Source organism: Arachis stenosperma, chromosome 10 (genome assembly GCF_014773155.1).
Source record: "Arachis stenosperma cultivar V10309 chromosome 10, arast.V10309.gnm1.PFL2, whole genome shotgun sequence".
NCBI classification, from domain to species: Eukaryota; Viridiplantae; Streptophyta; class Magnoliopsida; order Fabales; family Fabaceae; genus Arachis; species Arachis stenosperma.
In genome coordinates, this window is record NC_080386.1 from 90,332,499 (window position 1) to 90,404,587 (window position 72,089).

General features: G+C 38.7%; 3 protein-coding genes across 3 annotated transcripts; 2 read left to right on the plus strand and 1 right to left on the minus strand.

The window, feature by feature from the left end:
• The first annotated feature begins 18,194 nt into the window (after positions 1 to 18,194).
• LOC130957327 (uncharacterized) lies at positions 18,195 to 26,281 on the plus strand. Its single transcript, XM_057884195.1, has 3 exons — positions 18,195 to 18,392; positions 20,991 to 21,586; positions 21,671 to 26,281. The coding sequence occupies exons 1-3, from the start codon at positions 18,195 to 18,197 to the stop codon at positions 21,744 to 21,746; spliced, it is 870 nt and encodes a 289-aa protein (XP_057740178.1). The 3' UTR covers positions 21,747 to 26,281.
• On the plus strand, positions 25,821 to 31,861 carry LOC130957328 (uncharacterized). Its single transcript, XM_057884196.1, has 3 exons — positions 25,821 to 25,859; positions 26,993 to 27,588; positions 27,673 to 31,861. The coding sequence occupies exons 1-3, from the start codon at positions 25,821 to 25,823 to the stop codon at positions 27,746 to 27,748; spliced, it is 711 nt and encodes a 236-aa protein (XP_057740179.1). The 3' UTR covers positions 27,749 to 31,861.
• A 36,800-nt stretch (positions 31,862 to 68,661) lies between these two features.
• On the minus strand, positions 68,662 to 69,060 carry LOC130957329 (uncharacterized). The gene has a single exon (XM_057884197.1). The coding sequence runs from the start codon at positions 69,058 to 69,060 to the stop codon at positions 68,662 to 68,664; it is 399 nt and encodes a 132-aa protein (XP_057740180.1).
• Positions 69,061 to 72,089: the final 3,029 nt, after the last annotated feature.

Below are 72,089 nucleotides of genomic sequence, written 5' to 3' on the forward strand. Positions count from 1 at the left end.
TCTTATCTAACTTCTTATCTTCTTATCTTTTTAAAATTTGATTTCAAATCTTTTTCAATCAACTAACTAACTTTTTGTTTGTTTCTTATCTTTTTCAAAACCACCTAACTACTTTTCCCTCTCTAATTTTCAAAAATATCTCACCCCTTTTTCAAAAATTCTTTTTAATTAACTAATTGTTTCATGTTTTAATTTTAATTACATTTTATCTCTAATTTTCGAAAATCACTAACCCCTTTTTAAAATTATTTTCGAATTCTCTTCCTCTTCTCTTCTTCTATTTAATTATTTAATTACTAACACTTCTCTTCACCTCTCTCCATCCAAATATCCGAATCCCCTCTTCTACATTCTTCTCCCCTTTCTTTTTCTACTAACATAAAGGAATCTCTATACTGTGACATAGAGGATTCCTCTTCTTTTCTTGTTTTCTTCTCTTTCATATGAGCAGGAACATGGAAAAAGGCACTCTTGTTGAAATTGATCCTGAACCTGAAAGGACTCTGAAGAGAAAATTAAGAGAAACTAAATTACAACAATCCAGAAACAACCTTTCAGAAATTTTCGAACAAGAGAAGGAGATGGCAGCCGAAAACAATAATAATGCAAGGAGAATGCTTGGTGACTTCACAAAGCCAACGTCCAAGTTTGATGGAAGAAGCATCTCCATTCCTGCCATTGGAGCCAACAATTTTGAGCTTAAGCCTCAACTAGTTGCTTTAATGCAACAAAACTGCAAGTTTTATGGACTTCTATCTGAAGATCCTTATCAATTTTTAACTGAGTTCTTGCAGATCTGTGAGACTGTAAAGACGAATGGAGTTGATCCTGAAGTCTACAGACTCATGCTTTTCCCTTTTGTTGTAAGAGACAGAGCTAGAATATGGTTGGATTCACAACCTAATGATAGCCTGGACTCCTGGGATAAGCTGGTCACAACCTTCTTGGATAAATTATTTCCTCCTCAAAAACTGAGCAAGCTGAGAGTGGATGTTTAAACCTTCAAACATAAAGATGGAGAATCCCTCTATGAAGCTTAGGAAAGATACAAGCAGCTGACCAAAAGATGTCCATCTGACATGTTTTTAGAATAGACCATATTAGATATATTCTATTATGGTCTATCTGAATTTTCGAAAATGTCATTGGACCATTCTGCAGGTGGATCTATTCACCTAAAGAAAACGCCTGAAGAGGCTCAAGAGCTCATTGACATGGTTGCAAACAACCAATTCATGTACACTTCTGAGAGGAATTCCGTGAATAATGGGATACCTCAGAAGAAAGGAGTTCTTGAAATTGATGCTCTGAATGCCATATTGGCTCAGAACAAAGTGTTGACCCAACAGGTCAACATGATCTCTCAAAATCTGAATGGATGGCAACATGCATCCAACAGTACTAGAGAGGCAGCTTCTGAAGAAGCTTATGATCCTGAGAACCCTGCCATGGCAGAGGTTAATTACATGGGTGAATCTTATGGAAACACCTATAACTCATCATGGAGGAATCATCCAAATTTCTTATGGAAGGATCAACAAAAGCCTCAACAAGGCTTTAACAATGGTGGACGCAATAGGCTGAGCAATAGCAAGCCATATCCATCATCTTCTCAGCAACAGACAGAGAATTCTGAACAAAACACCTCTAATTTAGCCAATCTAGTCTCTGATCTGTCAAAGGCCACTTTCAGTTTCATGAGTGAAACAAGATCCTCCATTAGAAATCTGGAGGCACAAGTGGGCCAGTTGAGTAAGAAAGTCATTGAAACTCCTCCCAGTATTCTCCCAAGCAATACATAAGAGAATCCAAAAGGAGAGTGCAAGGCCATTGATATAATCAATATGGCCGAATGCACAAGGGAGGAGGAGGACGAAAATCCTAGTGAGGAAGACCTCCTGGGACGTCCCTCAAGCAAGAAGGAGTTTCCTATTAAGGATCCAAAGGAATCTGAGGCTCATATAGAGACCATAGAGATTCCATTAAATCTCTTTCTGCCATTCATGAGCTCTGAAGACTATTCTTCCTCTGAAGAGGATGAAGATGTAATTGGAGAGCAAGTTGCTCAATACTTAGGAGCTATCATGAAGCTGAATGCCAAGTTGTTTGGTGATGAGACTTGGGAAAGTGAACCTCCCTTGCTCATTAGTAAACTAGATACTTGGATTCAACAAACTCTACCTCAAAAGAAACAAGATCCTGGCAAGTTCTTAATACCTTGTACCATAGGCACCATGACCTTTGATAAAGCTCTATGTGATCTAGGGTCAGGGATAAATCTTATGCCACTCTCTGTAATGGAGAAGCTGGGAATCATTGAGGTACAACCTGCCTTGTTCTCATTACAATTGGCAGATAAGTCATTGAGATAAGCTTATGGAATAGTAGAGGACGTGTTGGTAAAGGTTGAAGGCCTTTACATCCCTGCTGATTTCATAATCTTAGACACTAGGAAGGAAGAGGATGATTGCATCATCCTTGGAAGACCTTTCCTAGCCACAGCAAGAGCTGTGATAGATGTCAACAGAGGTGAATTAGTCCTTCAATTGAATGGGGCCTACCTTGTGTTTAAGGCACATGGCCATCCCTCTATGACAAAAGAGAGTAAGCATGAAGAGCTTCTCTCAGTTCAGAGTTAGGAAGAGCCCCCACAGTCAAACTCTAAGTTTGGTGTTAGGAGGCCACAACCAAACTCTAAGTTTGGTGTTAAGACCCCATATCCAAACTCTAAGTTTGGTGTTGGGACTATACAACATTGACCTGATCACCTTGTGGCTCCATGAGAGCCACTGTCAAGCTATTGACATTAAAGAAGCGCTTGTTGGGAGGCAACCCAATTTTATTTATCTAATTTTTATTTTATTGTTATTTTGTGTTTTATTAGGTACATGATCATGAGGAGTCACGAAAAAATCATAAAAATTAAAAACAGAATCAAAAACAGTAGAAGAAAAAAATCACACCCTGGAGGAAGCACAGGCTGGCGTTCAACGCCAGTAAGATGCATCTGGCCCGCGTTCAACGCCAGAACAGAGCATCATTCTGGCACTGAACGCCAGAAACAAGCAACATTCTGGCGCTGAATGCCAGGAATGTGCCTAAAGAGGAAAAGCTGGCGCTAAATGCCAGTAATAAGCATGAAACTGGCGTTCAACGCAGAAACATGTTACATGTGGGCGTTGAACGCCCAGAACGTGCACCAATGGGCGTTTAAATGCCAGAATGGTGTGCAAAGGCATTTTACATGCCTATTGGTGCAGGGATGGAATTCCTTGACACCTCAGGATCTGTGGACCTCACAGGATCCCAACTACCTCGCCCCCTCTCTCTCCATTCATGGTCATCCCTTCTGTTTTTCATTCACCACCTACATCTACCCACTCTTCCCCATACACCCCACCTACATTTGACTGCAAATCAAGAGATCTCTGAGATACCCCAGGGGATAAATTGTCCTCCACACAATTATTGGGAGCAACTAAGGATAGGAGCACCAAAATTACTAGGAATCATTCAACAGAAGCAAGGAAGAGACACAGAGGAGCTCAAAGAGCACCATTGGTTCTTCAAGAAGATGCCACCCTCACTAAGGTAGATTCATTCCTTGTTCTTATTTCTTTCTGTTTTTCGGTTCCCATGTTATGTGTTTATTTATGTTTTGTGTCTCTACTTCATGATCATTAGTGTGTAGTAACCATGTCTTAAAGCTATGAATAAAATCCATTAATCCTTCACCTCTCTTAAATGAAATATGTTTTAATTTAAAAGAACAAGAAGTACATGAATTTCGAATTTATCCTTGAATTTAGTTTAATTATATTGATGTGGTGACAATACTTTTTGTTTTCTGAATGAATGCTTGAACAGTGCATAATTTTGATATTGTTGTTTATGAATGTTAAAACTGTTGGCTCTTGAAAGAATGATGAACAAAGAGAAATGTTATTGACAATCTGAAAAATCATGAAATTGAATCCAGGCCTAAGCGGCTAAATCAAGCTGTCCCTAACCATGTGCTTGTGTCATGAAGGTCCAAGTGAAAAGCTTGAGACTGAATGGTTAAAGTCGTGATCCAAAGCAAAAAAAGTGTGCTTAAGAGCTCTGGACACCTCTAACTGGGGACTCTAGCAAAGCTGAGTCACAATCTAAAAAGGTTCACCCAGTTATGTGTCTGTGGCATTTATGTATCCGGTGGTAATACTGGAAAACAAAGTGCTTAGGGCCACAGCCAAGACTCATAAGTAGCTGTGTTCAAGAATCAACATGCTTAACTAGGAAAGTCAATAACACTATCTGAACTCTGAGTTCCTAGAGAAGCCAATCATTCTAAACTTCAAAGGAAAAAGTGAGATGCCAAAACTGTTCAGAAGCAAAAAGCTACAAGTCCCGCTCATCTAATTAGAATTAATATTCATTGATATTTTAGAATTTATAGTATATTCTCTTCTTTTTATCCTAATTGATTTTCAGTTGCTTGGGGACAAGCAACAATTTAAGTTTGGTGTTGTGATGAGCGGATAATTTATACGCTTTTTGGCATTGTTTTTAGGTAGTTTTTAGTAAGTTCAAGCTACTTTTAGGGATGTTTTCATTAGTTTTTATGTTAAATTCATATTTCTGGACTTTACTATGAGTTTGTGTATTTTTCTGTAATTTCAGGTAATTTCTGGCTGAAATTGAGGGACTTGAGCAAAACTCTGAAAAAGGCTGACAAAAGGACTGCTGATGCTGTTGGAATCTGACCTCCCTGCACTCAAAATAGATTTTCTGGAGCTACAGAACTCCAAATGGCGCGCTCTCAATGGCGTTGGAAAGTATACATCTAGATCTTTCCAGAAATATATAATAGTCCATACTTTATGCGGAAATTGACGACGTAACTTGGCGTTGAACGCCAAGTACATGCTGCTGTCTGGAGTTAAACGCCAGAAAAACGTCATGATCCGGAGTTGAACGCCCAAAACGCGTTATAACTTGGAGTTCAACTCCAAGAGAAGCCTCAGCTCGTGGATAGATCAAGCTCAGCCCAAGTATACACCAAGTGGGCTCCGGAAGTGGATTTATGCATCAATTACTTACTCATGTAAACCCTACGAGCTAGTTTATTATAAATAGAACTTTTTACTATCATATTATAAGGCAGGATCCTGGATTGTATTTTGAATCCTGTGATCACGTTTTGGGGGCTGGCCATTCGGCCATGCCTGAACCTTTCACTTATGTATTTTCAACGGTGGAGTTTCTGCACACCATAGATTAAGGGTGTGGAGCTCTGCTGTACCTCAAGTTTCAATACAATTATTATTACTTTCTATTCAATTCTCTTTTATTCTTATTCCAAGACATTTGCTGCACAACACCTTGATGAATGTGATGATCCGTGACACTCATCATCATTCTCACCTATGAACGCGCGTGATTGACAACCACTTCCGTTCTACTTTAGGCCGGGCGCATATCTCTTAGATTCTCCAACAAAATCTTCGTGGTATAAGTTAGATAGATGGCGGCATTCATGAGGATCCGGAAAGTCTAAACCTTGTCTATGGTATTCCGAGTAGGATTCTGGGATTGAATGACTGTGACGAGCTTCAAACTCCTGAAGGCTGGGCGTGATGACAAACGCAAAAGAATCAAGGGATTCTACTCCAACCTGATTGAGAACCGACAGATGATTAGTCGTGCCGTGACAGAGCATAGGACCATTTTCACTGAGAGGATGGGATGTAGCCATTGACAACGGTGATGCCCTACATACAGCTTGCCATGGAAAGGAGTAAGAAGGATTGGATGAAAGCAATAAGAAAGTAGAGATTCAAGAGGAGCACAGCATCTCCATACGCCTATCTGAAATTCCCACTATTGATTTACATAAGTATTTCTATCCTATTTTATTTTCTGTTTATTATTAATTATTCGAAAACCCATAAAACAATTTAATCCGCCTAACTGAGATTTACAAGGTGACCATAGCTTGCTTCATACCAACAATCTCCGTGGGATCGACCCTTACTCACGTAAGGTATTACTTGGACGACCCAGTGCACTTGCTGGTTAGTTGAATGGAGTTGTGATCATAAATTCCAATAGAGCCAATATTTAAATTTCATACAAGTACAAGGAGACCAACTTTTTGGTGATCACAATTTCGTCCACCAACAACCCAATTTCAAAACATCCCACTAATCAGGGAAAAATCAAACGGAGGAGTAGCTCATATTTCACCGATATCCAAAATAAATCCTCAAAATTTGATGCCACAGGCCTTGAATTTGGAAGAAGGAACGACTTGCACTTGTGCTGGTTCATGGTTAATTGGCTATTAACTTGCCGAGGATGATTAGATGCCACTATTTTTTATATATTTAATGGCGGGCTTAACATCCCAGAGAAAACAAGAACCCAAACTTACAAGGTGGACACTAAGCGGGATATAGCAAGTTAGCAAACCATCTGCAATCATCAGACAAAGAGTTTTTATCTCTGCAGGTGATGTGTCAATGAAATGATACCCTGGATCTTTTTTTAAACTCTCTTTTACAAGCCAATCGGCCACTATATTTTCCTCTCTTCGATTGTGCCTGAACTGTACTTTGATGAAGGGAAATTTCTTGTGTCGGTAAAGAATTTCACAAATGAAATCTCTTTGCAAGTATAGTTCTAAACCAACAGACAATTCCTCAATCAAAAATTTGTTTGTCACAAGTACAAACCCCAATAAAAATAAACCAAAGTATTTAAACCTCGGGTCATCTCTCAAGAAATTACAGGGAAGTGTGCTTAATTATTTGTTATAGATTGTATCTTTTGGGATTTTGGAATAAGAGACAAGAAAAGTAAATGTAACTCAAATGATAAAAAGGTCTTGGCAAGGGTTGATGGTTAAGGGTCTTTATCCTTGTTACTAACCACAACATGATAATTGCAAGGATCAATCTCATTAAGTCATACTCCAACAAGTGAAGAAAAATCAAATGAGCTACATTAATCCTAATCCATAAGTCCTAACCATTTCACTAATTGACTTAGTGAGAGCTAGTGTCAATGGATCCCAATTATCAATCACTTGGACAATAGTAATTCAAGGGTTCTTAAGTTACCATCCCAAGCCAAAAACACAAAAATCTACTCTAACATCCTTCCAAGCATTTTGTCAAACACTTGGAAGGCATAAAAGGGGAAAGCATAGTCAATTGCAAGAATTAATAAAATCTACTACTACCCAATACAAGTAATCAACACTAACAATTAAAGAAAGTAAAATTAACATGAAATACCTAAAATTCTATCAAATGAAATTGAAATTGACAAGAGTGTTCATAACATAAACATACCCAAAATGAGAAATTAACAAGAGAAATTAAACCTAGATCTAAGGAAGATTAACCTAATTCTAACCTAATTCTAGAGAGAAGAGGGAGCTTCTCTCTCTAGAAAACTAACTAAAGGCTCATCATAACTACACTAAGTGCTTCCCATCTTGTCCAATCCTCAATTCTGCATGAAGTAGTCTATGGAATCAGTTGGATTTGGGCCTGGGATGCTTTGAAATCGCCCCTAGTGTTTTCACTTTAATGAGGTCACATGCGAGCATCGACGCGTACGCATGGGTCACGCGTACGCGTTGCTTGAAAATTTTCCATCCACGCGTACGCATCTGTTACGCGTACGCGTCGCCATGTGACTCCATATCCACGCGTGCACGTCTGTTGCGCGTGCGCGTCGGTGAGTGCACTCTAAATCCTTGATTTTCCATGAGTTCTCCACTTTGCATGTCTTTCTCTTCACTGCTTTGATCCATTCCTAGCCCTTTTCAACTTGAATTCACTCACAAACACATCAAGGCAACTAGTGGAATCAAAGGTGAATTAAAATTAGCAAGTTAAAGGCCTAAAAAGCATATTGTTACTCTTAAGCACAAATAAAGGAGAATTTACAAAACCATGCTACTGTAGTGAATAAATATGGGAAAAGGTGATAAAATCCCTCTAAATTCAACACAAGATAAACCCTAAAAATGGTGTTTATCAACCTCCCCACACTTAAACTATAGCGTGTCCTCATGCTAGAATCAAGAAAGAAACAAAGGGTATCAACATTTATTCAATACAAATAAACTATATGCAACCTAACCAAATGCAACTATCTATATGAATACAAAAACTTGGTCAAGACAAATCAACTTCCAAGGAAACATATATAGGCATAAGGGCTAAAATAATAGAAATCAAATCAAACCCACAATCGTACTGAATTATCAAAAATATTTTACAAACTTGCAAGAAAACGGATGATCATGGTGGATGGTGCACGAAATTGTGATCATCAATGGCGCCATCAACATGGTACGCTCAATTGCAATCTCAACTCTTTATCACAACTTCCCACAACTAATCAGCAAGTGCACTGGGTCGTCCAAGTAATAAACCTTACGCGAGTAAGGGTCGATCCCACGGAGATTGTTGGTATGAAGCAAGCTATGGTCATCTTGTAAATCTCAGTCAGGCATATTCAAATAGTTATGGATGATTTATGAATAAAGCATAAAATAAAGATAGAGATACTTATGTAATTCATTGGTGAGAATTTCAGATAAGCGTATGGAGATGCTTTGTCCCTTCCGTCTCTCTGCTTTCCTACTGTCTTCATCCAATCCTTCTGACTCCTTTCTATGGCAAGCTGTATGTTGGGCATCACCGTTGTCAATGGCTACAGTCCCGTCCTCTCAGTGAAAATGTTCAACGCGCTCTGTCACAGCACGGCTAATCATCTGTCGGTTCTTAATCAGGTTGGAATAGAATCCAGTGATTCTTTTGCGTCTGTCACTAACGCCCAGCCTTCAGGAGTTTAAAGCTCGTCACAGTCATTCAATCCTTGAATCCTACTCAAAATACCACAAACAAGGTTTAGACCTTCTGGATTCTCTTGAATGCCGCCATCAATTCTAGCTTATACCATGAAGATTCTGATTAAGGAATCCAAGAGATAAACATTCAAGCCTTGTTTGCTTGTAGAACGGAAGTGGTTGTCAGGCACGCGTTCATAAGTGAGAATGATGATGAGCGTCACATAATCATCACATTCATCATGTTCTTGGGTACGAATGAATATCTTAGAACAAGAATAAGCTGAATTGAATAGAAGAACAATAGCAATTGCATTAATACTCGAGGTACAGCAGAGCTCCACACCTTAATCTATGGTGTGTAGAAACTCCACCGTTGAAAATACATAAGAACAAGGTCTAGGCTTGGCCGTGAGGCCAGCCCCCAAAACGTGATCTAAGATAGCATAAAACTCTCCAAGATGATAATACAATAGTAAAAGGTCCTATATGTAGAGAACTAGTAGCTTATGGTTTACAAAAATGAGTGAATGACATAAAAATCCACTTCCGGGCCCACTTGGTGTGTGCTTGGGCTGAGCATTGAAGCTTTCATGTGTAGAGACTTTTCTTGGAGTTAAACGCCAGCTTTTGTGCCAGTTTGGGCGTTTAACTCCCATTCTTGTGCCAGTTCCGGCGTTAAACGCCAGAATTCTTGAGCTGACTTGGAACGCCTATTTGGGCCATCAAATCTCGAGCAAAGTATGGACTATTATCCATTTCTGGAAAGCCCAGGATGTCTGCTTTCCAACGCAATTGAGAACGCGCCAATTGGGCTTCTGTAGCTCCAGAAAATTCACTTCGAGTGTAGGGAGGTCAGAATCCAACAGCATCTGCAGTCCTTTTCAATCTCTGAATCAGATTTTTGCTCAGGTCCCTCAATTTCAGCCAGAAAATACCTAAAATCACAGAAAAACACACAAACTCATAGTAAAGTCCAGAAAAGTTAATTTTAACTAAAAACTAATAAAAATATAATAAAAACTAACTAAAACATACTAAAAACATACTAAAAACAATGCCAAAAAGCGTATAAATTATCCGCTCATCAGTGGACACATGTAATTTTGCAGTCGAACCCTCACCGGATGTGTATCTGCTCTAGTCACTCAAGTGTTTGGGGTTGATTCACTCAATTCTCCCCTAATCACGCTTTCTAAGATTTGTTTTTTATCTAACAATCAACGATTATTTCATGCATGCATACAATTATCATGAGGGCTTTTCCAAAGTCAAGTTGAGAGCCTACTCCATTGACATAGATGCCATCTTCGCATACATGTAAAAGGAGTAGGAAGAAAACATCGCAATTGAACTCAATTGAAAATAATCAACAAATAATGAAATTAAATAGAAAAAGTGTATTTGCATTAATTAATTCCAAAATCGGAGGTATCCATATAACTCTAAACAAAGCAAATGGGAAATAAAAGAGTAAAGGAATAGAAAACAAACTAGAATGATAGAAACTTCACTAAGGTAGTAACTCTTTTCAATATCCAACTCAAAAACATAAAACTAGAAAATTTATCAATCTACGACGAACCCTAGAGGAAGTGGTAAAAGTCTCTCCAAGATTCCCAAAAACTAAAACTAATACTAAAAACCTGAGAATGTGTCAACATGTGTTGAGTCCCTGCTATCCCCTGGCTCTAGTCTGTGTTTCTAGGCCGAAAACTAGGTCTAAACTCAGCCCAAAATCACCCCCAGCATTTTTTGCAAATTCTGCACGTGGCGCATGTCATGCGTACGTGTCAGGTACCTGTACGCGTCAATAGACTTCTGCGCATGGTACGCATCTGCATCAAGTACGCATTCGCGTCGATATGGAATGCACCAAATTGCGCGTACGCGTCAGGTACACGTGCGCATCGATTGTCGCTGGTTAGCTGGTGCGGTATTTTACAACCCACACTACTAACCAACAAGTGCACCGGGTCGTACCAAGTAATACCTTACGTGAGTAAGGGTCAATCCCACGAGGATTGATGGATCAAGCAACAATGATTGATTGATTGGCTTAGTTAGGCAAGCAGAAAAGGGTTTTGAGATATTCAAAAGGTTTAAATTCGAACTCAAAATATAAAAAGGATAGATAAATAAATAAGTTGGGAATAAAATATGGAGAAAACTGTTAAGGCCTCAGAGTTATCTATTTTTCCGGATTAACTTTTCTTACTAACTATTTTAATTATGTAGGATTTAATTTATGGTAAACTATATGTGACTAGACCCTAATTACTTAGACCTTTCTAATCTCCTCTAAAATTTATTAACTGCCAATTCCTTGGTCAATTAATTCCAATTAGAAGCTACATGATCAAATTCCAGTTTACATGCCACAAAAACTCTAATTATCCAAAAATAAAAGGATTATATGTCACGTATCCCGTTAAATCCAGATAATTAAAATTTAGGAGAATATGTTTTCAAGCTGTTGTTCTAGTAAAGAGCTTTTCCAAGTTTAACAAGAACTCAAATAGAAAGAGAGTCATACTTCCGTTCCACCCAAATTCATAAAATAAAGAGCGAAAACAATTCTTAAATTATAAATCCATACATAAATTAAAATAGAAAAGTAATAAAATCAATCCATACAAATAGACAGAGCTCCTAACCTTAACAATGGAGGATTAGTTGCTCATGGTTCAGAGTAGAAAACTAGGATTTAGGTAAATTGTTTCTGATCTGAATGACCCCCTATAGAAGAGAAGTCTCCCCTTTTTATAACTAATCCTAATTAATTTAAAATCTAATATCTAAAACTAAAAATAATATTTTTTCCTAAAAGATAATATTTGAATTTAAATTTGAATTAATTAACAGATCTTTAGTTGATGGGTGGGAACCACTTGATTTGTCCATTCTGCAGCTTTTAATCTGTGTTTTCTGGGCTGGAAACTGGGTTAAAACAGCCCAGAATTTGCCTCCAGCGTCATTTGTATTTTTGCAGATCGCGCACGTGATACGTCCGCGTCATCCACGCATTCGCGTCATTTGTGCATATTCCAGTCCACGTGTTCGCGTCAGGCACGCGATCGCGTCATTGCGATTTCTCCATTCCGCGCGGTCGCATGAGCCATGCGTCCGCGTCGGTCTTCGCTGGTCATCTCTTTGGTTTCTTCATCTTCTCTGCAGAAACTTCATCAAATCCATCCGAATGCTACCTAAAATGAATAAAATTGCACAAAACTCAAAATAGCATCCATAGTGGCTAAAATATAATTAATTCTAAATTAAACTCAACAATTTAGATGCAAATTCACTAGGAAAAGATAGACAAGTTGCTCACGCATCACAACACCAAACATAAACTGTTGCTTGTCCTCAAGCAACCAAAACTAATATAAGCTTATGATGTGAATTTGCATGAGAATGAGAGTTCGATTAAGCTCATGTCTCTTTTTATAGTGGGGTTTATAATTCTGAATAGGTTTGGCATCTCACTCTCCTTTAAATCAGAAGGATGTCACTGTCATCTGGAATTAGAATCCGAATAATATTATGAATTCTCTGATCTTTTATATTTCAGTTTAATCCTTGAACACAGCAAAATTTACTTTAATTTATTTTTCTTTGGTGCTTTGCACCTTGAGCCTAGCCGTGACTTTAAATGTTTTGTCTCAAGCTTTACTTGACACAGAAATACCACAAGCACTTAACTGGGGAACTCTCTTTGAGTTCTGATTTTTCTTTTAATTACTCCCAGACAGTGGTGCTCAAAGCCTTTGGCATACTCTATTAAATGCAATTGATCTCGATTCTAAGTGTTCTGTCTCAAGGATTACTTGACACAATCACACCACAAGCATATGACAAGGATTACAACTTTTTGAACTTTTAATCATGTCTGACCTCCCTAGTCATTGATGCTCAGAGCCTTGGACCTTACTTTTATTATTATTATTATTATTATTATTATTATTATTATTATTATTATTATTATTATTATTATACCACTCACAGAAAATACCACCACATTTAAGTAAATAAGACTATTCTTAGAATTAAACTCAATTTCTCATGCAATACATCACTTCTTTTTCTTTTCTTTTTAGATTCAAGTTCAGTGAGTGGTACATGAAACATCTTTTCAGCATTAAAGCAATTTAAAAGAAAACTAATCCTAGGATTCTAACTAATAAAAGATCATGCAATAGAGAAAGTAAAATAGCAGAAAACCAGAACATAACATAGAAAAAGAAAGGAGGAATGAAAATGAAAGGAACTCAACCACATTAGTTATCCTAGCGGTCGCTTTATTCTTCAGGTTGTGCTCCTCAATGAAGATGATTCACCTCCCTTTTGTGCCAGAAAACCAATAAGCGCAGTGTCAACACCAAACTTAAAGGTTTGCTTGTCCTCAAGCAAAGAAGAACTGAAAATAGAAGAGAAAAATATTATGAGGACAAAATAAAAGGATAAAAGAATAAGAGAGAATTAGGATTGGGAGAGAGAGAGAAAGAAAACTAGGCGTCGCAAGCGATGCGTACGCGTACGGCACGCGTACGCGTGGGTCGCGAATTCTTCATAATGACACGTTAGCGTCAGGCACGCGTCCACGTGCCCTTGATTTTGTGCGATTCGCGTGAAGCCAGCCGCGCGCCCGCGCGACTTTCTATTCGCATGGCTTGGGAATCAATTTTTCATACGACGCGTTCGCGTCATACACACGCTCACGTGGATGGCCATATGTGCGACTAACGCGAACGCGTCAGTCATGCATCTGCGTGACCAAATTTGTGCTTTTAGCACACTTCTTGCCCCAAGCCAGCACAACTCTCTGCCCAAACATCCTTTTACGTTGTATTGGCAGGTCACGCGTTCGCGTCGGTGACGCGCTCGCGTGACTGGCAAAAATCACAAACGACGCGAACGCGTGGGGTATGCAAACGCGTGGGATCGTTTGTGCGAAAGGCTCCATTCCTGCGCCACTCCCGCGCAACTCTCTGTAAAATATCATTTTTCATGCATAAATAAGTGATGCGTCCGCGTCAGTGATGCTATCGTGTCGTGTGCCTTCTCTCGCTCTTTTTTTTTTTGAAATATTGAAGTATTCGGTTCTTGGAATAATATAGCTACATGATTAGAAAATTAGTAAGAACTCAAATAAAATAAATAAGAAAACTACTACTATGAAAAATAGCTAAGGATACGAAGTTATCGGGTTACCTCCTGACAAGCGCTTCTTTAACGTCATTAGCTTGACTGATAGCTATGCTAGTTCAGCAGATGAGTGGACCTCTGGCGATCAATCTCACCTCCAAGATAGTGCTTCAGCCTATGGCCATTCACTGTAAATTTTCTGTCAAAATTCTCTTCTTGTATTTCCACATGACCATATGGTGAAGCTCTGGTAATCACAAACGGTCCTGACCATCAGGATTTCAGCTTCTTGGAAAAGAATTTGAGCCTTGAATTATATAAAAGCACTCTTTGTCCTGGCTCAAAGACTCTGATGGCAATCTTTTTGTCATGCAGTAGCTTGGTTCTTTCCTTGTAGAGCTTGGCATTCTCATAGGCTGAATATCTGAATTCATCAAGCTCATTCAACTGAAGCATTCGCTTGATTCCTGCAGCTTCTGAATCAAGATTCAGATACCTGATTGCCCAGTAAGCTTTATGCTCCAGCTCAACTGGCAAGTGATAGGCTTTGCCATAGACCAACTAATAAGGGGACATGCCAATGGGAGTCTTGTACGCTGTCCGGTATGCCCGGAGAGCATCATCAAGCTTCCTAGACCAGTCCTTTCTGGAAATACTGACGGTCTTCTCTAGAATCCTCTTAAGTTCCCTGTTGGAAACTTCAACCTGTCAACTTGTCTGAGGGTGATAGGGGGTTGCCACTTTATGACAGACTCCATATCTCTGCAGAAGAGAGTCCAACTGTCTGTTGCAGAAATGGCTTCCTCCATCACTAATAAGTGTCCTTGGAACACCAAACCGGCTAAAATATATCTCTGAAGAAAGCTCATTACCACTTTGGCATCATTGGTGGGCAAAGCCACAGCTTCCACCCATTTGGACACATAGTCAACTGCCACTAGAATATAGTTGTTTGAATGTGAGGGTGGAAAAGGTCCCATGAAATCAATACCCCACACATCAAATAACTCAACCTCAAGAATTCCCTGCTGTGGCATTTCATAGTTGGCAGGGAGATTTGCAGCTTTTTCACATTTGCCACAGTGCTTCACAAATGCCCTTGAGTCCCTGAAAAGAGTCGGCCAGTAAAACCCGCTCTAAAGGACTTTTGTAGCTGTCCTTTCACCACCAAAGTGGCCTCCATAATCAGACCCATGACAGTGCCAAAGAATCTGCTTCTTTTCCTCATCCGGGACACATCTCCGGATTATTCCATCTGAGAACCTTTTAAAAAGGTATGGTTCTTCCCAAATGTAGTACTTTCCATCAGTTAGTAGCTTCTTCACCTGTTGCTTATTGTACTCCCTTGGGATAAAATTCATGGCCTTATAATTTGCAATGTCTGCAAACCATGGTGCCTGCTGAATGAGGAACAATTGCTCATCTGGGAACGTCTCAGTCACAGCTGTGGGTGGTTGTACTCCTGCTTCTGGCTCAATTCTGGAGAGATGGTCAGCTACTTGATTCTCTAACCCTTTTTTGTCTTTTATCTCAATATCAAACTCCTGAAGGAGCAACACCCATCTGATTAATCTTGGTTTAGAATCCTATTTGGTTAGAAGGTACTTCAAAGCAGCATGATCAGTATAAATAATAACCTTAAAACCAAGTAAATAGGACCTAAACTTATCAACAGCGTATACAACAGCTAATAATTCCTTTTCTGTAGTTGTGTAATTCTTTTGGGCATCATTTAACACACGACTGGCATAGTAAATGACATGTACAAGCTTACCATGCCTCTGTCCTAAAATAGCTCCTATAGCAAAATCACTAGCATCACACATTAATTCAAATGGTAGATCCCAGTCATGGGAAGCTATAATGGGGCAGAGGTAAGGTTAGCTTTCAGAGTTTCAAAAGCATGCAGACAATCAGAATCAAAGACAAAAGGGACATCAGCAACCAAAAGGTTGCTTAGAGGTTTTGCAATTTTAGAAAAATCCTTTATAAATCTTCTATAAAATCCTGCATGCCCCAAGAAACTCCTGATTGCCTTAACATTAGTTGGTGGTGGTAATTTTTCAATTACCTTTACTTTTGCTCTATCAACCTCAATTCCTTTACTTGAAATCCGGTGTCCAAGAACAATACCTTCTGTAACCATAAAATGGCATTTTTCCCAATTTAAAACAAGGTTTGATTCTTGACACCGTTTCAAGACAAGAGATAAATGTTTAAGGCATGATTCAAAAGAATGACCAAAAATAGAAAATTCATCCATAAATACCTCAATAAATTTTTCAACCATATCAGAAAAAATTGAAAGCATACACCTCTGAAAAGTTGCTGGAGCATTGCAAAGTCCAAAAGGCATTCTTCTGTAGGCAAATACTCCAAAGGGGCATGTGAATGCTGTCTTCTCCTGATCTTGAGGGTCCACTGCAATTTGATTATATCCAGAATATCCATCTAGAAAATAATAAAATGCATGACCAGCTAACCTCTCAAGCATATGATCAATGAAAGGCAGGGGAAAATGATATTTTCTTGTAGCAGTGTTGAGCCTCCTATAGTCTATACACATTCTCCATCCTGTGACTGTTCTTGTGGGGATAAGCTCATTCTTTTCATTCTTGATCACTGTCATCCCTCCGTTCTTGGGAACTACCTGCACAGGACTTACCCAAGAACTGTCAGAAATAGGATAAATAATTCCTACTTCCCATAGTTTCATTACCTCTTTTTGGACCACCTATTTCATGGTTGGATTGATTCTCCTTTGTGGTTGCACAACTGGTTTAGCATCATCTTCAAGGAGGATCTTGTGCATACATTTGGTTGGACTAATCCCTTTTAAGTCACTAATGGTCCACCCAAGAGCTATTTTATGGCTCTTGAGCACTAAAATAAGCGCCTCTTCCTCTGCAGACTTCAGGGAAGAGCTAATAATCACTGGATATGAGTAATTCTCACCCAAGAATACATATTTTAGGGAAGGGGGTATGGATTTGAGCTCGAGCTTGGGGACTTCCTCCTCTACTTTAGGCGTGTGGACCATAGCCTTCTGGGGTGGTGAATTATCAATTTCAACTAATTCATACTCAGAGATAGGATCCAGAATGTCATCAATTACCTCAGCTTTCAGTACTTCTTGAACAAGTGGTTCAATAACATCTATTTTCATACACCCTTCAAAATCATTAGGGTGCTTGAGAGCTTCAAAAACATGAAGGACCACCTGTTCTTCATTGACCCTCAGGGTTAATTCACCGTTTTGTACATCAATCAGAGCTCTACCTGTAGCTAAAAAGGGTCTACCAAGTATGATTGAGGATTTTACTTCCTCTTTCATGTCTAATACAACAAAATTAATAGGAAAGATGAATGGTCCTACTTTAACAAGTAAATCCTCAACAACACCCACAGGTAATTTAATAGAAAGGTCAGCAAGTTAAAGAGAAATACGAGTGGGTTTTACCTCCTCAATTTGAAGCTTTTTCATCACTGAAAGTGGCATGAGATTGATGCTGGCTCTAAGGTCACATAAAGATCTCTGAATGGTGACATCTCCAATGGTGCAAGGAATGACAAAGCTCCCTGGGTCTGGCATCTTCTCAGGAAGGTTGTGTTGAATAATGGCACTGCATTCCTTGGTTAACACCACTGTTTCTTGCTCCTTCCAGTTCCTCTTCTGGGTCAACAATTCTTTCATAAATTTAGCATAGAGAGGCATTTGCTCCAGAGCCTCTGCAAAGGGAATGTTGATCTGTAGCTTCTTGAAGACATCTAAAAATTTAGAGAACTACTTTTCTTTGGAAGCCTTCTGAAGCCTCTGAGGGTATGGCATTTTCGGCTTGTATTCAGGAGCCTTTGGCAAGGTAGGATAAGTGTCAAGAGAATCAGGGAAAGGATTGTCTGCATGCTTAGGAGGTGTGTGCTCGAATTCTTCCTTCTTCTCCTTTGGGGCTTCTTTTTCAACTAATTCTTCGTTGACCTTGGTCTCAGAACCAGTTACTTTACCACTTCTCAACTGAATAACCTTGCAGTCTTCTCTTGGGTTCACCACTGTATCACCTGGAAATGTGCTTGCAGACCTCTCAGGTAATTGGTTGCTTATTTGGCCCATTTGCATTTCTAAGTTTCTAATGGAGGCTCTAGTTTCCTGCACGAAACTCATCATCATCTCCCAATTAGAATCTTCCTTGGATTTAGAGTTTGCCTGATGAGGTGGTTGTTGCTGTTGAGCCTGAAATTGGCGGTTATTGTAATTATTCTGTTGGAAGCCGCCCTGAGAATTATTGTTAAAATTCTGAGGTCTCTGAGATTGGTCTCTCTACCCAAAATTTGGGTGATTCCTCCATCCTTGATTGAAGGTCTTAGAATAGGGATCATTGTTGGGATTTCTAGTATCACTCCCCATGTAATTGACCTGTTCAGAAGAAGCGTGAGCATAATCATAGTTATCATTCTACACAAAATTACATGTCATGTCATAAGAGGCTTCTTGAGGGGGATTTTGGGTGTTGATAGCTGAGACTTGCATGCCACCCATCTGTTGAGTAAGAAGATTTATTTGCTGAGACATAAGCTTGTTCTGAGCAAGAATAGCATTAAGAGTTTCCACTTCCATGACACCTTTCTTCTGAGGAGCCTTAGAGTTCACAGGATTCCTGTTAGAGGAGTATAAATATTGGTTGCTAGCAACCAATTCAATAAGCTCAATAGTCTCCTCCGGTGTCTTCTTCTTGTGCAATGAACCTCCTGCAGAATTATCTGAGCACATTTTGGACATTCACCCAAGCCTTCATAAAATATGTCTATTTGTGTCTATTTGGAGAACATGTCTGGAGGGCATTGCCTAGTCAGTAGCTTGTATCTCTCCCAAGCTTCATACAGAGTCTCACCATCCTTCTGTCTAAAGGTCTGAACCTCCATCCTAAGCTTAGTCAGCTTCTTTGGTGGGAAAAATTTTGTGAGAAACTCAGTAACCACCTTGTTCCAAGTATCCAAACTGTCCTTGGGTTGAGAATCTAGCCATAGTTTTCCACAAGGAAAATATTTTTTTTTTGAAAAATAGTAAAACAATTTTTAATTAAAATTAAAATTAAAACGCCTAATCTAAACAATCAAACAACTAATAGTTGTTAATCACAGTCAAATCCCCGGCAACGGCGTCAAAAAGTTGGTGCGGTATTTTACAACCCACACTACTAACCGGCAAGTGCACCGGGTCGTACCAAGTAATACCTTACGTGAGTAAGGGTCGATCCCACGAGGATTGATGGATCAAGCAACAATGATTGATTGATTAGCTTAGTTAGGCAAGCAGAAAAGGGTTTTGAGATATTCAAAAGGTTTAAATTCGAACTCAAAATATAAAAACGATAGACAAATAAATAAGTTGGGAATAAAATATGGAGAAAACTGTTAAGGCCTCAGAGTTATCTATTTTTCCGGATTAACTTTTCTTACTAACTATTTTAATTATATAGGATTTAATTTATGGCAAACTATATGTGACTAGACCCTAATTCCTTAGACCTTTCTAGTCTCCTCTAAAATTTATTAACTGCCAATTCCTTGGTCAATTAATTCCAATTAGAAGCTACATGATCAAATTTCAGTTTACATGCCACAAAAATTCTAATTATCCAAAAATAAAAGGATTATATGTCACGTTTCCCGTTAAATCCAGATAATTAAAATTTAGGAGAATATGTTTTCAAGCTGTTGTTCTAGTAAAGAGCTTTTCCAAGTTTTACAAGAACTCAAATAGAAAGAGGGTCATGCTTCCGTTCCACCCAAATTCATAAAATAAAGAGCGAAAACAATTCTTAAATTATAAATCCATATATAAATTAAAATAGAAAAAGTAATAAAATCAATCCATACAAATAGACAGAGCTCCTAACCTTAACAATGGAGGATTAGTTGCTCATGGTTCAGAGTAGAAAACTAGGATTTAGGTAAACTGTTTCTGATCTGAATGACCCCCTTTAGAAGAGAAGTCTCCCCTTTTATAACTAATCCTAATTAATTTAAAATCTAATATCTAAAACTAAAAATAATATCTTTTCCTAAAAGATAAGATTTGAATTTAAATTTGAATTAATTAACAGATCTTTAGTTGATGGGTGGGGACCACTTGATTTGTCCATTCTGCAGCTTTTAATCTGTGTTTTCTGGGCTGAAAACTGTGTAACAACCCTAGTTTTTGAAAATCAAATAATTAGTTGTTTGTGATTTATTTTATTTGTTGATAATTTTATTTTAAGAAAATTATTTTGCTAAAGGTAATTAAATAGAGTTTCATGATAATTGAAGTTTAAATTAATTAGAATTTTTATATAAACTTTATTAGATATTTGGTATAATTGAAGTTATAATTTTAGTAATTGAAAAATAAGAAAGAATTGTATAACTTAATTTAAATAAAGTCTATTTTAAATGAATTATGTTATTAATTTGAACTTCTAGAAATTATTTTATTAGAAATGATTAGATTGATATTTATAAATACTTTAAGTTTAAGTCAATTAATATTTATGTATAATTTTTATTATGATTAATTACTTTATAAATTGAAATTAAAGTTTCAGAGATAGGAAAATAATAGAGATTTGTATGATTTAATCTAGAAAATTGATATTTGAATTTAAATTGTACTTTACAAAATATAATTAACTTGTTCATTTTATAATGTAAATTAGAAATAATTGATTTAACTTAGCAATATGCTGATAAATAATGTTCCTAAATATTTTTAATAGAGTACATTTAATTTTAAAATTATCCTATCCTCCAATTTTATCAAAATATCTATTCATATCTATCCATATTACTTTATAAAATCCCTAATTCCCAAATTGAATCACAAACCCTAATTTCCCAAATTGAAAACCCTAACCCTTACTCCTTCACCACACTCAGCCGCCGTTATCCCCCATCACACACTCTCACCTCAGCTCCATGTGTACTCAGCCTCACCCCATTCCATCAACACAACACACACACATAGTTCCCCACTCATCGATGGAAGAGAAGGAAGACGCCGCTGCCATTGCGCCGTACCGCCGTACTCCACGCCGATGCTGTCGTCGTTCGTGGAGGAAGAGGAATCAAGCGCGCCAGAGGAGAGTGGGAGAGGGACACCGCGACGGGCTGTTCTGCCGCCGCCCTGGGGCTCGCCGTCGAGCTGCTTTGCAGCGCCAACCAGTCCATAGAGCCCGAGCCCGCGTCGCCGTCGTTCATTCGCGTTCAGCCGCCGTCGCGTCCTGTTCACCGTCGCCGTCGATCTTCCTGCCGTAACCTTGGAGTTTGCCCCGTCATCGAGGAAGGCAGAGATGAGGGAGAAGGAGCCGTGAACGCCACCGAGGTGGTTGCCGTCGCCGCTGCCAAGGTTTCTGTGGTCCAAGTCGCCATTGATGGAGAAGACGCCACTGAGGAGCCACTGTTGTTGGGTTGCTGCTCTGCCACCAAGGAGCCCGAAGAAAAACGCGGTAAGGAAGCTCCGTTGAGGCTAGTCACCAGCACTGAAGCCTTCATGGTCGCTGCCGCCATCAGAGCTGCCATTGAAGCTATTGATTTGGTTCCAATTCCTCCATTTTTTAGACCGTGAGCTTTAACCCTTGCTCTGCTTCTATCCTATTCCTATGTCTTTCACCTGTTCTAACTAAGGAAACCTATGTTTTTGTTCAGTGTTGCCACTCTATTTTCCCTGTTTATTGCTAGAACTATCACAGGGATACCGTTGATGCCCTCAGGAAACTGTTAGAGCTGCTGCTATTGTTGATGTGAGTTAGAATGAAGTTGGAGTCACGTTTAATTTTGTGGATTTCGACTAATTGAGGTAGGGGATTTAACGTTTTTAATTTAGAATGCCCACCAAGTTATTTGAATAAGTGCAAATAGTTAATAATGATTAGGAATTGATTAATTGATGAGTATTGTTTGAAACATGTTTGAGAATATTTAGCTGTGGTGATTATTTTGAATTATAACTAGAATTGGATGCGGTTGAGATTGTTCTGAATTATAAGTGAAATTAGATGCGATTGTGAGTTGTATTCTGAATTGTTGATTTTTGCGATGAATTGGCTGAGATTCTGACCTTGAATGAGTTACCTTGAATTGTTCGATATTGATTTGGAGATTTAATATATGAATGGTTGTGAAATGGGTTTGCGACATGTTGGAATTGGTTGAAATGTGGCTATGAATGGTGATTTATTTGATATTACTTATTAAACTGGAACATGATGAGTTAATTATTGGGAACCTGACGATTTGTTAATTGAGGAATTGAGTTTGAATTGTGATTAGTTTTGTTGCGGTAAATGATTAAGTGGTGATATTGATTTTGATTTGAGGCTGTAACTGTTACCGATTTTTCTGATTGTTTGGAATTACTGAGAATCATGTTAATCGATTATGTTGAGCTGGTTGCCATAGGCTGGTTTGCTTGATGGTTGCAAATTGACTGGAATTTTGATCTTTGACGGATTTATATTGAATTGAATGAGGTGCTGGTTATTTGATATATTGTAACGGTAGTGGATTCGATTGGTGACTGATTGAAGATTGGTTTTGGGAAAATAGTTATGAGATTTACTTTGATTTGAGGTCGAGTAAACTCTAATAAAAGTTGTTGTTGAGACTTAATTTTGAGAAGTTTGAATTGATTATAGAACTAGTTATGATTTTTCAAAGTTAAAGTGTAAAACTTGATTTTCTGCATTATGTTTAAAAGAAGCCGGACACTTTGAAAAGCTATAACTATTTCTGTGATTATCGGAATTGTGTGAGACCAAGTCCGGATTGAGCTTGGGAATATAGGGAACTGGACTGCTGAATTTGAGGCTTTTTCACTAAGTTTATGGTTTATGGTGAATTTTTGAATCATGGATGTCAAATCTGGTTTTTCTGCTAAGCCTTTAACACAGCAGCAACTTGATTTCTTTAGTGGAAATTCTGCATTTTGAATTTTGAAATGGAACCAATTTTAAATGAAACTTTGGTCCTAATACTTTAATTTCATAAAAATTTAGAATTGTTAGAGTTGTGGTTTTAAAGTTTTGGATTTTCAAAGAAAGATGTTTTATGCAGTAAAAGTCAGGCTTTGTTTTTGAAGTCAGTAACTTTGAGGCTTTATAATTTTTGAATCTGGAATGATATTGAGATGCAACCAATTGGAAATGAAAATTAAATATGTTTAGCATATGTGACTTAAATTTCAGGGCTATCCATGTTTTAATGAGTAAGTTATGGGACTTGGAAGAAGATAAGTTCATTAACTTTTAAAACAGAATTCTGCAGAAAATTAGTCAGCTTCCAGGTTATATAACTTCTTCATTAAAAATGATATTGACCTGAAACCAATTGGAAAAGAAACTTGGATGAGTGAAGTTGAACTGTATTAATTTTCAAAGTCATTGGATTTAACTTGGATTTTATATTGAATTTTGAATGTCACATGCTGCTGCTGTTTTTCTGGTTTTACGCACTGCAGAGCAGTCTCGGTTTTTCCTTTATTCCTAAGGCTAGAGAAACCAGAAAATTATGATCTTCGGTTTGTTAGAAAGCTTATTTCAAGATGAACGCCTGGACATAAAGTTTGCGCAATTCCGAGTTCATTTGCTATATTAAAAACAGAAAAGAAGGTAGGGTGTTAGGAATGCTTGAGTAAGAGTTATGAGTTCATAAAATTAAAGATGAACCTTAGCGTTATATGGCTGATTCAATGTTAGAATTTGCTTGTTTCTGAATTGAATTGATATTGGAAATGTTGAAAAGAGTTTGGTAAATTGTTTTGTTGGGACCCGTAAGGGTGGCTAAGCCCGAGTTTTAGGGGAGGTGCTGCCGGAATTTTGTAAAATCTGAGGTATTACTTGAGAAAGAGTTTTACTTGATTATTTCTAATGAAAGGTTATGTTTTGAAAAGTGTATAATGAATTTAAAATAAATGATTTTCTTGAGTTATAGAAAACTAAACTGAAAGACAGTTTTAAAGTTGGCTTGACTGAAGATTGCCAAAGCAGAGATTATGAACTGAATTGATGATTAAGATTTTTACGAACGAATGCTTGAGAAAGTTAAGAATGGTTGTGGAAAAATGTGTTAAGGATTTAAATGGCAAAAGAGAATGGGGAACTGATATATGGATTGCTGAGATTTAGAAAGGAAAATGAATAGTGATAAAAGGCGGAAAAATCCCACAAACTGTTAGTTATTTAACTACGGGGAAAACCCATGAATTGATAATTGGTTAGATTCGGGAAGTACCCACGAACTGAATGATCATTGATCTCGGGGAAACCCATAAATTGTTATTTGTTTTATAAGCGGGAAAAACCCACGGACTGATAATCATTGATTACGGGAATAACCCATGAATTGTTGTATGTTGATCTCGGGTATAACCCACGGACTGAAGATCACTACGTTATTGTGTATTGATCTCGGGGAATAACCCACGAACTGAAGATCACTATGTTATTGTGTATTGATCTCGGGTATAACCCACGAACTGAAGATCTCTGTTTTGTTTGTGAATTGATCTCGGGGACGCCCACGAACTGAAGATCACTGTTTCCCCTTATGCGTATATTATGGGGTCGGGCTTTGCGCCGACTGTCGGTAGTCACGAAGGAGTGGTATTCTTACCACCGACACATATGCACTAAGGACACAAAGGGAAGCCATATCTGGGACTTGTTCCTAGGTAATGTCGGGATGCAGGGTGTAAACCGACACGTGAGCTCATGGCCTGCTTAGGACAGACATGCATCATATTAGTTGTGTATTTGCATTTGGTTGTATTGCTTGTATTACTTGTTTGTGATTGTGTTGTTTGTCTTATTGTAATTTGTTTGTGTGTTGAATTGAGTTTCTTACCTGTGCTAGTAGTTTGTGAATGGATAGAGATGATTAATATCTGTTGTTATGACTTTGAATCAATTATGTGGCTGAAAGGTATTTAATATGACAAGTTTTGCAATTGAGATCAGTGTTGGGTTTGGAAATTCAAAGAAAGTAATTATTTAACTAAAGTAAGATTGACAAGTATTTCAAAGGGTTTGACAAAGATGGATTATTAAGCAAAGTTAATTATTTGCATGTTAATCATTACTTTTACGGCATTCCCATTCCCTACTGAGAACGTGTGGTTTGTTCTCACCCCAAATTTTCCACCCTTTCAGTGACACAGGTTTGAAGACGCAATTTGAAGCTGCGAGCGATTAGTAGGCTTTCTTTATGGTTTTAATTGCTTGCATAGAGTCCCCTCGCCGATTGTCCCTTGAGATTTTATTTCATATAGAGGGGTAGGTTTGGTATATTGTATATGAGTTTTATTTGAAATCTTTTGTATGACAGATATTATTATTAATAATTATGTGATTATTATTACTTGGTGATGCTTGATATATGATTTTAGTTATCAAAAACAAAATTTTCTGGTATTTTTACTAAAATTGAATCGCGATATCGAACTAGAGGCTCAATAGTAAATAGTTAATAAAGGGAAGCAGGTTGGTAACGCCTTACTTTCGGTACGATCATGACGTTCTAGAAGTTGGGTCGTTACAATATGGTATCAGAGCAGTTCGTTCCTGTTAGAGCCTTGGGAATGGACTGACTATGCTTCACTGCATACTCTGAGTGTCTGTCATGCTTTGTGACTTGTTCTGATAACAAGAGTTTGTGTTTTATTTGCATGACTGTCTGATGATTAACACTGTTGGTTTACCATTGCATTCCTCATGGTATTAGGTCTGGCCAACTTAATACTAATGATTTATGTGTATGGGAACACTAATGGGTTATCATAGACGAAATAGAAGAATAGGTAATGCGATTTACGGGGTTTGGGAGCGTTAGAGGTTATGAAGTTAGCTTCGATTCGACGTATAATCTTTATTCGTGCCACATGAACTCGTGCTATCCTTTTCTTCGTTGCTTTCATTGGAATTCTCATGTTTGATTTTCCTTCTTAGAATGTGTGCTTGTTTCCCAACCATACTTTCTCATTCTTGTATACCTTTGCTTGCCTATGAATCTGATTGCTTATGTAACTCCTTGAATATCCATCCTTGACAATGCCTATACTTCGGTTCGTATATTCTGTTTTCTTTGATTTCAGTTTGAGCTTATATTATTCTAACAATTTTCGAGGGCGAAAATTTTTCTAAGGTGGATAGAATGTAACAACCCTAGTTTTTGAAAATCAAATAATTAGTTGTTTGTGATTTATTTTATTTGTTGATAATTTTATTTTAAGAAAATTATTTTGCTAAAGGTAATTAAATAGAGTTTCATGATAATTGAAGTTTAAATTAATTAGAATTTTTATATAAACTTTATTAGATATTTGGTATAATTGAAGTTATAATTTTGGTAATTGAAAAATAAGAAAGAATTGTATAACTTAATTTAAATAAAGTCTATTTTAAATGAATTATGTTATTAATTTGAACTTCTAGAAATTATTTTATTAGAAATGATTAGATTGATATTTATAAATATTTTAAGTTTAAGTCAATTAATATTTATGTATAATTTTTATTATGATTAATTACTTTATAAATTGAAATTAAAGTTTCAGAGATAGGAAAATAATAGAGATTTGTATGATTTAATCTAGAAAATTGATATTTGAATTTAAATTGTACTTTACAAAATATAATTAACTTGTTCATTTTATAATGTAAATTAGAAATAATTGATTTAACTTAGCAATATGCTGATAAATAATGTTCCTAAATATTTTTAATAGAGTACATTTAATTTTAAAATTATCCTATCCTCCAATTTTATCAAAATATCTATTCATATCTATCCATATTACTTTATAAAATCCCTAATTCCCAAATTGAATCACAAACCCTAATTTCCCAAATTGGAAACCCTAACCCTTACTCCTTCACCACACTCAGCCGCCGTTATCCCCCATCACACACTCTCACCTCAGCTCCATGTGTACTCAGCCTCACCCCATTCCATCAACACAACACACACACATAGTTCCCCACTCATCGATGGAAGAGAAGGAAGACGCCGCTGCCATTGCGCCGTACCGCCGTACTCCACGCCGATGCTGTCGTCGTTCGTGGAGGAAGAGGAATCAAGCGCGCCAGAGGAGAGTGGGAGAGGGACACCGCGACGGGCTGTTCTGCCGCCGCCCTGGGGCTCGCCGTCGAGCTGCTTTGCAGCGCCAACCAGTCCATAGAGCCCGAGCCCGCGTCGCCGTCGTTCATTCGCGTTCAGCCGCCGTCGCGTCCTGTTCACCGTCGCCGTCGATCTTCCTGCCGTAACCTTGGAGTTTGCCCCGTCATCGAGGAAGGCAGAGATGAGGGAGAAGGAGCCGTGAACGCCACCGAGGTGGTTGCCGTCGCCGCTGCCAAGGTTTCTGTGGTCCAAGTCGCCATTGATGGAGAAGACGCCACTGAGGAGCCACTGTTGTTGGGTTGCTGCTCTGCCACCAAGGAGCCCGAAGAAAAACGCGGTAAGGAAGCTCCGTTGAGGCTAGTCACCAGCACTGAAGCCTTCATGGTCGCTGCCGCCATCAGAGCTGCCATTGAAGCTATTGATTTGGTTCCAATTCCTCCATTTTTTAGACCGTGAGCTTTAACCCTTGCTCTGCTTCTATCCTATTCCTATGTCTTTCACCTGTTCTAACTAAGGAAACCTATGTTTTTGTTCAGTGTTGCCACTCTATTTTCCCTGTTTATTGCTAGAACTATCACAGGGATACCGTTGATGCCCTCAGGAAACTGTTAGAGCTGCTGCTATTGTTGATGTGAGTTAGAATGAAGTTGGAGTCACGTTTAATTTTGTGGATTTCGACTAATTGAGGTAGGGGATTTAACGTTTTTAATTTAGAATGCCCACCAAGTTATTTGAATAAGTGCAAATAGTTAATAATGATTAGGAATTGATTAATTGATGAGTATTGTTTGAGAATATTTAGCTGTGGTGATTATTTTGAATTATAACTAGAATTGGATGCGGTTGAGATTGTTCTGAATTATAAGTGAAATTAGATGCGATTGTGAGTTGTATTCTGAATTGTTGATTTTTGCGATGAATTGGCTGAGATTCTGACCTTGAATGAGTTACCTTGAATTGTTCGATATTGATTTGGAGATTTAATATATATGAATGGTTGTGAAATGGGTTTGCGACATGTTGGAATTGGTTGAAATGTGGCTATGAATGGTGATTTATTTGATATTACTTATTAAACTGGAACATGATGAGTTAATTATTGGGAACCTGACGATTTGTTAATTGAGGAATTGAGTTTGAATTGTGATTAGTTTTGTTGCGGTAAATGATTAAGTGGTGATATTGATTTTGATTTGAGGCTGTAACTGTTACCGATTTTTCTGATTGTTTGGAATTACTGAGAATCATGTTAATCGATTATGATGAGCTGGTTGCCATAGGCTGGTTTGCTTGATGGTTGCAAATTGACTGGAATTTTGATCTTTGACGGATTTATATTGAATTGAATGAGGTGCTGGTTATTTGATATATTGTAACGGTAGTGGATTCGATTGGTGACTGATTGAAGATTGGTTTTGGGAAAATAGTTATGAGATTTACTTTGATTTGAGGTCGAGTAAACTCTAATAAAAGTTGTTGTTGAGACTTAATTTTGAGAAGTTTGAATTGATTATAGAACTAGTTATGATTTTTCAAAGTTAAAGTGTAAAACTTGATTTTCTGCATTATGTTTAAAAGAAGCCGGACACTTTGAAAAGCTATAACTATTTCTGTGATTATCGGAATTGTGTGAGACCAAGTCCGGATTGAGCTTGGGAATATAGGGAACTGGACTGCTGAATTTGAGGCTTTTTCACTAAGTTTATGGTTTATGGTGAATTTTTGAATCATGGATGTCAAATCTGGTTTTTCTGCTAAGCCTTTAACACAGCAGCAACTTGATTTCTTTAGTGGAAATTCTGCATTTTGAATTTTGAAATGGAACCAATTTTAAATGAAACTTTGGTCCTAATACTTTAATTTCATAAAAATTTAGAATTGTTAGAGTTGTGGTTTTAAAGTTTTGGATTTTCAAAGAAAGATGTTTTATGCAGTAAAAGTCAGGCTTTGTTTTTGAAGTCAGTAACTTTGAGGCTTTATAATTTTTGAATCTGGAATGATATTGAGATGCAACCAATTGGAAATGAAAATTAAATATGTTTAGCATATGTGACTTAAATTTCAGGGCTATCCATGTTTTAATGAGTAAGTTATGGGACTTGGAAGAAGATAAGTTCATTAACTTTTAAAACAGAATTCTGCAGAAAATTAGTCAGCTTCCAGGTTATATAACTTCTTCATTAAAAATGATATTGACCTGAAACCAATTGGAAAAGAAACTTGGATGAGTGAAGTTGAACTGTATTAATTTTCAAAGTCATTGGATTTAACTTGGATTTTATATTGAATTTTGAATGTCACATGCTGCTGCTGTTTTTCTGGTTTTACGCACTGCAGAGCAGTTTCGGTTTTTCCTTTATTCCTAAGGCTAGAGAAACCAGAAAATTATGATCTTCGATTTGTTAGAAAGCTTATTTCAAGATGAACGCCTGGACATAAAGTTTGCGCAATTCCGAGTTCATTTGCTATATTAAAAACAGAAAAGAAGGTAGGGTGTTAGGAATGCTTGAGTAAGAGTTATGAGTTCATAAAATTAAAGATGAACCTTAGCGTTATATGGCTGATTCAATGTTAGAATTTGCTTGTTTCTGAATTGAATTGATATTGGAAATGTTGAAAAGAGTTTGGTAAATTGTTTTGTTGGGACCCGTAAGGGTGGCTAAGCCCGAGTTTTAGGGGAGGTGCTGCCGGAATTTTGTAAAATCTGAGGTATTACTTGAGAAAGAGTTTTACTTGATTATTTCTAATGAAAGGTTATGTTTTGAAAAGTGTATAATGAATTTAAAATAAATGATTTTCTTGAGTTATAGAAAACTAAACTGAAAGACAGTTTTAAAGTTGGCTTGACTGAAGATTGCCAAAGCAGAGATTATGAACTGAATTGATGATTAAGATTTTTACGAACGAATGCTTGAGAAAGTTAAGAATGGTTGTGGAAAAATGTGTTAAGGATTTAAATGGCAAAAGAGAATGGGGAACTGATATATGGATTGCTGAGATTTAGAAAGGAAAATGAAAAGTGATAAAAGGCAGAAAAACCCCACAAACTGTTAGTTATTTAACTACGGAGAAAACCCATGAATTGATAATTGGTTAGATTCGGGAAGTACCCACGAACTGAATGATTATTGATCTCGGAGAAACCCATAAATTGTTATTTGTTTTATAAGCGGGAAAAACCCACGGACTGATAATCATTGATTACGGGAATAACCTATGAATTGTTGTATGTTGATCTCGGGTATAACCCACGGACTGAAGATCACTACGTTATTGTGTATTGATCTCGGGGAATAACCCACGAACTGAAGATCACTATGTTATTGTGTATTGATCTCGGGTATAACCCACGAACTGAAGATCTCTGTTTTGTTTGTGAATTGATCTCGGGGACGCCCACGAACTGAAGATCACTGTTTCCCCTTGTGCGTATATTATGGGGTCGGGCTTTGCGCCGACTGCCGGTAGTCACGAAGGAGTGGTATTCTTACCACCGACACATATGCACTAAGGACAGAAAGGGAAGCCATATCTGGGACTTGTTCCTAGGTAATGTCGGGATGCAGGGTGTAAACCGACACGTGAGCTCATGGCCTGCTTAGGACAGACATGCATCATATTAGTTGTGTATTTGCATTTGGTTGTATTGCTTGTATTACTTGTTTGTGATTGTGTTGTTTGTCTTATTGTAATTTGTTTGTGTGTTGAATTGAGTTTCTTACCTGTGCTAGTAGTTTGTGAATGGATATAGATGATTAATATCTGTTGTTATGACTTTGAATCAATTATGTGGCTGAAAGGTATTTAATATGACAAGTTTTGCAATTGAGATCAGTGTTGGGTTTGGAAATTCAAAGAAAGTAATTATTTAACTAAAGTAAGATTGACAAGTATTTCAAAGGGTTTGACAAAGATGGATTATTAAGCAAAGTTAATTATTTGCATGTTAATCATTACTTTTACGGCATTCCCATTCCCTACTGAGAACGTGTGGTTTGTTCTCACCCCAAATTTTCCACCCTTTCAGTGACACAGGTTTGAAGACGCAATTTGAAGCTGCGAGCGATTAGTAGGCTTTCTTTATGGTTTTAATTGCTTGCATAGAGTCCCCTCGCCGATTGTCCCTTGAGATTTTATTTCATATAGAGGGGTAGGTTTGGTATATTGTATATGAGTTTTATTTGAAATCTTTTGTATGACAGATATTATTATTAATAATTATGTGATTATTATTACTTGGTGATGCTTGATATATGATTTTAGTTATCAAAAACAAAATTTTCTGGTATTTTTACTAAAATTGAATCGCGATATCGAACTAGAGGCTCAATAGTAAATAGTTAATAAAGGGAAGCAGGTTGGTAACGCCTTACTTTCGGTACGATCATGACGTTCTAGAAGTTGGGTCGTTACAAACTGGGTTAAAATAGCCCAGAATTTGCCTCCAGCGTCATTTGTATTTTTGCAGATCGCGCATGTGACGCGTCCGCGTTGTCCACGCATTCGCGTCATTTGTGCATATTCCAGTCCACGCGTTCGTGTCAGGCACGCGATCACGTCATTGCGATTTCTCCATTCCGCGCGGTCGCGTAAGCCATGCGTCTGCATCGGTCTTCGCTGGTCATCTCTTTGGTTTCTTTTTCTTCTCTGCAGAAACTTCATCAAATCCATCTGAATGTTACCTAAAATGAATAAAATTGCACAAAACTCAAAATAGCATCCATAGTGGCTAAAATATAATTAATTCTAAATTAAACTCAACAATTTAGATGCAAATTCACTAGGAAAAGATAGACAAGATTCTCACGCATCATTAGCTCCTTAGTTTCTTGTGTTTCTTCCATTTTTGCAAGCTTCCTTTCCATCCTCTAAGCCATTCCTGCCATATGAAGCCTGAAAACACTTAACACATAGATCACGGCATCGAATGGTATAAAGAAAAATTAAAGATTGACAATTTAAAGGCTTAGGAAGCAAGTTTTCAAGCATAGAACAAAATTGGGAAGGATTTGTAAAACCATGCAGTTTGTATGAATAAGTGTGCAAAGAACTTGATAAAAACCACTCAATTTAGCACAAGATAAACCATAAAATAGTGGTTTATCAATCACCCCATGATGGTGTTTTTGTGGAAAAACGAATTTCCAACACACATATCCAACCGGCAAGTATACCGGGTCGCATCAAGTAGTAATAACTCACTTAGAGTGAGGTCGATCCCACAGGGATTGATGGATCAAGCAATTTTAGTGGGTGATTAGTTTAGTCAAGCTAACATTGAGTGAATTTGGATGAAGTGTAGCCAACAGAATTATAAATGACAGGGAATTTAAAGTTGCAGAAAGTAAAATTGCAAGTAACTTAAAGAACAAGAAAGTAAAATAGCTTACTCTTAAATTGCAAGAAATGTAAATTGCATGAAAAGTAAAGGGGGTTGGGTGCTGGAAATTAAAATTCAACAGGAAAGTGTAAATAGCAATCAAACAGAGAAGTAAAAGGTGAAAAATCATGCAACAGATCTAAACAGAAAATGGAAATTGCTTGAAGAATTCTAAACAAAAAAGCAGTGCTTAAGTTGCAGCAAATTAAAAGTGATTGAAGATCTCAGGATTGGAGGAGACTAGATAACAAGTCTAGATCTCAAATCCTTCCTTGATCCAACAAGAACAATTGCAGAAGAAGTAAAGGAAAGCAAATTGCAGAAAACACAGAAGAAGAAATGAACCGAAAGTAAAATTCAATTATGCAGAAAATTAAAGAAGAGATCTCAAGGTGAGATTGAAACAGAAGTTCTTCAATTCTTCACCCAAGATCCAAAGCAAGAAAAGTAAAGAGTGTTCAAGAAGGAACCAGGAAGAAGAGAGATCAATTCTCCTTCCTAATTCTCTAAGGAATTCCAAAGTTCAAAATTACAATGCAAGTAGAAAGGAAAATTCAAAAATAAAGTCTCCAGCCCCCTTTTTACATAAAACTAGCTCCTATTTATACACTTTCTATTCTTGGATTTTGGAATTTTGATGGGCCTTTGATTTGGTGAAGAAATGAATTAAATTGGATTTTTAATCCAATTTTCAGCCCATGAGAAATTAGCTTCCAGGAGGCTGCCCTGCCCGCGCCAAGGGCAGGGCAGAAAAGTATGATGCGCCAGATTTGTGTTGGTGCGCGCGGTTGGTGCTGCCAGGGACAAAGCTTGGTGCGCGCGATGCTTCTTGGTGCGCCACATTTGTGTGCCATCCAAATGCTGCCCTGCCCGCGCCAAGGGCAGGGCAATGTTTCCAAAATGCTTGTCCCGTGTTCGAATCATGGAGGAGGCAAACACGCTACTATAATTTCCTTGGTTTATTTTTGCTTATTTTTGGCCCTTAAAGATGCCTTTCGTTCCTGCCTCAATTGGACGCCAAATATGGATTTCTATATATCGTTGGAAAGCTCTGAATGTCAGCTTTCCAACGCAACTGGAAGCACATCAATCGGACGTCTGTAGCTCAAGTTATAGCCCTTTGAAGTAGGCATGGTCATGCTGTGAGCGCCCAGATTTTAACTTAGCCAAAATTTGCTTCATCCTCACTTTGCTTCATCATGATTCTGCCCTTGTGAGCCCGACATTGCCCTTGAGGAGGGCAGGGCAGAATTGCTTCTCAAGCTTGTTTCCTTATGTTGCCCTCCTAGAGGGCAGTGTGCCCTTGTGGAGGGCAATGTTTGCTTCCTCCCTTCCATGCGGCACACTTCTCATCCCTTTAACCACGCTTCCTTCTCCTTGGGTCACGCTTTCTTTAGGCCACGTTTTTTTTTCTTTTCTTCACCTACAATAAACCAAAACAACCACTCAAAGTATCACTAAATTCAAGAGGCTTATAAATCAATTAAAATTCAATTAAAATTAGCTTAAACCTCATGGATTAACATTAATTTCATGGTGGTTGCTTGATTTAAAGAACTTATGCATTTTCATTCCAAATCACTTACTTAGGATGCAAGAAAGTGTATAAAAACTAACAAAACAAGTGAAATTAGCTTGAAAAATGGGTATATGATGACATGTCTTCACAACACCAAACTTAAATCTTGCTTGTCCCCAAGCAAGAAAAGAATCATGCAATAAAGATTGACAATCCAAGGTAAGAAGAATAGCAACTCAATGTTCATGGCAAGCTAGTTTTCTATGCATGCTACAATTACAAAAGAGATGTAAATGATTGATGCTTCTATCTAGCTTATTTTATGAAATCTTTTTCTTATAATTCTTCCTTGAAACAAGCCTTTTGATTTTTTTTTTCTCCTTTTGGGTGCTTTGCCCCATGAGTTAATAACAAAGCTACGACTTCTAAATGCTTTGTTTTCAAGTATTACCACTTGATACATAAGCACCACAAGCATTTAATTAGAGGACTTCATTAAGCACATTTTTTTCTTTTCTTTGACTCTCTAATCATTGATGCTCAGAACCTTGAGCTTTGAGGGAGTGCTTTTGCACTTGAGCCTAGCCTTGACTTCTAAGTGTTTTGTTTTCAAGCATTTGGCTTGATACATAAACACCACAAGCACTTAGCAAATAAATTGCCATTGGTACTCAGAGCCTTTAGCTTTCTCATTCTTTCCCTTTTTCTTTTCTTGCTTTAATTGTATTTGCTTCTTCAAGGTTTTCATGATTTCAAAAGATTTCACAAAATGTACTAGATGAAAAACTTCAATTAAATAAAATCCAATGCAATTGAGCAACAATCAATCACACTAGCTTTCCAATACTTGTATGCACATGCTAAATTCTTCTTTAATTCCTTGTTTGTTTATGATCATGATGCTTTTTTGCTTTTGAATTCACAAAACTCAAGTTGGTAGTCATAATGTCACAACAACATATTTCAAATCAAATTCAAGCTATGCTTAGTCATACCACACATGTATACAGAGAATATAAAGACAATCATGCAATTTAAAGTGCTAGAAATAAATGAGAGGAAAAGGAACTTTACAACCTTGTAGTCCATCTTCTCTATTGTTGTCATTTTCCTCCCATTCTTCTCCTTCCCATACCAACTCAGAATGCTTGCTCATCCTCAAGCAACAATTAGAACAATGGCTATGGGGCTAAGATGGATCATGAATGTCTTACACAATGAAATATTAGCAGTACATGTGTTTTGAGCAAGCAAAATTTAAGATAAAAATCAAGGCACAAGAGACAGAGACATAGTGATTGCAAATATAAGTTGGTGTGCATGATACATTGCATAAAAATATAAATGGCACACAAAACTTAGTGTGACACTTTCTCTTGGAATTGATGCAAGTATCTTGTAAATATTTGAACCAAATTTTGTTGCGTAGCAACACCAAACTTAGAATGCAATCATATGTCAATTTATTTGAATTAAAACTAAGCAAGTGAAACTGTTATTTGTTAAATACAATCACCAAGTGAAGAATCTGTCATGAGTAAGGATGTTTGGGTGATGTATTCACAAAAACAGTTAATGAAAGAAAACATTAAAAACAAGTAAATAAATGAAACAAAGAGAAAACAAAAATTATCCAACTAAGAAGAAAAATAACACTGTAAAAGGCAATATGATTATGCAGACAAGTGATGTTGCTGGATTTATTGCATAGAAAATTAAGTGGCACACCAAACTTAGAATCTTAGTGTGACACTTCCATGTAAAATTGATGCAATCATCCATGAAGATGGAAAACAGTTTGTTGCTAGGCAACACCAAACTTAGAATGTAACCATATGCCAAATTATTAAATTTGAACAAACCACAGAAAGAAAACAAAGCAGAGAAGAAATGTTACCTAAGGTTGGGTTGCCTCCCAACAAGCGCTCTTTTAGTGTCATTAGCTCGACATATTGTTCTTCACTTTCTTCCTCTTCTTCCAATTGGTTAAGAGGAATGACTTCAAGGGGGGAGAAGATTCAGCTACTGTCCCTTGTCTTGGCCTTTCCTCAGCAAGCTTCCTTTTGCAAATGGCTTGATTGATCTTGCTTGCTGGATCAGGGACAGAATTGGTGTTCTTGTCAATTGCCTTCACTTCCTTGAGTCCAAGTCTTGGTGGTTGTGTAATTGTTGGAGTTTTGTCTTCATCAAGAGTTCCTTGCAGTGATGGTTCAATGAGCTTTTCCTCTTTACACTTCTCTGCTTCACTTGAGTTTGGAATGACTTCCTCACTTTCTTGCTCCTCCACTTCCTCCCTTGCACCCAACATTTGACTTAATAATTCTTTTATGGAGGAGGTTTGTTGTTCTTCCCAAGATTTCTTCATCTCCTCTTCATATTTTTCGATCACAGATTCAAGGGAGGTTTGTGAGGGTTGTGAATGTTCATGTTCCCTTTTCATCTCAAGTGTAGTTTCATTTTCAACCACCTCATTCTTCATTGAAAGTTCACTTGATACAGTGGCCTCCTTATCTTGCTCTTCCACTTTCTCCTTCACATCCATCAATTGGCCTTCACTTTCCTTGCTCAGTGGTTCTACGCTCCTCCTTGTTTGCTCTAAGGGGCCATTCATCTTCTTGAAGATGATTTCTTTCCAGGATTGGGGTTGTGTGTATTTTTCCACGAGTTTTTTATGTATTTCAATGGCTTGAAGGTAATCCTCATCAGGTGGTTCAAGAGATGAAGGTTGAGAGTAATAATAATCAAGTGATGAAGAACTTTCAAATGAGAAACTGGGATGTGAGGGTGGATGCTCTTCCATTCTTTGGTGATACTTCCATCCACCATGAGGATAATGATATGAATCATTTTGTGGTGGTGGTTGGTATCCCATATGATTTTCTTGCTCATCTTGTGTATCTGAAGCAAATCTCCATGGATTGGAGTGCTTAGAATTTGAATTTTCTTGGTGATATTCCCAGCCATCATTAGATGTTGGTGATGGTGGATGATATCCCATAAAATTTTGTTTGACCATAAGATGAGTTGAACTCCATTTGTATTTTGTAAACATCAATGAAATTTGAAATTCATGTCACAGAGAAAGAATTTCTTAGTGAGGCAATAACTCAAACACCTTGGTTTCACTTTAAAGCAGAGAACAAAAATAAAAAAAATGCCTAATCTAGACTTCTCACCCACTTAATCATTGTTGATCTAATCAATCCCCGGCAACGGCGCCAAAAACTTGATGGTGTTTTTGTGGAAAAACGAATTTCCAACACACATATCCAACCGGCAAGTATACCGGGTCGCATCAAGTAGTAATAACTCACTTAGAGTGAGGTCGATCCCACAGGGATTGATGGATCAAGCAATTTTAGTGGGTGATTAGTTTAGTCAAGCTAACATTGAGTGAATTTGGATGATGTGTAGCCAACAGAATTATAAATGACAGGGAATTTAAAGTTGCAGAAAGTAAAATTGCAAGTAACTTAAAGAACAAGAAAGTAAAATAGCTTACTCTTAAATTGCAAGAAATGTAAATTGCATGAAAAGTAAAGGGGGTTGGGTGCTGGAAATTAAAATTCAACAGGAAAGTGTAAATAGCAATCAAACAGAGAAGTAAAAGGTGCAAAATCATGCAACAGATCTAAACAGAAAATGGAAATTGCTTGAAGAATTCTAAACAGAAAAGCAGTGCTTAAGTTGCAGCAAATTAAAAGTGATTGAAGATCTCAGGATTGGAGGAGACTAGATAACAAGTCTAGATCTCAAATCCTTCCTTGATCCAACAAGAACAATTGCAGAAGAAGTAAAGGAAAGCAAATTGCAGAAAACACAGAAGAAGAAATGAACCGAAAGTAAAATTCAATTATGCAGAAAATTAAAGAAGAGATCTCAAGGTGAGATTGAAACAGAAGTTCTTCAATTCTTCACCCAAGATCCAAAGCAAGAAAAGTAAAGAGTGTTCAAGAAGGAACCAGGAAGAAGAGAGATCAATTCTCCTTCCTAATTCTCTAAGGAATTCCAAAGTTCAAAATTACAATGCAAGTAGAAAGGAAAATTCAAAAATAAAGTCTCCAGCCCCCTTTTTACATAAAACTAGCTCCTATTTATACACTTTCTATTCTTGGATTTTGGAATTTTGATGGGCCTTTGATTTGGTGAAGAAATGAATTAAATTGGATTTTTAATCCAATTTTCAGCCCATGAGAAATTAGCTTCCAGGAGGCTGCCCTGCCCGCGCCAAGGGCAGGGCAGAAAAGTATGATGCGCCAGATTTGTGTTGGTGCGCGCGGTTGGTGCTGCCAGGGACAAAGCTTGGTGCGCGCGATGCTTCTTGGTGCGCCACATTTGTGTGCCATCCAAATGCTGCCCTGCCCGCGCCAAGGGCAGGGCAATGTTTCCAAAATGCTTGTCCCGTGTTCGAATCATGGAGGAGGCAAACACGCTACTATAATTTCCTTGGTTTATTTTTGCTTATTTTTGGCCCTTAAAGATGCCTTTCGTTCCTGCCTCAATTGGACGCCAAATATGGATTTCTATATATCGTTGGAAAGCTCTGAATGTCAGCTTTCCAACGCAACTGGAAGCACATCAATCGGACGTCTGTAGCTCAAGTTATAGCCCTTTGAAGTAGGCATGGTCATGCTGTGAGCGCCCAGATTTTAACTTAGCCAAAATTTGCTTCATCCTCACTTTGCTTCATCATGATTCTGCCCTTGTGAGCCCGACATTGCCCTTGAGGAGGGCAGGGCAGAATTGCTTCTCAAGCTTGTTTCCTTATGTTGCCCTCCTAGAGGGCAGTGTGCCCTTGTGGAGGACAATGTTTGCTTCCTCCCTTCCATGCGGCACACTTCTCATCCCTTTAACCACGCTTCCTTCTCCTTGGGTCACGCTTTCTTTAGGCCACGTTTTTTTTTTCTTTTCTTCACCTACAATAAACCAAAACAACCACTCAAAGTATCACTAAATTCAAGAGGCTTATAAATCAATTAAAATTCAATTAAAATTAGCTTAAACCTCATGGATTAACATTAATTTCATGGTGGTTGCTTGATTTAAAGAACTTATGCATTTTCATTCCAAATCACTTACTTAGGATGCAAGAAAGTGTATAAAAACTAACAAAACAAGTGAAATTAGCTTGAAAAATGGGTATATGATGACATGTCATCACCCCACACTTAAACATTAGCATGTCCTCATGCTAAGCTCAAGGAGACCAAAAGAATAAAATGGGGGAAAGCAAGACTCATGCAATGCAACCTATGTAAATGAATGCAACTACATGCCAAGATGTTTCCACCTACTTGGTTAAAAATAAACAATTCCTCCAAGACAAACATAAATCAGATTCCACTAATTCAAATCATATAATAAGAAACAAGTAAACTTGTAAGAAGATAGCTCATGAAAGCCGGGAACATAGAATCAAGCATTGAACCCTCACTGGAAAAGTATATGCACTCTAATCACTCAGGTGTTTAGGGTTAATCCACTCTAGTCTCCTCTAATCATGCTTTCTAAAACTTTACTCTTCATCTAACCAATCAACAAATATCATGTTTAGGGTTAATCCACTCAGTGTACAAATGAAAACATCTTGAGGTCTTTTCAAGGTTGTAATGGGGCTAAGGTAAAGGTGAGGATATATGTATGGCCAAGTGAGCTATAAATTGAATCTTTGACTAACATAAGTTCACACCTAACACACACGTACACTCTATATAATTCTTAATTCATGCCTTTGTACCTAAAATCTCACTTTTGTACATTTCACATACTCATGTATCGGTTTTCTTTAATTTCATCACACATGCATTGATCTTTTTATTGCACTTAACATTGGGGTAATTTTTTGTCCCCTATTTGTTTATTTATTTATTTATTTTTCAATAAAATCATAATGGATCAATGCCTATGGTTTTATAATTTCACATGAGTAGCACCCAAAATTCTTAAAATTTGTCAATAACTCCAAAACACTTTCTTACTAACCTAAGTTTTCACATTTCCCCACACTTAATTGACACACAATCTCTATCTTAAGCTAACCAAATATTTAAATGGGATAATTAATTATTTTTCTGCTTAAGGCTAGTGATGTGATAACATAAAGAACAATTGGGGGTAAAAAGGGCTCAAAGTGGCAAACAAAGGTAGATGAAATGGTAGGCTATTTGGGATAAGTGAGCTAATAACAATTGATGGCCTCAATCATATGTATGCATGAATATACACTAAACAATGGACATATAGAATTGAACAAAACATAGATTGCAGTCATAGAGAAGAAAACACACAAGAATAAAAATCATGGTTAAATGATGTAATCATATAATTAAGCTCAAAATCTCATAGGTTGTGTGATCTTAGCTATCAACCATGTTCCAAATTACAATATTCAAACAAGTTTAACACAAATTTCTAGTTTGAATTAGTGAAATGCTCTAAAATAGGGTTTTGGAAAGAAACTCATTCATTCAACCAAGCAGAACATACATGCAAGCAATTATTATCATGCAATCTATCCTATCTAATAAAAGAGAAATAACATATTGGTGTTAAGAGAGAGAGATTACCTCCGGAAGTCAGGTACTGACCTCCCCACACTTAAAGCTTGGCACGGTCCTCCGTGCCATCAGTAAGGAGTAAGGTGGGGCTCGTAGCATCACCTCCATAATCTGGCTCAGCCTGGCTCCCAGTGCTGGTAGGTGAAGTGGAGTCTGGGGTATCCTTCTCTTCTGGAGATGGGTGAGTACAAGCAATGAGCTCCTTTAGATTGGTGTATCAGCGCTTGTTGCGGCGCTCTAGTCGCTCCATCTGCCGGTCTTGCCGGTCAAACCTCTGAAGGATCTGAAGGAACATCTGAGTAGTGGATGGCATAGGAGGTGTGGGTGATGGCGGGGCAGAAGTAGGAGGAGTGTCTAAAGATGGGCCGGGATGTCGGCTAGCAGAGGGTACTGGGGGTCTGATCTACTTCCCATTTGGGATATATTGATCAGCCATTGGGATCATGGCTTTGATGTCCCCAGCCCTATAGGAAACTCCAGCTGCAGAGACAAGATCCAAAACTAGTGCGGTAAAGGGTAGGTTATCTGCAATCTGTACGTGCCCCATGGCCTGCCGGATGTGCCTTGGTAGATTTAGAGGCTGCTCGGTGAGAATGCACCAAATGAGGACAGCCATGTCCACAGTGAAGGTGGACTCGTGAGTGCTCGGAAAGACATAGTGGGACATAATATGTGCCCACACGCGAGCCTCCCAGGTAAATGCAGGAGCTGAGATGCTCTTGGGTCAAGTCCGATGATGTCCACAGATCCAACTGCTGCCAGGTTGTGCGATAACTCAAAGGACGCTATCCCAGTCAAACTGGTATGTCTACCATTTGAGAGAGGCCTCTTGATAGGTGTCCAATCCCTCTGGGTCGGGTGGAAGATCCAAGACTCTCTGAATGGCCCCTTCGGAGACAGGTACTTGCTTTTGATGAAAATAGACAGACTGCAAGGTTGGCAAGTGAAAGTTGGAGTAGAATTCAACTACCCATGATAGATTGGCCACCCACGGCTGCCTCCTCAAGAATCTCCACTGCCTCCTCTCGATACGGGGCTCCACAAGATAAGGTGTGTGGAAAGAATGAGTAGGCACTAATTATTGTAGTTCCGCTCAGCCAGGATGGGGAACATCTGCTCACAGTAACGGTTAGTGAACCGTGCAGAGTCCCTAGCAGGAAAAGTTTTCTCTGCTTCATCAACTTTGATAACCCTCTTTATTCACTTTGTGGGTGGCTTGATGCTTGTAGAGGGTTGTGCCTTAGCCAAGGTCCTTTTAGTGCCTTGCCTTGCCAGTGTCTTGTTAGTAGCTTTCTCCTTTTCTTTCTTGGTACCCATCCTAAGGAAGAAAGAAAGAGGAAGAGTGTTAAAGATAGATAGCGAAAACCGGAAGGAAGAAATTCCAAGTGAAAATAAATGCCCAAGGAAATAAATAATGTCTTGAGTGCATGGTAGCTACAGCATGCAGGGAGGACATCAATGAAGAGCATAAAGGCATAACATACAACTAGATGCAAGAGGGATTATGGCATGCAAGTAAGATACATGAGAAGCATAGCTCAAGCATCAAGTTCAATACTAAGTATCACATGGAAGAAAATAATAAGCATTGGTATGATGACAATTCTGAATGATATACTCATAACAAGTGGATGGCAAGAGTTGTGAAAAAGAGGCATTAAAGTAGGAAGAACATGATAGAAAAGAGATTAAAATTCCATGTTGGCTTTTTCACAAACACTTGGTATCCAAGATAAAATAGGAACAAAAATAATTGATCTAATTATATATGAGATCCATAATAAAATGTTAATTGTCAAATTACTCCTCATAATATCCACAAACTCAAAGATAATAAAATAATACCTAAATAAAGCTCCAACACCAACATAAAAAAATGCGTGAGAAAGTAATGAATAAGAAACCACAAATAACTAAGCTAAAAGAAAATTAAGGAGAAAAGAAAACAAGAAATAAATACAATAAATGAAAGAAGAATGAAAGAGTAGAGGAAGGAAGAAAAGAAACCTTGATGAAGATGGATAGAGAAAGAGGAAGGAAGTAGAAAGAATTAGGAAAGAAGAGAATTAGGATTGGAGGGGGGAAGAATTGAAATCTGGTGGCGCACTAGGTTTAAGCGAGGTGGCACAGGCAACGCGCATGCGTACAACATGCGGATGCGTGGGTGCGCAGTAATGGAGGGACGCGTAAGCGTTCGGTGCACGGACGCGTGCCTCAGGTTGTGCTATTGGCGCCAGACCAGCCTCGTGCACGCACAACTCTCTGTTTGTTTTGCGCTTAGGCCAAGGTTGCCCGCGACGCGCGCGCATCATGCACACGCATGCGTGGATGGTCACGAGTGGAAAAGGACGCTGATAAACCACTATTTTTTGATTCATATTGTGTTTAAATGTGTGGTTTTATCAAGTCTTCACCCACTTATTCATATGATTTGCATGTATTTACAATTCCTTCCCAAAAATATTCTATGATTAAAAACTTGCTTCCTTAGATCTTTTAGTTGTATATTTTTATCTTCCTTCGTACCATTTGATGCCGTGATATGTGTGTTAAGTGTTTCAGGCTTCATATGGCAAGAATGGCGTAAGGAATGAAGAGAAAGCATGCAAAAATGGAAGGAACTCAAGGAATTGAGGAGATGACCAGTGAGAAGTCACGCAGTCGCATGGCTCACGCGACCGCGTGAAATGGAAGAAATCACGATGACGCGCTCGCGTGCCTGACGTGACCGCGCGGATTGGAAGCTGCACGCACGACGCGAATGCGTGGACGACGCACACGCGTGGTACAAAAAACGCTGAGTGACGCGAACACGTAAACGGCGTGGCCGCGTAACGTACGCGATCTGCAGAATTACAAAAGTCGCTGATAGAGATTTTAGGCCGGATTTCAACCCAGTTTTCGGCCCAGAAACACAGATTAGAGCCAGGAAACATGAAGAGACAAAACAACAATTCATTCCGCATAGTTTCAAGTTTTTATATCTGAATTTACTCCTCCCCTAGGTTTCTCACTTGAACATTCATAATTAGGATTTTGAAGATTTTGGCTTTAGCTTTTGAGAAGAGTCTACCTCCTGTACTAGTCACTATAGTTTGTTATTTACTTTTCATTTATTCTTCCATATTCTTAATTCCTCCAGAGTTGACATTGGATTATTTTCATAAGTTATTAATGTAGAACTATTTTTATTTTTAATTAATCCCTTTTATTATTATTTATTATGTCTTCTTTTATTTTCCCCATTGATTCTGTGAAGTCTATAATTATGATGAGTGAGTAGTTCCCCAACTTGATTGGGAGATGATTAAAAAGAGAACCTTGAGTTAGAATACTCAAGAGTTCAATTGTAATTGGTTTATTGTTGGTTGACTTGTTAATCACTAACTCTAACCCTTCCTAAGTGAGAGGATTAGGACTTGTGACTAGAAGTTGACTTTTAATTTGACTTTCCTTCATTTGTTGAGGGTTAACTAATTTAAAAAAATGACTAATTATTAATTGCTCTTGATAAAATTCTAAGAAGGATAGAACTTCCAATTAATCTTCTCCCGGTCAAGATTTTATTTAAATCATATAAATTCTCTAATTTAATTTTCTGTTCAACAAATTCAAAACCCTTTTTGAAAACCTCTGATTGATAAAATAGCACATCTTCCTGCAACTCGTTGGGAGACGACCTGGGACTCATACTCCCAGTATTTTATTTCTAAAATTTGTGACAACCCTTTTCTAAATTTACGAGTGGATTTTTGCTGGTTAAGAACTGTACTCACAACGCCATTTTTCTAATTAATTCTTAATTTGCCAATTTCCGCTCACGTTAATTTTTGGCGCTGCTGCCGGGGAGTTGCAATAGTGTGCTAATTTATTGATTAGAATTTATTTAATTGCAATTTTTCTTTTTTATTTTGTTACCATGAGCTGCACGTTTCTTTCGTTAAATGACGCGTTCACTTCCTGATCCAAGCTTGCTAGTATTTGACCCTGAGATTGAAAGAACTATTTCACGTATAAGGCAAGCTCGGCGTCGGTGAGTCCTCTCTGAGGACAAACCTGAAATGTCATCTAAGGAAGAAACAAGCTCCCTCTCTACTGATCCAGTTGATTTACGTGCAGGTGACATGGCAGCACTTAGGAGAGTCACTATCCAGGAGGCTGCAGCCCCTGATTTTACACTACAACCATTCCAGGCACGCCACCCAGCAGTGGCTGTGGATTTTGAAATAAAGTCTGCACTACTCAACTTGATGCCCAAGTTTCATGGCTTACCTGCTCAAGAGCCTATCAAGTACCTTAGGGATTTTCAGACAGCTTGTTCTACTGTTAAGCGCGATGTTACTGACGAAACTTCTATTCTGCTAAAGGCTTTCCCATTCTCTCTTGAGGGGAAGGCAACAGAGTGGTACTACACTCAATCCAGAGCAACTGTTTCTAACTGGGATATGCTTAGAAGAGAATTTTTGGAGAAATTCTTTCCAGCTGAGGTTGCCGATAAACTGAGGAAAGACATGTCCATGATCGTTCAGGATGAATCTGAGACTCTCTATTAATATTTGGAACGCCTCAATAATCTTCTGGAAGCATGTCCCCACCATATGATTGACAAGATAGTATTGCTCGGCTACTTTACACAGGGCATGAAATCTCAAGATAGGACCACATTGGAAGGTGCTAGCAATGGGTCTATGAAAAAGTACAAGACTACGGAAGAGGCATGGCAATTGATCAGCGACTTAGCTGAATCTACTAGGAATCACAGGCAGAAACTAAGTCGGTCAAGAGCTATTGCAGAGGTATCCACTAGCAAAGAGACTACTGCTATAACTCAGAGCTTATGTAAAATGACCAACTTACTGAAGCAGATGCAACTAAGTCAACAACAAGCTCAGCAAGTTCAACCTTTTCCACCACAGCACAGCCAACAGTTGGTTCCACAAAGAGTATGCAGAATCTGTGCAGATTACAATCATTATACTGATGAGTGTCTGCAACTCCAACCGGATGACCACGCTGTGGCAGCCACTCACAACTTCTATGACCGCCCTAACCAAGGGTACAATCAAGGTGGCAGCTACAACCATGGATGGCAGGATAACCCCAACTAAGACTGGAGAGATAATTCTAACCAAGGTTGGAGGGACAATCATAACAGAGGAGGCAGAGATAACAATGGAAACCAGAGGTGAAATAACAATAACAACTTCAGGCAGCAGAATCAAAATCAGGCCTACAGAACACCTCATCTAAGGCAGCCTCAAGCATCTCAGCAGACCCCTCAGATCACTTATCCCTCTTCATCTCATAATGATGAGCTACTACAATCTATTGATCGGAGACAGCAGGCCATGGAAAATAACCTTACTTCTACTCGAAATGGTCTGAATTCTATCTTGCAAGCTCTTGTCTCATAGATTGGATCACTGAATAACTCTAACAACCAATCCTCAAGCTCTGGTGGACTCCCCTTTCAACCATTACCCAATCCTGAGGGTGGCATCAATGCTATTACCCTGAGATCTGGAACCACACTGCAAGAGAGGAATCCAGAGGAACCAGGCTCACCAGAACACACCCTAGCTGCGGACACGGTTGAGGTAGAGGATGTTGAAGAAGAAGATGAAGCACAAGGCATGGCTGAAGCAGAAGCAGCCCAACCTAGGAATGCGGAACCCCAGCAGGCTGAAGCTATAAAGGACGCCACTCCTATTCCATTTCCACACCTTGCTAAGAAGCCCAGAAAGCAAATGGAACTAGATCCCAAAATGGTAGAGATCTTCAAAAAGGTTGAGGTAACTGTTCCCCTTTTTGATGTTATTCAACAAGTTCCTAAATATGCAAAGTTTCTAAAAGAATTATGCATACATAAAGATAAAATTAATGAATTAGAAACTATTCCTTTAGGTTGTTCTATATCTGCTTTAATGGGAAATATACCTGAAAAATATAGTGACCCAGGCCCATGCATGGTTAACTATATATAATGCTATAAGGATCCATCCCTTAAAAAGGTCGGCAGCTCGTTTTGTGTTAGCGGATAAAAGCATTATCACAGTGGTTGGAATTGCTGAAGATGTATTAGTGAGCATTAAAGGACTCACGTTTTCCATTGACTTTTATATCCTGGAGATGCCCCAAAATGACTCAAGGAGACCTTCGTCAATTCTGCTTGGTAGACCATTTTTGAAGACTTCAAAATTCAAGCTGGATGCCTTCTTGGGTACCTACTCCTTTGAGGTGGATGGCAGAACAGTGAGCTTCAATCTAGATGAAGCAATGAAGCATCCCCCAGAAGATCACTGCATATTCCAATGTGACATCATTGATGAGATTATAGCTGCAACTCACCAGGAAGAAATGGAAGAGAGTCACATGGAGCAAGATCCAAGTGTGGGGACACCCTCTGAACATACTGAAAATTCATTACCATTTTCACCAGCCCTAAAAAATCTGGAACCAAACCAGGAAGGTAACGACCCTTTTGTAAATGCTTATGCATCTAGGACTTTAGATGCTGCTCAATCTAATTACACTACTACTGAAAAAGAGCTTCTAGCTATTTGGTGCACAAAATTGTGTGTCCAATATTAGTGGACAATTTAACACAGCTTTGCACAACTAACCAGCAAGTGCACTGGGTCGTCCAAGTAATACCTTACGTAAGTAAGGGTCGATCCCACGGAGATTATTGGTTTGAAGCAAGCTATGTTTCTTTTATTATTCTTAGTCAGGATATTAATTAAAATTATCAGTTGGAATTATTAGATTGAAAAGAATAAAAAAAAAGAATAAAATCGTTACTTGTTGTGCAGTAATGAGAAATATGTTGGAGTTTTGGAGATGCTTTGTCCTCTGAATTTCTGCAATGTAATATTCAACTCAATTGTTTGTAAAGCACGTCTACGGCAAGCTGTATGTAGGGTGTCACCATTGTCAGTGGCTACCTCCCATCCTCTCAGTGAAAACGGTCCAGGTGCTCTGTCACAGCACGGCTAATCAGCTGTTGTTCTCGATCATGTTGGAATAGGATCCATTGATCCTTTTGCGTTTGTCATCACGCCCAGCAATCGCGAGTTTGAAGCGCGTCACAGCCATTCAATCCTTGAATCCTACTCGGAATACCACAGACAAGATTTAGACCTTCCGGATTCTCAAGAGTGGCCGCCATCAATTCTAGCTTATACCGCGGAGATTCTGATTAAGGAATCTAAGAGAAGCTCATTCAGTCTGATGTAGAACGGAGGTGTTTGTCAGGCACACGTTCATGGATTGAGAGAGGTGATGAGTGTCACGGATCATCACCACCTTCATAATTAAGCGCGAATAAACATCTTAGATCGGACCATACACACGTTTGAGTGAAATAGAAACAATTGCATTAATTCATCGAGACGCTGCAGAGCTCCTCACCCCCAACAATGGAGTTTAGAGACTCATGCCGTCAAAGTGTATAAAATTTAGATCTAAAAATGTCATGAGGTACAAAATAAGTCTCTAAAAGTTGTTTAAATAGAAAACTAGTAACCTAGGTTTACAGAAAATGAGTAAACTAAGATAATTGGTGCATAAATCCACTTCTGGGGCCCACTTGGTGTGTGCTGGGGCTGAGACTAAAGCTATCCACGAGCTGAGGCTTTTCTTGGAGTTGAGCTCCAAGTTATAACGTGTTTTGGGCGTTCAACTCCGGATCATGACGTGTTTCTGGCGTTTAACTCCAGACAGCAGCATGTACTTGGCGTTCAACGCCAAGTTACATCGTCTATCTTCGCGCAAAGTATGGACTATTATATATTGCTGGAAAGCTCTGGATGTCTACTTTCCATAGCCGTTGAGAGCGCGCCAATTGGACTCCTGTAGCTCCAGAAAATCCATTTCGAGTGCAGGGAGGTCAGAATCCAACAGCATCAGCAGTCCTTTTTCAGCCTAACTCAGATTTTTGCTCAGTTCCCTCAATTTCAGTCAGAAAATACCTGAAATCACAGAAAAACACACAAACTCATAGTAAAGTCCAGAAATATGATTTTTGCCTAAAAACTAATACTATTCTACTAAAAACTAATTAAAACATGCTAAAATCTACATGAAATTACCCCCAAAAAGCGTATAAAATATCCGCTCATCACAACACCAAACTTAAACTGTTGCTTGTCCCCAAGCAACTAGATGAATAAAAGAGGATAAAGAGAAATCAAGAAGCAATAATATCTCAGAGTTTTAAGTGAAGCTCAGTTTCTAATTTAGATGAGCGGGGCTGGTAGCTTTTTGTTTCTGAACAGTTTTGGCATCTCCTTTTATCCTTTGAAATTCAGAATGATTGGCATCCATAGGAACTCAGAATTCAGATAGTATTATTGATTCTCCTAGTGTAGTATGTTGATTCTTGAACACAGCTACTCTATGAGTCTTGGCCGTGGCCGTGGCCCTAAGCACTTTGTTTTCCACAGACACATGACTGGGTGAACCTTTTCAGATTGTGACTCAGCTTTGCTAAAGTCCCCAGTTAGAGGTGTCCAGAGCTCTTAAGCACACTCTTTTGCTTTGGATCACGACTTTAACCACTCAGTCTCAAGCTTTTCACTTGGACCTTCATGCCACAAGCACATGGTTAGGGACAGCTTGATTTAGCCGCTTAGGCCTGGATTTTATTTCCTTGGGCCCTCCTATCCACTGATGCTCAAAGCCTTGGATCCTTTTCTTAATCCAATGATTTCTTGTAAAGCTAAAAAGTTTTTTCTTTTTTTTTCACTGCTTTTTCTTGCTTCAAGAATCAAATTCATGATTTTTCAGATCATCAATAGTATTTTTCGTGTTCCTCATTCTTTCAGGAGCCAATATTCATAAAATTCAAGATAAAAATTATGCACTGTTCAAGCATTCATTCAGAGAACAAAAAATATTGTCACCACATATAGTTAATTATAATTTTTATTATTAAGAACCCGAAAAAGAAAAATTATTTCTTTATTCTAATTATCTACTATTTTATTCATGCCTGATGATGATGAGAAAAATAAATTATAACTTAATTGGGAATAAAACCAGAATAGATATACTAATTACTACTACTGCTACTACTACTACTACTATATATATCTCCTAAGGTAAATTTCTATAAAAACACTATCACAGAGTTAAAGCTAAAAATTGGAACTCAACAACCTGTTGTTTTGAGAAGTAGATGTTCCTCTAATCTGTGGGGTGCTTTTCAAGGATTAATTTTTGGCGCTTCAGCTCCCTTAGATCACGCCCTTGCTCTTCCTGTTCCTTAAGCAGTTTGCAAAGCATGCTACTTTGATTGTTCTGTTCTTCCTTTATTTGGTCCATAGCTTCTTGCAATTTGGAAATAGAAGCCTCAAGATGTCCCCAATATTCGAATTGAGGGAGTTCTGGGAAGACTTCCTGTGCTCTCCTCTTGATTGAATCATCCTGCAGCTGTTGTCTGTCCATTGATATTCTAGTGATTGGCCTTTCAACTGAGATATACTCTGTTATTCCCATCTTCACTCCGGCATCTTTACAGAGCATAAAAATTAAGCTTGGATAGGCCAATCTGGCGTCCTTGGAATTCCTGTTTGCTATTTTGTATAGTTCACATGAGATCAGTTGATGGACTTCTACTTCTTTTCCCAACATAATGCAGTGAATCATTACTGCTCTTTTAATGGTAACTTCAGAACGGTTGCTGGTGGGCAATATGGAACGCCCAATGAAATCCAGCCAGCCTCTGGCTACTGGTTTTAGATCTTCTCTTTTGAGTTGATTTGGGATGCCAGTCATGCTGGTGGTCCACCTGGCTTCAGGGATGCATATATCCTCTAGAATCTTGTCCAGACCTTTATTTACCCTCATCATTCTCCTATTAAAGGAGTCTGGGTCATCTTTCAGTTGAGGAAGCTTAAATATCTCCCTGATCTTGTCAGGATGGGTATGAACAATCTTTCCTCTGACTAAGGTCCGATGGTCATAGAGAGCAGCTCCAATTATTCTTTGCCTGTCTGTCTGCCATAGATTAGCATAGAACTCCTGAACCATGTTCCTTCCCACTTTCGTTTTAGGATTGGCTAGAATTTCTCAGTTCCTGTTTCGAATTTGCTCTTGGATCTCCGGATATTCATCTTCCTTCAGATCAAATTTGACTTCCGGGATCACTGATCTGTGACTCATTATTTTGTAGTAATGGTCTGAATGTTCTTTAGTTAAGAACTTCCCTTGATTCCAAAGTGGCTTTGGAGTATTCTCTTTCTTGCCTCTTGGGGTGGGTTGTTTTCCTTTAGGAGCCATGATCTTAATGAGTATGTTTTTGTGATCACGGATAAACACACCAAACTTAGAGCTTTGCTTGTCCTCAAGCAAAAGAGAAGAAAGGAGAGGGATAGGAGGAGAGCAAGTGTGGCATGGTGATGATGAGAGGGGCGCCGAATTTAATATATAGGGAGGGGGTGGGAAATTTCGAAAATAAGAAAAAGATAAGATAGAAGATATGATTTATAAAAGATAGATATGATAAGAAAAAGATATAGTTTAAAAAGAGAAAGATATGAATAATATTTAAAAAGATAAATCTGAATTTTTAATTTTGAAAAAAAAGATTTTAAAAAGATAATTGAGTTTTGAAAACAAACTTAAAAGAGTTGGATTGGATTGGAAAACAATTTGTCTTTATGGATTAAGATAAAAGGGATTTTAGAAATTAGGGTTCTTAGAAAACTAATTTGATTTTGAAGGATGACATTTTGAAACATGTTTATGCAAGAAATCATGAAGTGAAACATAAAAATTTAGAAAAATTGTAAAGAAAAACGAATTTTACCTCCTCCCCACCAGCGTTTGGGCGTTTAACGCCCAAACGCTGCATGTTTTGGGCGTTTAATGCCCAAATGCTGCTTCTCCTGGGCGTTCAACGCCCAGCTGATGCTTCTTTCTGGCGTTGAACGCCAGGAAGTCCTTTGTCACTGGGCGTTTTTCTGAACGCCCAGGATGCTAATAATCTGGCGTTAAACGCCCAGAAGGTGCTTCTTTCTGGCGTTCAAGGCCCAGAAGATGCTCCTTTCTGGCGTTTAACGCCCAGATGGCTACCCTTACTGGCGTTGAACGCCCAGTGGGTGCTTCTTTTGGGCGTTCAACGCCCAAAATGTTTCTTACTGGCTTTTTTTCGCCAGTGAACTTCCAAATTTTCCTGTAACTCTGTGAATTCAAGCAATTGCTATTTTACCTTGAAGATACTTGGACACATACCTGTAAAAAAAGGAAATTTATTTAATTAGTAAATAAACTTTGTAAATGGCTGGGTTGCCTCCCAGCAAGCGCTTCTTTATTGTCTTTAGCTGGACTACCACTGAGCTCTAGTCAAGTCTCAGTTTCGAGCATTCTTGCTCGAAGTTGCTTTCAAGATAATGTTTAATTCTCTGTCCATTAACAATGAACTTTTTGTTAGAGTCATTATCCTGAAGCTCTACGTATCCATATGGTGATACACTTGTAATTACATATGGACCTCTCCACCGGGATTTTAATTTCCCAGGGAATAATTTGAGCCTAAAATTAAATAGCAGAACCTTCTGCCCCGGCTCAAAGACTCTGGATGACAATTTCTTATCATGCCATCTTTTTGCTTTTTCTTTGTAAATTTTTGCATTCTCGAAAGCATTGAGTCTAAATTCCTCTAGCTCATTTAACTGAAGCAATCGTTTTTCTCCAGCTAACTTGGCATCAAGGTTTAGGAATCTGGTTGCCCAGTAGGCCTTATGTTCCAGTTCCACTGGCAAGTGACATGCATTTCCATACACAAGCTGGTATGGAGAGGTCCCTATAGGGGTCTTGAATGCTGTTCTGTATGCCCACAGAGCATCATCCAAGCTTCTTGCCCAATCCCTTCTACGGTTAATTACAGTCCGTTCCAGGATTCTTTTGAGTTCTCTATTTGAGACTTCAGCTTGCCCATTAGTCTGTGGATGATATGGAGTGGCCACCCTGTGGCTAACTCCATAACGAACCAAAGCAGAGTAAAGCTGTTTATTGCAGAAATGAGTGCCCCCATCACTAATTAATACTCTAGGGGTACCAAATCCGCTGAAGATATGTTTCTGGAGGAATTTTAACACTGTTTTAGTGTCATTAGTGGGGGTTGCAATAGCTTCCACCCATTTGGATACATAATCCACTGCTACCAGAATATAAGTGTTTGAGTATGATGGTGGGAAAGGTCCCATGAAGTCGATTCCCCATACATCAAACAACTCAATCTCCAAGATCCTTTGTTGAGGCATGGCATAACTGTGAGGCAGATTACCAGATCTTTGGCAACTGTCATAATTAAGTACAAACACTCGGGAATCTTTATAGAGAGTAGGCCAGTAGAAGCCACTTTGGAGGACTCTTGTGGCTGTTCGCTCACTTCCAAAATGTCCTCCATACTGTGATCCATGGCAGTGCCATAGGATCTTCTGCGCTTCTTCTTTAGGCACACATCTACGGATTACTCCGTCTGCACATCTCTTGAAGAGATATGGTTCATCCCAAAGATAGTACTTTGCATCTGTGATCAATTTCTTTGATTGTTGCCTACTGTACTCTTTGGGTATGAATCTCACTGCCTTGTAGTTTGCAATGTCTGCAAACCATGGCACTTCCTGGATGGCAAAGAGTTGCTCATCAGGAAAGGTTTCAGAGATCTCAGTGAGAGGGAGGGACGCCCCTTCTACTGGTTCTATGTGGGACAGGTGATCTGCTACTTGGTTTTCTGTCCCTTTTTTGTCTCTTATTTCTATATCAAACTCTTGCAGAAGTAACACCCATCTGATAAGTCTGGGTTTTGAATCCTGCTTTGTGAGTAGATATTTAAGAGCAGCATGATCAGTGTACACAATCACTTTTGATCCTACTAAGTAGGATCTAAACTTGTCAATGGCATAAACCACTGCAAGTAGCTCTTTTTCCGTGGTTGTGTAGTTCTTCTGGGCGTCATTTAGAACACGACTGGCATAGTAAATGACGTGCAGAAGCTTGTCATGCCTTTGTCCCAACACTGCACCAATGGCATGGTCACTGGCATCACACATTAGTTCAAATGGTAATGCCCAGTTTGGTGCAGAGATGATTGGTGCTGAGACCAATTTAGCTTTCAGGGTCTCAAATGCCTACAGAAATTCTTTATCAAAGATAAATGGCGTGTCAGCAGCTAGCAGGATGCTTAGAGGTTTGGCGATTTTTGAAAAATCCTTTATAAACCTCCTATAGAATCCTGCATGCCCCAGAAAGCTTCTGATTGTCTTAACATTGGCGGGTGGTGGTAATTTTTCAATTACTTCAACTTTAGCTTGATCTACCTCTATTCCCTTGTTCGAGATTTTGTGGCCAAGGACAATTCATTCAGTCACCATAAAGTGACACTTCTCCTAGTTTAAAACCAGGTTAGTCTCTTGGCATCTCTTTAGAACAAGTGCTAAATGGTTAAGGCAGGAGCTGAATGAGTCTCCAAACACTGAAATGTCATCCATGAAGACTTCCAGAAATTTTTCCACCATATCAGAGAAAATTGAAAGCATGCACCTCTGAAAGGTTGCAGGTGCATTGCACAGGCCAAATGGCATCCTTCTGTATGCAAATACTCCAGATGGGCATGTGAATGCCGTTTTCTCCTGATCCTGGGGATCTACTGCAATTTGATTATAACCTGAATATCCATCCAGGAAGCAGTAGTATTCATGACCGGCTAGTCTTTCTAGCATCTGGTCTATGAATGGTAAAGGAAAATGATCCTTTCTGGTGGCTGTATTGAGCCTTCTGTAATCAATACACATACGCCACCCTGTAACTATTCTTGTAGGAACCAGTTCATTTTTTTCATTATGAACCACTGTCATGCCACCTTTCTTAGGGACGACTTGGACAGGGCTTACCCAGGGGCTATCAGAAATAGGATAAATAATCACAGCCTCTAGTAACTTAGTGACCTCTTTCTGCACCACCTCCTTCATGGCTGGATTCAGCAGTCTTTGTGGTTGAACCACTGGCTTGGCGTCACCCTCCAGTAAGATCTTGTGCATGCATTTGGCTGGGCTAATGCCCTTGAGATCACTGATGGACCACCCAAGAGCTGTCTTGTGTGTCTTTAGTACTTGAATTAGTGCTTCCTCTTCCTGTGGCTCTAAGGTAGAGCTTATGATTATAGGAAAGGTATCACCTTCTCCCAGAAATGCATATTTCAGGGATGGTGGTAATGGTTTGAGCTCGGGTTTAGGAGGTTTCTCCTCTTCCTGAGGGATTTTCAGAGGTTCTACTATTCTCTCTGATTCCTCCAGATCAGGCTGAACATCTTTAAAGATGTCCTCTAGCTCTGATTCGAGACTCTCAGCCATATTGACCTCTCTTACTAGGGAGTCAATAATATCAACACTCATGCAGTCATTTGGGGTGTCTGGATGTTGCATGGCTTTAACAACATTCAACTTGAACTCCTCCTCATTGACTCTCAGGGTTACTTCCCCTTTTTGGACGTCAATGAGGGTTCGGCCAGTTGCTAGGAAAGGTCTTCCTAGAATGAGAGCTGCACTCTTGTGCTCCTCCATTTCCAGCACCACAAAGTCAGTAGGAAAGGCGAATGGCCCAACCTTGACAATCATGTCTTCAATCACGCCTTATGGGTATTTAATGGAGCCATCAGCAAGTTGAAGACATATCCGAGTTGGTTTGACTTCTTCAGTCAAACCAAGCTTTGTGATAATAGATGCAGGTATTAAGTTGATACTTGCCCCAAGATCACATAAAGCTTGCTTGGTACAAGTACCCTCTAATGTGCATGGTATCATAAAGCTCCCAAGATCTTTAAGCTTCTCAGGTAAGCTTTTCAGAATGACTGCACTGCATTCTTCAGTGAGGTAAACTTTTCCAGTTTCCCTCCAATCCTTCTTATGACTTAAGATCTCTTTCATGAACTTAGCATAAGAGGGTATTTGCTCAAGTGCTTCTGCAAACGGAATCTTTATTTCAAGAGTCCTGAGATAGTCTGCAAAGCGGGCAAATTGCTTATCCTGTTCCGCTTGGCGGAGTTTTTGAGGATAAGGCATTTTGGCTTTGTATTCCTCAACCTTAGTTGCTGCAAGTTTATTACCTACAGAAGTGGGTTGGGAAGCCTTTTTAGAAGGGTTGTTATCAGCACTTGTATGTGACTGATCCCCCACTGGCATTTGAATGCCAGGGGTGGAAGCTGGAGTGGTGTTAGACGCCACCTCCTTATTTGTTACTGGCGTTTGAACGCTAGAACCATGATCCCTTTGGGCGTTCAACGCCGGATTCATGCTTGTTTCTGGCGTTGAACGCCAGGAATGAGCATGGTCTGGGCGTTCAGCGCCAGCATTATTCCTCTCTGGGCTCTGACTGTCCTCAGAGGGATTTTGAGTAGCCATTTGTTCATTTCTTGGCTTCCTGCTGCTTTGAAGTGAGGTATTTAATATTTTCCCACTTCTTAATTGAACTGCTTGGCATTCTTCTGTTATTTGTTTTGATAGTTGTTTTTCTGTCTGCTTTAACTGTACTTCCATATTCCTGTTAGCCATTCTTATTTCTTGTAATATTTCCTTGAATTCGGCTAGCTGCTGAGTTAGAAAGTCTAATTGCTGATTGAATTCATTAGCCTGATCCACCAGACTGAGTTCAGCAGTTACTGTTTTAGCTTCTTCTTTCATGGAAGATTCACTGCTTAGGTACAGATGCTGATTTCTGGCAACTGTATCAATAAGCTCTTGAGCTTCTTCAATTGTTTTTCTCATATGTATAGATCCACCAGCTGAGTGGTCTAGAGAAATCTGAGCTTTTTCTGTAAGCCCACAGTAGAAGATGTCTAATTGCACCCATTCTGAAAACATTTCAGAGGGGCATTTTCTTAGCATCTCTCTGTATCTTTCCCAGGCATCATAAAGGGATTCATTATCTTCTTGTTTGAAGCCTTGGATGCTTAGCCTTAGCTGTGTCATCCGTTTTGGAGGGAAATAGTGATTCAGGAATTTTTCTAACAGCTGTTTTCATGTTTTTATGCTGTTCTTAGGCTGGTTATTTAACCACCTCTTAGCTTGATCTTTTACAGCAAATGGAAACAATAATAATCTGTAGACATCCTGATCCACTTCTTTATCATGTACTGTGTCAGCAATTTGTAAAAATTGTGCCAGAAACTCTGTAGGTTCTTCATGTGGAAGACCGGAATACTAGCAGTTTTGCTGCACCATGATAATGAGCTGAGGATTCAACTCAAAGCTACTAACTCCAATGGAGGGTATACAGATACTACTCCCATATGAAGCAGTAGTGGGGTTAGCATATGACCCCAAAGTCCTCTTGGACTGTGCATTTCCACTTAATTCCATGATGGAACAAGGGAGATGATATGTATGTTGATATTATTTATTTTATAGAAGTGGAATAAATAAAAACGGAAAAAAAAATTTGAAAATATTTTGTGAAAATTTTTCAAAAAATTTTGAAATTGAAATCTGAATTTTATATAAAAAAAATTCGAAAATGTAGTTTTAAAATTAGTTAGAAAAGATATTTTTTTTGAATTTTGAATTTTATGATGAAAGAGAAAAACACATAAAAGACACAAGACTTAAAATTTTTAGATCTAATGCTCCTTATTTTCGAAAATTTTGGAGGGAAAACACCAAGGAACACCAAACTTAAAAATTTTAAGATCAAGACACAAGAAAAAACTCAAGAACACCTTGAAGATTCACAAGAACACCAAGAACAAAAGGAAGAACACCAAACTTAAAATTTTAGAAAACTTTAATAAAATTTTTGAAAATTATGAAAAGATTAACAAGAAAACACCAAACTTAAAGTTTGGCACAAGATTAATTTAAGAAAAATTATTTTTGAAAAAGGATTTTAAAAAGAAGGTGCCCAATTGCCAAGAACATAAGCCAACACTATAACCAACTAAGTTAAAAATGTAACGTATTTTAAAGATGTATTATTTTTATGGATAAAATAAATTTTTTGAAAACTAATGTTTTGAAAAAGCACAAGAAAAACAAGAAAAGACACAGAACAAGAAAAATTAAAGATCAAACAAGAAAAATTGACAAGAACAATTTGAAGATCAAGGAAAAACAAGAACATGCAATTGACACCAAACTTAGAACAAGACACTAAACTCACGAAAAATTAACAATTAATTAAGAAAAATAATATTTTTGAAAAAAAATTTTTGAAAAGAAACTATCCTATCAGATTTTAATGACTCTATAACAATAAAAATAAATTATTCCCAATCTAAGAAATAAAATAAACCTTTAGTTGTTCAAACTCAAATAATCCCCGGCAACGGCGCCAAAAACTTGGTGCACGAAATTGTGTGGCCAATATTAATGGACTATTTAACACAGCTTCGCACAACTAACCAGCAAGTGCACTGGGTCGTCCAAGTAATACCTTACGTGAGTAAGGGTCGATCCCACGGAGATTATTGGTTTGAAGCAAGCTATGTTTCTTTTATTATTCTTAGTCAGGATATTAATTAAAATTATCAGTTGGAATTATTAGATTGAAAAGAAAAAAAAAAGAATAAAATCGTTACTTGTTGTGCAGTAATGAGAAATATGTTGGAGTTTTGGAGATGCTTTGTCCTCTGAATTTCTGCAATGTAATATTCAACTCAATTGTTTGTAAAGCACGTCTACGGCAAGTTGTATGTAGGTGTCACCATTGTCAGTGGCTACCTCCCATCCTCTCAGTGAAAACGGTCCAGGTGCTCTGTCACAGCACGGCTAATCAGCTGTTGGTTCTCGATCATGTTAGAATAGGATCCATTGATCCTTTTGCGTTTGTCATCACGCCCAGCAATCGCGAGTTTGAAGCGTGTCACAGCCATTCAATCCTTGAATCCTACTCGGAATACCACAGACAAGATTTAGACCTTCCGGATTCTCAAGAGTGGCTGCCATCAATTCTAGCTTATACCGCGGAGATTCTGATTAAGGAATCTAAGAGAAGCTCATTCAGTCTGATGTAGAACGGAGGTGTTTGTCAGGCACACGTTTATGGATTGAGGGAGGTGATGAGTGTCACGGATCATCACCTCCTTCATAATTAAGCGCGAATAAACATCTTAGATCGGACCATACACACGTTTGAGTGAAATAGAAACAATTGCATTAATTCATCGAGACGCTGCAGAGCTCCTCACCCCCAACAATGGAGTTTAGAGACTCATGCCGTCAAAGTGTATAAAATTCAGATCTGAAAATGTCATGAGGTACAAAATAAGTCTCTAAAAGTTGTTTAAATAGAAAACTAGTAACCTAGGTTTACAAAAAATGAGTAAACTAAGATAATTGGTGCATAAATCCACTTCTGGGGCCCACTTGGTGTGTGCTGGGGCTGAGACTAAAGCTATCCACGAGCTGAGGCTTTTCTTGGAGTTGAACTCCAAGTTATAACGTATTTTGGGCGTTCAACTCTGGATCATGACGTGTTTCTGGCGTTTAACTCCAGACAGCAGCATGTACTTGGCGTTCAACGCCAAGTTACGTCGTCTATCTTTGCGCAAAGTATGGACTATTATATATTTCTGGAAAGCCCTGGATGTCTACTTTCCAACGCCGTTGAGAGCGCGCCAATTGGACTTCTGTAGCTCCAGAAAATCCATTTCGAGTGCAGGGAGGTCAGAATCCAACAACATCAGCAGTCCTTTTTCAGCCTAACTCAGATTTTTGCTCAGTTCCCTCAATTTCAGTCAGAAAATACCTGAAATCACAGAAAAACACACAAACTCATAGTAAAGTCCAGAAATATGATTTTTGCCTAAAAACTAATACTATTCTACTAAAAACTAATTAAAACATGCTAAAATCTACATGAAATTACCCCCAAAAAGCGTATAAAATATCCGCTCATCACTATTGTTTTTGCTCTGGATAAATTCCGAGCCTATTTACTTGGTACTAAGGTAGTAGTGTACTCATATCATGTAGCTCTAAAATATTTATTAGCTAAAAAAGGGGTCTAAGCCAAGGCTAATACGTTGGATGCTACTGCTGCAAGAATTTGATCTGGAAATTAAAGATAGGAGTGGTAACCAAAATTTAGTGGCTGACCACTTGAGTCGCCTTGAGCACATTAAAGATGACTCCATTCCTATCAATGATAATTTCCCATTTGATTGCTTACAGGCAGTATCTGATGTAGCCCCTTGGTATGCACCTGTAGCTAATTATCTAGTTAGCCATACTTTTCCTCCTAATTTTACTCAGCATCAGAGAGACAAGTTGAAAAGCGAGTCCAAATACTATGTATGGGATGACCCATATCTATTGAGGTGTGGTGCTGACCAGGTAATTAGACGGTGTGTACCTCAATCAGAATTCCAATCCATTTTAGAGGCCTGCCACTCATCTGAGAGTGGAGGACATTTTGGCCCTCAACGAACTGCTAGAAAAGTTTTAGACTGTGGATTCTGGTGGCCTACTCTTTTCAGAGATGCTGCTAATCTTTGTAAATCTTGTCCTCTATGCCAAAGATTTGGTAATATATCCTAGAGGGATGAAATGCCTCAGCAAATTATGCTTTTCTGTGAAATTTTTTATGTTTGGGGCATTGACTTCATGGGTCCATTTCCAAATTCTAATGGCCACCTTTATATATTGTTAGCTGTAGATTGTGTTTCTAAATGGGTGGAACCAATTCCTACCCATACTGATGATGCTAACACTGTTGTTTCCTTTGTTAGAAACCATATTATTTGTCACTTTGGATCACCACGAGTAATCGTGAGCGATCAAGGCACTCACTTTTGTAACAGGAGACTAACAGGTTTACTAAAGAGGCATGGGATAATTCATAAAGTATCAATAGCCTATCACCCCCAGACTAATGCGCAAGCAGAGGTGTCTAACAGGGAGATAAAGCGCATACTGCAAAAGGTAGTCAAGCCTCATAGAAAGGACTGGAGCACCAGGCTCCAAGACGCGCTTTGGGCATATCGGACAGCATACAAGACACCGATTGGGATGAGTCCTTTCCGCTTGGTTTATGGAAAGGCCTGTCAGCTCCCAGTCAAATTAGAACACAAGGTCTTCTGGGCGGTAAAGGAGTGCAAAATGGACTATGAGAGAGCCAGAGCTGAACGGAAGTTGCAACTACAAGAATTAGAGAGTCTTCGCCTTGAAGCTTATGAAAACTCCAGGCTGTATAAAGAGAAGGTGAAGGTTGTGCATGACAAGAGCATTAAGAGAAGAGAATTCCAACCAGAGGACTTAGTCCTACTCTACAACTCCAGAATGCGACTCATCCCAGGCAAGCTGAGATCCAGATGGGATGGTCCGGATCGAGTAGAGAAAGTGGAACCATACGGAGTCTTTCATTTGAGCCATCCTTCAAGCTCTAAACTTATCAAGGTCAATGGACATCGCTTGAAGTTATTCCATGGCGAAAAGATGGCGAAAAACCAGGAACTAGAGATCTTCCTCTTAGAAGATCCGCCCACAGCAGAAGAGTGTGCTCGTGGAGCGTCCAACTTAAGGACGTTAAAGCAAAGTGCTGGGTGGGAGACAACCCACCATGGTATGATCGTTCCTTCCCCTCTCCTTATCTTTCCTCATCTATAACTCTTCTCAGTACTAATGCCTATATCTTGCATCTCATCTGCATACTACATTTGCATTTTTATTTTTTAAAAAAAAGCGAGCACACGACGCGACAGCGTCGATGACACGTCCGCGTCATAGTGCCTTGGGTATGAGAAGAAAAGAAATAGAGAGTCACGCGAAAGTGTGGCTGGAGGCGTGCCTTTGGCACAAATAGATCCATGCGACCGCGCCACTGACGCGTCCGCGTCATGTGAAAAATAGGCCTCCCATGCATCCGCATCACCCACACGACCGCGTGTCCTATATATCGACGTAAAAAGGGTGTATGGTCGAAAGTTGAGCTGCACTTGGGCTACACTTGTGCTATTAGCACAGGCCCTGCCGCGCGAATGCGTGCCCCACACGTCTACGCCATTTCCTCCATCTGGCCACCCACGCGACCGCGTCCACCACGCGATCGCGTCACCCTAAATTTTTGGCAAAACATAATTTAAACAAAGAGTTGTGCGAGCGCGAAGCTGCCCTCGCGCCCTAGCGCAAATCATGTCACGCGTCCGCGTGACCGACGCGTCCGCGTCACCTCACTTAAGGGCTTTCCATGCGACTGCGTGCCCCACGCGTCCGCGTCACTTGCACCGCCCAACTCATTCAAATCTGCCATATTATCTTTTCTTTTCTCATCCCATTCCTATTTTATTTTCCCCCTTCCTTCTTCCTCCCTTCTTTCTCTCTTCTACCCCCCTTTTTCCTACCACCATTATCAAGGTTTTTCCTCTATTCTCTCCCTCATACTTTTTCATTCTTCTTTTTATTTTCATGTTTTCTTTTTCTTTCTCTTCTACTTTCCCTATCTATGTTTCTTTTTTTCTTCCTTCTATTGGTGTTGGAATTTTATTTGTGTCATTATTTTTATTTGTTGCTTTTGGATTGTTTAGGACTTGTTTAACAATTATATATTCTTTTCTAAGGGTTACTTGCATGTTCCAATTAATATTTTCCATAATTTTTAACATGCATGCCATGTGTTTGTGAAAACGCCATTATGGCATTTTGCACAACTTTTTTTTTAGATTTCTTTTAAATCTACTACTCTAAATGCCTGCTTTTCACAAAACCCTTCTTATATTTTATTAATCAAATATAATTGTTATTACAAGCATATTATTTGTTTGAAAGACTTGGTAATCTAAATTGGACATTGAATGCTTGATCTATGCTACTCATGCCTTTGCCGGCATGCCAATAAACACCTTGCATTTAATTGTCATCACATGCACTTGCTATATTTCCATTGTTGATTAGCCACATGTAGTCATGACCATGTGTTCACATCATTATCCATTCTTGTGCATTGATTACCACTTTTCCCATTCTTTTCCTTGCTATAACCCTTGCATTATTCATGTCTTTCCTCGTTCCCTTTCAGGATGGCCACCAAGAAAGGCAAGGAGAAAGCTACCCCCAAATCCACAGCAAGGAAAGGAATAAAAAGAGCATTAGTGGCAAAGCCTTCTTCAACTACAGTCAAGCCCTCAACAAAAAGAATTAAAAGGATTATCAAGGTTGATGAAAAGGAGAGAGCCTTCCCAGCAAAGGACACTACTCGATTTCCCAATCGTTACTGTGAGCAGATGTTTCCTATTCTGGCAGCTCAGAATTACAACAATGAACACCTTCTTATCCTTCCGCGTCGTATTGCCGACTTTGTTGAGCCGCAAATTGCACAAAGACATTGGGGATTCCTACAGAAACAGCCCCGACAGGTTAATCTTTCTTGGGTAATTGAGTTCTACTCCAACTTCCACCTGCCGACCCTGCAGTCTGTTTATGTCCGTCAGAAGCAAGTCCCCATTACAGAAGAGGCCATTCAGTGAGCCTTAGATCTTCCCCCTGCTCCAGAAGGATTGGACGCATTTCAAGAAGCCGCACTCAAGCGCCAGGCGTACAAATTTGACTGGGACGCTATTCTCAGAATTATCGCACAACCTGGCCGCAAATGGATCTTCGGTTACCATCGTTCCCATCCTAAGGGAATATCGGCTTCCGCACTCACCTTAGAGGCTCACGTATGGGTACAGATTATGTCCCATTATATCTTTCCGAGCACTCATGAGTCCTCCTTCACCACAGACATGGCCGTTCTACTATGGTGCATCCTCACAGACCAGCCTCTAAATCTACCAAGGCACATCCAGAATGCTATAGGACACGTGTAAATTGCAGGCAACCTTCCTTTCCCCGACTTGGTCTCGTATCTTATCTCAGCAGCCGGAGTATCCTACAAAGCTGGAGACACCAAAGCCATACTTCCACGGGATGATCAGTACGTCCCTAACAGGAGATATCTCAGGCCACCACTTGCCACTACCAGCCAGTCTACAGACGATGCTGCAGACATTCCACCTTCTACTAGTCAGCTGCTGCATCAAATACTGAAGAAGTTGGACCAACAAGACCAGAAAGCAAAGCTCCGAGAGCACCGCAACCACCGCCGATTCAAATACCTCAAGGAGCTACTCACAGGCAACCATAGACCTGACGAGGACCCAAGCACTCCGAACTCCACTTCCTTCACCAGCACAGGGAGCCATAACAGTCCCGACTGTGGAGATACTGCCACCAGCCCACCATTGTTCCTGACAGATGGCACCGAGGACGGTGCAAAGCCTTAAGTGTGGGGAGGTCGGTCAGTACCTGACTTCTGGAGGTAATTCTTTTCCCCTAACACCAATTTCTTTCTCTTTAGTGTAAGATAGATTGCATATTAGTAGGTTATTTGCATGCATGTTCTACCTGATTGAAAAGACAATAAGTTTCTTTTAAGACCACATATTTTTCAAAATTTCACTAAATTAAATCAAAACATTTATGTTAAATTTGTTTGAAGCTGAAATTGGAATAGGATTTTTGAGCTAAAAGAACACACAACCCGTGAGACTTTAAGCCTAAATACATGGTTACACTATTTAACCATAAACATTTTTACTTCTTGTGTGTTTTCTTCTCTATGATTGTAATTTGAATTTTGTTTTATCCTATATGTCCAATATTAATGTGTTATGTACATGTATATGATTGAGGCCATTGTTTGTTTAGCTCACATATCCCAAATAAGCCAACCCTCTTAATTACCTTTGTTAACCACTTTGAGTCATTTTAATCCCATATGTTCTATATTTTACCACATTACTAGCCTTAAGCAGAAAAATAATGAAAAATCCCAATTGAATCTTTGGTTAGCTTAAGATAGAATGTGTATCAACTGAGTATGGGAAAATTGTGGGAATAAAGGGTAATAGGAAAATATGTCATAAAGGAAATTTGGGTACCTATTCATGTAAACTATAAACAAAAAAAAGTATTACAAATCTATGTGCATTGATAAGCTATACAATATATATATATATATATATATATATATATATATATATGTATGTATATATTCTTTATTTTAGTGAATAAGGGGACAAAATCATCCCAATGTTAAGTCAGAATTAATAATCAATGCACATGTGATAAAAATTAAAATAAAGGTTGATACATGAATATGGAATGTGAAAAGGACATTTTGGGTAGCTAAGATGAATATTAAATTTATATGGAGTATATGTATGTTAGGTAGGAGCTTAGATTAATTAAAGATTCAATATACAAGCTCACTTAGCCATATGTGTATCCTCACCTTTACCTTAGCCCCATTACAACCATGAAAAGACCTCATGATGTTTGCATGGGCATTTTAAAATTGTTGATTGATTAGGTGAAAAACAAAATTTTTGAAAGCATGATTAGAGAAGGATAGAGCGATTACCCCATATACTAGAGTTGATTAGAGTGCATACGCACCAACAGTAAGGGTTCAATGCTCAGTCCTGTATCCCCTGCTTTCACGAGCTATCTTCTTACAAATTTATATGCTTTTAAAATATGATTTGAATTAGTGAAATCTGCCCCATGTTTTGTCTTAGAGAACTTATCTATTTTTAATCATGTAGACAAACCATATAGTTGCATCCATATGAATATAGGTTGCATTGCATTACATGAGTCTTACATGTTCCTATTCATTCATATTTATCTCCTTTAACTTAGCATGAGGACATGCTAATGTTTAAGTGTGGGGAGGTTGATAAACCACTATTTTGTGATTCATATTGTGTTTAATTGTGTGGTTTTATCAAGTCTTCACCCACTTATTCATATGATTTGCATGTATTTACAATTCCTTCCCAAAAATATTCTATAATTAAAAACTTGCTTCCTTAGATCTTTTAGTTGTATATTTTTATCTTCCTTCGTACCATTCGATGCCGTGATATGTGTGTTAAGTGTTTCAGGCTTCATAGGGCAGGAATGGCGTAAGGAATGAAGAGAAAGCATGCAAAAATGGAAGGAACTTAAGGAATTGAGGAGATGACCAGCGAGAAGTCACGGGGTCGCAGGGCTCACGCGACCGCGCGAAATGGAAGAAATCACGATGACGTGCTCGCGTGCCTGACGCGACCGCGCGGATTGGAAGCTGCACGCACGATGCGAATGCGTGGACGACGCGCACGCGTGGTACGAAAAACGCTGAGTGACGCAAATGCGTGTACGACACGGCCGCGTGACGTGCGCGATCTGCAGAATTAGAAAAGTCAGGGAATTAGAGCCAGGGAACATGCAGAGACAAAACAACAATTCATTCCGCATAGTTTCAAGTTTTTAGATCTGAATTTACTCCTCCCCTAGGTTTCTCACTTGAACATTCATAATTAGGATTTTGAAGATTTTGGCTTTAGCTTTTGAGAAGAGTCTACCTCCGGTACTAGTCACTATAGTTTGTTATTTACTTTTCATTTATTCTTCCATATTCTTAATTCCTCCAGAGTTGACATTGGATTATTTTCATAAGTTATTAATACAGAACTATTTTTATTTTTAATTAATCCCTTTTATTATTATTTATTATGTCTTCTTTTATTTTTCCCATTGATTCTGTGAAGTCTATAATTATGATGAGTGAGTAGTTCTCCAACTTGATTGGGAGATGATTAAAAGGAGAACCTTGAGTTAGAATACTCAAGAGTTCAATTGTAATTGGTTTATTGTTGGTTGACTTGTTAATCACTAACTCTAACCCTTCCCAAGGGAGAGGATTAGGACTTGTGAATAGAAGTTGACTTTTAATTTGACTTTCCTTCATTCGTTGAGGGTTAACTAAATTAAAACAATGACTAATTATTAATTACTCTTGATAAAATTCTAACAAATATAGAACTTCCAATTAATCTTCTCCCGGTCAAGATTTTATTTAAATCATATAAATTCTCTAATTTAATTTTTTGTTCAACAAATTCAAAACCCCTTTTGAAAACCTCTGATTGATAAAATAGCACATCTTCCTGCAACTCGTTGGGAGATGACCTGGGACTCATACTCCCAGTATTTTATTTCTAAAATTTGTGACAACCCTTTTTTAAATTGACGAGTGGATTTTTGCTGGTTAAGAACTGTACTCACAACGCCATTTTTCGGATTAATTCTTAATTTGCCAATTTCCGCTCACGTCAGATGCGCATGCGTTAAGGACGCATACTCGTGGGTGAGTTAGTGCCTCTAGCACAGTACCAGTCCCAGACCAGCCCAACTCTCAGGTCGAACAGGGTTTTACGCTGATTTCCTTATGGACGGGGACGCGCCATAGATGCGGACGCGTGTGAAGAGAAGAACTTTGCGTGGTCTAAGAATATTTACAATTTGGTACTCGTTGCAAGTATAGCTCCTAAACCAATAGAAGTTCTTTCTTACAAACATTTTGGTTGTCACAAGTAACAAACCCTTTTTAAAATTGATAACCGAGTATTCAAACCTCGGGTCGTCTTCTCAAGGAATTGCAGGGAGGTATATTCTTATTATTGGTTATGGGTTTTTGTAAATTGGGGTTTTGAAAGTGAGGAACAAGTAAATTAAATGACAAATAAAATTAATAATTAACTATAAAATAAACTCTTGGCAAGATATGAAAATTCGGAAGTCCTATCCTAGTTACTCCTATGAAAATGGAAGTTAATCCCACTTAGTTAACCTTTGCGTAAGCAAGGGAAAGTCAAGTGAACCAATTGGTTAGATTTCCCAAGTCCTAGCCAACTCCTAAGGAAAGACTAGAGTTAGTGGAATTCCAATTAATCAGCCGACATAACAATCAATCATGAATAGTTGATAACTCAAGAGCTTCCAGTTAATCAATTAAAGCCAATAATATAAAAAGTTAAATAAGAATCTTAGATCTGAAATACCTCAATTGCATTAATAAGAGAAAATCAATCTAAATATAAAGAATTCATAAGTCAATCTGGCAACATAAGTAATTAAATGAGAGCATTAAAGTATCTGAAAGTAAAAGAGAAATATAAAGTAAAAGAAATATTGAACCTGATGAAGAGTTGAAATCCTAAATCCTTTAAGAGGAATCCTAATCCTAAAACCTAAGAGAGAGGAGAGAACCTCTCCCTCAAAACTACATCTAAATCATGAAAAGTAACTAATTGGTGAGCTCCCCTCCTTTCGGATGCATTCCCCCACTTCATAACCTCCGGTCTGTGCTTTCTGGACTTGGATTTGGGCCAAAAAGGGCTTCAGAAATCGCTGGGATCGCTTTCTGTAATTTCTGGTGCGTGGCCTCTGTCACACGTCCGCGTGGGTCACGCGATCGCGTCATGTGAAATTTTCCTTGTCACGTGGTCGCTTCAGTCATGCGTCCGCGTCATATGCGTTTCGCTTGTGGCGCGCGATCGCGTCAATCATGCGATCGCGTCATTGCTATTTCGCGCTGGCATGCGGCCGCGTCGCCCATGCGATCGCGTTGCTGCCAGTTTCTTCAAAAACCCTGTTTTATGCTTTCTTTCCATTTTCGCATGTTTTCTTTTCATCCTTTAAGTCATTCCTGCCTTAGAAGATCTGAAATTACTCAACACACGAATCACGACATCGAATGGCAATAAAAGATAATTAAAATTAATACTTTTAAAGCCTAGAAAACATGTTTTTCACATACATCTCATAATAAGGAAGGGAAGGTAAAACCATGCAATTTCACAAGCATAAGTGGGTGAACGATTGAATAAAACACTTAAATTCAGCACAAATTATATCATAAAATATGGGTTTATCAGCGTGGATTGCCAGATCAGGAAGCGACACGCACGTGTACGCATGGGATTGATTGTGCCTAAAGCACATTTCTTGCCCAGCTCCAGCGCAACTCTCTATTCAGTCTAACATATTACGCAGGCACGAAGGACGCGGACGTGTACTAGGCACTTGCGCGTCGATCCCCCCTTCTTTTTTTTCAGTATGCAAGTGACAATGCAGAATGAATGAATGAACACTGGTAAACATAAAACAAGATAAAACTAAGAATGAAAAGGAACAATCATACCATGGTGGGTTGTCTCCTACCTAGCACTTTTCTTTAACGTCCTTAAGTTGGACGTTCCACAAGCTCAGTCTACTTCTGTAGGTGGGTCCTCCAAGAGGAGGATCTCCAACTCCTTGCTATCCTTCATCTTCTCACCATGGTAAAGCTTCAAGCGGTGACCGTTGACCTTGCGGATATTGGGGCTTGAAGGGTGACTCATGTGGAAGACGCCATATGGCTCAGCCTTTTCCACTCTATAGGGGCCTTCCCATCGTGATCTCAGCTTTCCAAGCATGAGTCTCAACCTGGAGTTGTAAAGCAGGACCAACTCCCCAGGTCTGAACTCCCTTCGCTTGATATTCTTATCATGCACAGCCCTCACCTTCTCCTTGTCTAGCCTGGAGTTCTCATATGCTTCTAGGCGAAGGCACTCTAGTTCATGTAGTTGCAGCTTCCTTTCAGCCCCCGCTTTCTTGAATCCCATGTTGCATTCCTGCACTACCCAGAAAGCCTTGTGTTCCACCTCCACTAGGAAGTGACAAGCCTTTCCGTAGACTAGGTGGAAGGGACTTATTTCGATTGGTGTCTTGTACGCAGTCCGATATGCTCAAAGCACCTCTGCAAGCCTTGTACTCCAGTCTTTCCTATGAGGCTTGACGACCTTCTCCAGGATACGCTTTATCTCTCTGTTTGACACCTCGGCTTGTCCATTGGTCTGGGGGTGGTAAGCTGTGGCCACCTTGTGAACAATACCATGTTTCTTCAATAGACCTGTTAATCTCCTGTTACAGAAGTGAGTGCCTTGATCGCTCACGATTGCTCGTGGTAATCCAAAGCGACAGATAATATTATTGCGAACAAAGGAGACAACAGTGTTAGCATCATCAGTACGGGTAGGAATTGCTTCCACCCATTTAGAAACATAATCGACAGGTAACAGTACATATAAGAAACCATTAGAATTTGGAAATGGACCCATGAAGTCAATGCCCCAAACATAAAAAATTTCACAAAACAACATAAGTTTTTGGGGCATCTCATCCCTCTTGGATATATTTCCAAACCTCTGACATAGTGAACAAGATTCACATAAAGCAATGGCATCCTTAAATAGTGTGGGCCACCAGAATCCACAGACTAAAATTTTTCTAGCTGTTCTTTGAGGGCCAAAATGTCCACCACTCTCGAAAGAGTGGCAGGCCTCTAAAATTGAATGGAATCTGATTGTGGCACACACCTTCTAATTATCTAGTCAGCACCACATCTCCATAAATATGGGTACTCTCATATATAATATTTGGACTCACTTTTAAGCTTGTCCCTTTGATGTTTGGTAAAATCAGGAGGGAAGGTGCGACTGACCAAATAATTAGCTATAGGTGTGTACCAAGGAACTACTTCAGATATTGCGTGCAAGCTATCAAATGGAAAAGCATCATTGATAGGAGCGGAGTCATTCTTAATGTGCTCTAGGCAACTCAAGTGGTCCGCCACTAAATTCTGGGAACCACTCCTATCTTTAATTTCTAAATCAAATTCTTGCAGCAACAATATCCAACGTATGAGCCTTGGTTTGGACTCTTTTTTAGCTAATAAATATTTTAGAGCTGTATGATCTGAATATACTACCACCTTAGTACCAAGTAAGTAGGCTCGGAATTTTTCCAGAGCAAAAACAATAGCCAGAAGCTCTTTTTCAATGGTAGTATAATTAGACTGAGCAGCGTCTAAAGTCTTAGATGCATAGGCAATTATAAAAGGGTTCTTACCTTCACGCTGAGCCAGCGTCGCTCCTACTGCGTAATTGGAGGCGTCACACATTATCTCAAATGGTTGACTCCAGTCAGGCCCTCTCACAATAGGGGCTTGGGTCAAGGCGGTCTTCAGTTTATCAAACGCCTCCTTGCAGTCCGCATTCAGCTCAAACTCAACATCTTTCTGCAGTAGTCAGAATAAGGGCAATGCTACCTTACTGAAGTCCTTGATAAATCACCGGTAGAAACCTGCATGACCAAGAAACGAGCGAACTTCCCTCACAGAAGAGGGGTAAGGTAAACCAAAAATGACATCTACCTTTGTTGGATCAACTGAAAAAATACCTTTCCTAGAAAAATACCTTGTTCAACCATAAAATGACATTTTTCAAAATTTAATACAAAGTTTGAACTAACACACCTGTCTAATACTCTAGATAAACTGTCCAAGTAAAGGCTAAATGAATCACCATACACACTAAAGTCATTGGCAAGAGAACTATTGCCGGTTTGGAATCGATCAAAACAAGAATCGATTCGTTGGTAGCATAGTCCAAACCAACAATGAATTCTCTTAATCAAATGTTTACAAATTCTAATTAACCGAGAGTATTTAAACCTCGGGTCGTTCTCTCTAGGACACAATTGAAGTGTTACTTCCTTGGTTGTTAAGGTAAAAAGGGGGGTTCTCAGCAAGAAATGAAAGATTAAAAGAACTTAAGAAATAAAGAACAAAGAGATGATCAAAATTGGTAATTAATGCAAGTGAAAGTGAATAAGATTAAAACTAGTGAAAATGCTATAAATGCATAAAGAAGCCTTGACATGGGAATGAGGATTCAAGGAATCCTATCATCGCCATAACCACAACTATAGTTATTATCATGAGTCAATCTTGCCTAGTCAACCCCAACCATCGAGGAGTAAGTCAAGCAAGCATAATGGACCTTAATCCATAAGTCCTAGCTAACTTACCAAACTAATTGATAAAAGGCTAGCATCAATAGAAACAAGAATCAACTAACTACCCACGAATTACCACTAAATGTCTGACATTATGACTCTAGTATCCTAGGAACTCAAACCACAAGCCAAGGTGGAAAAGTCTACTCAAAACTTAAAGTTGGCATTTTCACAAACACCTTGTGTGCATAAAAGTAAAAGATGAGAAATTGCAAGGGAAATTAGAAAACTATAACCAACTATCAATAAAACCAAATGTGAACAAGCAATCAAACATAAAGGGAGCATGAAACATAAAATGCATCAATCAAAACTTCAAGAAACACAAAATTGGAAATATGAACAAAGTAACTTGAACCAAGGCAAATGAAAGTACAGACAATGTAATTAAAGAGGAAATTAAGAGTACTCACAATTGAAGAAGTAAAATCCAAAATCAAGGCTTGCTATAAAATGCTACAAGAAAACTACATAAACCCTAGGAGAGCTCTCTATTCTACACTACTCCTACTCCTAATACTATGAAAAACTATGGAAAATTATGCCTATGTCCTAATGTGCCCCCCTTTGATAAGTGCTGAAGTCTCCTTTATATAGCACTCCAAAATAGCATTTCAGCCTTCCAAAAATGAGCCAAGGGCCTCCAAATTCGCGTAGCATGTGATTCATTAATGCAATCACATGCAGTGTGTGCGTCCGCACACTCAGCTGAAAATTGACCTGTGCGTAGGCACAGGTGCTCGTGCGCACGCACACATGGAAATTCTCACTTGTGCATACGCACGCAAGGTTGTGC

Bases quoted from the DNA above. Each gene is read 5' to 3' on its own strand.
- LOC130957327 (XM_057884195.1), top strand. From the start codon at position 18,195: ATGAGGTGGTTGTTGCTGTTGAGCCTGAAATTGGCGGTTATTGTAATT. The intron at 18,393-20,990 runs GTAATTGACCTG...ACACACACATAG, and splicing joins TTTCTAGTATCACTCCCCAT to TTCCCCACTCATCGATGGAA. The intron at 21,587-21,670 runs GTGAGCTTTAAC...GTTTTTGTTCAG, and splicing joins ATTCCTCCATTTTTTAGACC to TGTTGCCACTCTATTTTCCC.
- LOC130957328 (XM_057884196.1), top strand. From the start codon at position 25,821: ATGCGATTTACGGGGTTTGGGAGCGTTAGAGGTTATGAA. The intron at 25,860-26,992 runs GTTAGCTTCGAT...ACACACACATAG, and splicing joins GGAGCGTTAGAGGTTATGAA to TTCCCCACTCATCGATGGAA. The intron at 27,589-27,672 runs GTGAGCTTTAAC...GTTTTTGTTCAG, and splicing joins ATTCCTCCATTTTTTAGACC to TGTTGCCACTCTATTTTCCC.
- LOC130957329 (XM_057884197.1), bottom strand. From the start codon at position 69,060: ATGGGATTCAAGAAAGCGGGGGCTGAAAGGAAGCTGCAACTACATGAA.